Below are 72,089 nucleotides of genomic sequence, written 5' to 3'. Positions count from 1 at the left end.
ATAAACTGCAACGCTGCTTTTTGCAGCTTTGTCTACTCTGCCATAATGCTGCCTTCACTGAAATAGTCTGAGCGGGACCTGGGACCCATCTGTGCAGAATCAACACAGCGGGCCAAATCATCTAGCTGCTCCTGACCAACAGTAGCGCTTCAGACCAACGACCGGCATGATAAAGGGTGGACAGCGCCGATCATACCACACTTGGCGGCAGCGGTGGTGAGAAGGAGCCACGATAAACTGCAACGCTGCTTTTTGCAGCTTTGTCTACTCTGCCATAATGCTGCCTTCACTGAAACAGTCTGAGCGGGACCTGGGACCCATCTGTGCAGAATCAACACACCGGGCCAAATCATCTAGCTGCTCGTGACTACCCGTGACGCTTCAGGCCGACGACCGGCATGACAAAGGGTGGACAGCGCCGATCATCCCACACTTGGCGGCAGCGACGGTGGGAAGGAGCCACGATAAACTGCAACGCTGCTTTTTGCAGCTTTGTCTACTTTGCCATAATGCTGCCTTCAGTGAAACAGTCGGAGCGGGACCTGGGACCCATCTGTGCAGAATCAACACACCGGGCCAAATCATCTAGCTGCTCGTGACTACCCGTGACGCTTCAGGCCGACGACCGGCATGATAAAGGGTGGACAGCGCCGATCATCCCACACTTGGCGGCAGCGGCGGTGGGAAGGAGACACGATAAACTGCAACGCTGCTTTTTGCTGCTTTGTCTACCCTGCCATAATGCTGCCTTCACTGAAATAGTCTGAGCGGGACCTGGGACCCATCTGTCCAGAATCAACACAGCGGGCCAAATCATCTAGCTGCTCCTGACCACCCGTGGCGCTTCAGACCAACGACCGGCATGATAAAGGGTGGACAGCGCCGATCATACCACACTTGGCGGCAGCGGTGGTGAGAAGGAGCCACGATAAACTGCAACGCTGCTTTTTGCAGCTTTGTCTACTCTGCCATAATGCTGCCTTCACTGAAACAGTCGGAGCGGGACCTGGGACCCATCTGTGCAGAATCAACACACCGGGCCAAATCATCTAGCTGCTCGTGACTACCCGTGACGCTTCAGGCCGACGACCGGCATGATAAAGGGTTGACAGCGCCGATCATCCCACACTTGGCGGCAGCGGCGGTGGGAAGGAGCCACGATAAACTGCAACGGTGCTTTATGCAGCTTTGTCTATTCTGCCATAATGCTGCCTTCACTGAAACAGTCTGAGCGGGACCTGGGACCCAACTGTGCAGAATCAACACACCGGGCCAAATCATCTAGCTGCTCGTGACTACCCGTGACGCTTCAGGCCGACGACCGGCATGACAAAGGGTGAACAGCGCCGATCATCCCACACTTGGCGGCAGCGGCGGTGGGAAGGAGCCACGATAAACTGCAACGGTGCTTTATGCAGCTTTGTCTACTCTGCCATAATGCTGCCTTCAGTTAAACAGTCGGAGCGGGACCTGGGACCCATCTGTGCAGAATCAACACACCGGGCCAAATCATCTAGCTCCTCGTGACTACCCGTGACGCTTCAGGCCGACGACCGGCATGATAAAGGGTGGACAGCGCCGATCATCCCACACTTGGCGGCAGCGGCGGTGGGAAGGAGACACGATAAACTGCAACGCTGCTTTTTGCAGCTTTGTCTACCCTGCCATAATGCTGCCTTCACTGAAATAGTCTGAGCGGGACCTGGGACCCATCTGTGCAGAATCAACACAGCGGGCCAAATCATCTAGCTGCTCCTGACCACCCGTGGCGCTTCAGACCAACGACCGGCATGATAAAGGGTGGACAGCGCCGATCATACCACACTTGGCGGCAGCGGTGGTGAGAAGGAGCCACGATAAACTGCAACGCTGCTTTTTGCAGCTTTGTCTACTCTGCCATAATGCTGCCTTCACTGAAACAGTCGGAGCGGGACCTGGGACCCATCTGTGCAGAATCAACACACCGGGCCAAATCATCTAGCTGCTCGTGACTACCCGTGACGCTTCAGGCCGACGACCGGCATGACAAAGGGTGAACAGCACCGATCATCCCACACTTGGCGGCAGCGGCGGTGGGAAGGAGCCACGATAAACTGCAACGGTGCTTTATGCAGCTTTGTCTATTCTGCCATAATGCTGCCTTCACTGAAACAGTCTGAGCGGGACCTGGGACCCAACTGTGCAGAATCAACACACCGGGCCAAATCATCTAGCTGCTCGTGACTACCCGTGACGCTTCAGGCCGACGACCGGCATGATAAAGGGTTGACAGCGCCGATCATCCCACACTTGGCGGCAACGACAGTGGGAAGGAGACACGATAAACTGCAACGCTGCTTTGTGCAGCTTTGTCTACCCTGCCATAATGCTGCCTTCACTGAAATAGTCTGAGCGGGACCTGGGACCCATCTGTGCAGAATCAACACACCGGGCCAAATCATCTAGCTGCTCCTGACCACCCGTGGCGCTTCAGGCCGAAGACCGGCATGATAAAGGGTGGACAGCGCCGATCATCCCACACTTGGCGGCAGCGGCGGTGGGAAGGAGCCACGATAAACTGCAACGCTGTTTTTTGCAGCTTTGTCTACTCTGCCATAATGCTGCCTTCACTGAAACAGTTTGAGCGAGACCTGGGACCCATCTGTGCAGAATCAACACACCGGGCCAAATCATCTAGCTGCTCGTGACTACCTGTGAGGCTTCAGGCCGACGACCGGCATGATAAAGGGTGGACAGCGCCGATCATCCCACACTTGGCGGCAGCGGCAGTGGGAAGCAACCACGCTAAACTGCAACTCTGTTTTATGCAGATTGGTGTTTCCTGTCGTGCTTGGTTTCTGAACATGTATTTGCTGCCGCAGCTGCCAGCGTGATATTGCTCCTATGTGTGCTTTTTTAAGTACTTTGTTCTTCCAACCAAAGTGTAGAATGACTACAGATGTCTGATTTTCCTACAACGATACCTTCGCTTCAGGTGAAAGTTTTGTAGTATGCGGTGACTGTAACCATCCACACCATTTTGGAACTTGTGCTGCACTAACAAACAAAAATGGTTAGAAGTCAGCAGAACACAAATGGGTCTGGGCAACGTGCAAAACTACGAAGCGCAAAGAAGAGAACCTGAATGAAAGATAGTTAATGAGGAGACAGCCGATATAAGGTCAATCCTAGTTAGCATAAATGGAAAGCCAGACAAATTGATGCCACTAAAAGAGACTGTGTAAACATAGAAAGATCAGTGCAGCTGTTGTCAGAAAGTATGAAGTTCTAAAGCTACTCGCCGCTCATGAAAAGGACGCAAAAGAAATGCGTAAGAGACTGAAGGCCCTTGAATAAAGGCACACAGAACATAAACAGATAATGAAAAACTACGAAGTGATATTATTGACTTCGAGAGTTGGATTAGAAGACTAAACCTTGAATTTCACGGAATTCAAGTATCCACTGATGAAGATCGGTTAATCAAGATGAATTCTGTGGCCGACGTGATCGGTTTGTCCATACTTGAAGATGCAGACATTGACGCTATTCACAGACTACCATGTAAACCTGATAAGATTACCGGAGTTATTGTCAGATACGCCAGGCAAGCAGTGACGCATCTGTGGTTTGAAAAGAGGCATAAACTGAAGGAGAGCAAATGTAGCACTTCCATTCTAGAAAACTTGACAAACCATGACCATCACTTGCTACAACAAACAAAAGATTGGGCGAAGCAAAATGCGCACCAATACGTCTGGCGCAGAAATGGTAAAATTCTGATGCGGATAGCCTATGGTGATTCAGTGATTGTAGCGCGCAGTGCACGTGATCTTCCTACATAGTTCTCCCTGTTACGTCCATGCCATGTGTTTGAATTTTTTTTATGTTTGCCATTGCTCATCGCAGTTATCTTCTTCCTGATGAGGTAAGGACATTTGTAGCAAGTTAAAACAAAACTTCCCTCAAATGTTTTCAATTAAACAGCCGTTCACTGTATAACAAGGAAACACAGGTCGATACTTTTATCTCTAGGTTTTCCTTTTTGTTTGATGTCGTCATGTTGACTGAAACTTGATGTAAAGACGGTCAAAATAAGGTTTTGGATTCAGAAAAAACAAGCCAACGGAATTGGCTTTACTTGAACAGAAGGAATTTATTTTGTCACAGTTTGAAAAACAAATGTTATACTGGGTACTTATGTGGATTCTCTAAAGCCTTACACTGTATTCATCACTACACACTACTCTAAAAACTTGAAATATATGGAATCCGCGGTCATTTCCTTTCACTAATTCAGTCATACCTTAGTTACCGGCAGCAGTTTGTAAAAATTGTTTCATATCAATCTGACTTATACCCCATTATTAGAGGTGTTCCCGAAGGGAGCATGTCGGGCCCACAGCTCTTTGATATTTATATCAGTGGCCTTACTATAATATATTATATATGCGGATGACGCCACTACTTTTATAGCCGCTCCAGAATGTAATCAACTGGTAAGTGTGGCAAACTACCTCCTTATAAACCTGAAAAATGGTCAGCGAGGGAACCACTGGAAAGAAACGTCAGCTAACTGGGAATATGTTAGAGAATCCACCCACTTATCACGTGATTTTATCAATAATTTTACTGTAGATCACGCTGTTTCATACTTCACCGCTTTTTTCATTGCCAACGTTGAAAAGTTGATTCCTCAAACAAGAGGGACTTCATTCAATGACGGGTCCCCTGATAGAATGATGATTGTGCAGAGGCACGGAAGAGACAAAATAAAGCTTGGGACAAACTATGTGAAAGACCTACAGCCGAAAATCTAATAAAGTTTAAACAGATTAAATCACAGGGAAGAAGAACGCGACGACAGGAAAAGAGGGCAAGCTGGCAGAGGCTTCTCTCGGGTATAAATTCGTACACTCAAGAAGCTAAAGTATGAAATGGACTGAAAAGGCTAAAGGGACAAGGAATTCATCCGTTGCCCCTAGTGAACAATGAAGCGAACCGCCTGGAAGACCAAACTGACGCTCTTGCCGATCACTTTCAGCGCGTTTCCAGTTCTGATCATTCTTTCGAGGCATTCCTGAAAGGCAAACAAATAGTAGAACGCAAATCTATCGACGATAAATGCAGACACAACGAACCCTATAACCTGCCTTTTAACATTACCGAGTTGAGAGCCTCCCTGACTGCATGTCAGAGCTCTGCACCTGGACCGGACAGCATCATGTACGGCATGATTAAACACCTCCCCATTGATACTCAAATTGCTCTACACACACTTTTAACGCTATATGGGCTGCGGGATACCTCCCTACCGCATGGAAAGAAGACCCCACATGAGTAACAAGTTACCGCCCAATCACCGTCAAAAGTTGTATAGGCAAACTTTTTGAAAGAAATGATAAACCGCCGACTTTTACACTTCCTTGAATCAAACGAAATTCTTGATCCATATCAGTGTGGTTTTAGAGCAGGATTGTCTACAACCGACCATCTCGTGCGCATCAAAGCAAATATTCGCGACGCCTTCGTGCATAAATAATCCTTCTTATCGGTATTTCTCGATATTGAAAAGGCGTACGATACAACTTGGCGTTATGGAATCCTGCGCGACCTGTCAACGCTGGGCATCCGCGGCGCTATGTTAGAAATTACACAAAACTGCCTACACAACCGTACATTCCGGGTGAAAATAGGCAGTGGACTCTCGCGTGCATTCATACAGAAAAAGGGGGTACCCCAGGAAGGAGTATTGAGTTGCACGCTCATTGTCATTAAAATGAAAACGCTTGGTACATCATTACCATCATCTATTTTTTATTCCGTCTACGTAAACGACATACAAGTAAATTTCAAATACTGCAACCTAACAGTCTATGAGAGACAAGTGCAACAGTGCTTGAACAAAGTTTCAAAGTGGGGAGACGAAAACGGGTCCAAAGTGAATCCCAACAAAAGTTCTTGCGTTCTTTCCACCAGGAAGAAACGGCTTGCTGCTGATCCCACTGTCGAAAGATATGGGCAACAAATACCTGTGAACAAAGAACACAAATTCCTAGGACTTATACTTGACTCCAAGTTTACTTTCGTTCTACACATAAAATATCTTAAAGCAAAATGTCTGAAAACGATGAACTTCCTTAAATCATATCCAACCCAACATAGGGTAGCGACAAAAGGTGTTTATTGAATCTTTACAGGAACCTAATTCGATCACGATTGGACTATGTTGCTGTGATATATCACTCTGCCACCCTGAGCGTGCTAAAGGTGCTACATCCCGTACTTCATCTGGGTTATCGTTCGGCCACTGGAACATTTAGAACAATCCCTGTCGAAAGCCTATATGTAGAGTCATATGAGTGGTCACTCGATTTTCAGAGATCAGCTTTACGTCTTTTCCAAAGTGCACTCTAATCAGGAACACCCGTGTTCCACAACGGTTAACGACTTCACGTATGCAACACTTTTCTTAATAGACCCTCTGTGACAGTACCTGTCTCACTGCGTGTAGGAAAACATAACGAAGAAATGGATGCCCCAATTCTCGAACATCGCCTAATGCCTCCAGCTAAGCTGCTACCGTCCTGGAAGTGGCAGGTGATAGAATGTGATGTATCCATTGTAGAGGTCACAAAGCACGCTCCTGAGCTCGAAATCACTATACATTTCCGTGAACTTCAATCGAAGTACTCGTGCTCCGAATTCTACACAGACGCATCAAAATCACATGCTGGCGTATCTTACGCTTCTGTTGGTCTCTCTTTTTCTAAATGTGACGTATTGAACCCCCTAACAAATATGTTCACTGCAGAAGCCTATGCAGTACTGTCTGTGGTAAAACATATAAAGAATTAAAACTTGACACAGGAATCATATTCACAGACTCGTTAAGTCATGTAAAAGCCTTAATGCCTTTGCAAAAGCATAGAAATACCGTTTTTATAGAGCTTTACTCACTCTTATGTAACATTTATTTATCACATAGAGATGTCGTAATATGCTGGGTGCCTGGCCATAGAGGCATCAAGGGTAACGTACTAGCTGAAAAAATGGTCACGTCACTCACATCGCTATCTATTGCTCCTACGGCTGCTGCCCTTGTCACAGATCTGAAGCCTTTCCTACGAAACAAACTGCGAAGACACTGGCAACGCTTGTGGGGCGCTGAAACGAGTAATAAGCTTCACGTTATTAAGCCGAAGTTAGGTTTCTGGCCCCCTAGTGCGAGAACACGAAGAACAGATGTCCTATTCACTAGACTCAGGATAGGACACACATATCGCACTCATAACTTTCTCTTGACCGGTAACGAGCGTCCAACCTGTGGTAGATGTGATGACAGGCTGACCGTCCTCCATGTCTTCCTGAGGTGTTCTGGAAGCTAAAAGAGACAGGAAGAAACATTTTCCCTTTGCATACCGGTATTGTGTCCCTCTTCATCCCGCTATGTTTCTTGGTGAAGAACCGCTTTTTAGGACCAAAGGATTCCTCGCTTTCTTGAATGATGTTATGCTACATGTTATAAGCCCTTTAAATTCGTAGCGCATACTCTTTACAGAGGATGCCGCTATGATGCTTGTTTTGTATAGCACATGCCTCTAGGCCCTTATGTTTCAAGGACTCTGGTGAGGCAGTCGTGCTCTAGCCAATTTTAGCATCTCACATATTTTGTACTTTGCATCATTCTTTGGCAATGTATTTTAATGCTCGTAGTACCATGTGATTAGTCATTGCCATAATTTTATTACACGTTGATCTTGTGCAATTTACATCAACTTTTTATGCCCTCTTATAGCCACGTCACGTTAACTTCACAAAACTCATCAGTGCACTGCGAAGTCATTAACAGTAGCATGGCGCTCTTTGGCCATACCTGGCCTTAGCGCCATTGAACATCAAACATTCAATTCAATTCAATACGCAAGGACCTTCTTAGGAATCCTAGTTTCTGCATAGCGATCTTTTCAATGTAGGCAACATGATCATTCCACCTAAAATCTGCGCTGAGTACAACACTTCGGTATTTACAGGTATTAACGAACGATAGCTTATGGCCATTGAGTATTCATACCGTAAAGGGAGTCGTTTACGTATTATAGTCATAGCCACCGAGTTCTGTTCGTTAAGCTTCATTTGCCAGGTTGCACACCAAGAAGGTACTTTTGTTAAAGCTGTGTTTAAAGGAGCCCAGGTTTCGTGCGCTACGTATTTCTATGTAAAGAATGCAGTCATCTGCAAATAACCATGTAGTAACCGAAATCTCATGGGTCAAGTCCTGAATAAAAATTGAGAAAAAGAATGGCGCAAGCACTGAACCTTGAGGAATTCCGAACTTCACCGGCTGTGAATCAGAGCATATGTTATCGATAGTAACTATTCGATTTCAGTAAGTATGGTAGGCCTCAATCCATGAAATTGAACTATCATTCTTCAGTATAAGTTTAGGTTTTGCAAGAAGCTTCGGATGCAATTCGCGATCAAATGTTTTTTCAATGTATAGGAATATTATGTCAATTTGGCCTTGTTTATCGAGAATAGCTACAATATCATGAACCGTTTCCACAAGTTGTGTAACAGTAGACAGTTCTTCACGGGAGCCATGTGTGCCGGTCGTTGATTAAATTATTTTCCTCGAGAAAAATTGAAAGGTGCTTGAATGTGATATGCTCTAGAAATTTTTCACATGATCACAGTAGGGAAATGGGTCTGTAGGAAGAAATGAGGGAAGAGTTAGATAGTTTTTGGCACAGGAATAATTTGTGCAACCTTCCAATCACTTGGAAGCTTGCCCTCGGGCAATGATTTCTTAAAAATAATGGGCAAGAAATTCGAGCACCATTCAGCATACCTTAGAAGAAACGCGTAAGGTATGCCATCAATACTAGGCGACTTTTTTTGGATCAATAGTAAAGAGCAGTGACAATATCCCTTCGTTAGATATCGAAATGTCACTTATTGGTGGAACATCATGAGCTGTTTTTGAACATGGTCTTCTACCATCATCGTCGGTAAACACTGAGCAGAAGAACGTATTAAATGATTCTGCAATTGATTCTTTGTTAGTAACAATAGCCCCATTTATAGACATATTAAGGAAGCACTTCTTTCTAGAGGAAAAATGCTGCCAGAATCCCGCCGGGGACGAAAGTAAGAAGTTTTTCAGTAGCATGCATGTTTTCTTTTCTTCATAGTGATGATTTATAGATGCATTACCATTGAGATGGTATGGTGCCAAGTTGTCACCTAACCTGAGTGAGCTGTTTATTCGCAACCATGTCAAAACCTATCAGCCTCCTGATGTGGCTTATCTCTTATTTTTGCCTGGAAAGTGCCCAGTCCCACCTCTTCTCCTCTTCTTTTAACACCAATACTCCAAGCTTCTCCTGCTTTACTCGACGGCTGACAAGTTAGCTATCCCATCAGCTACCAATCTCAGTGCTCCTGTAAGGCGTGAGTTCCCTACAATTCTGGCTGGCTGAATACCTCGGCATTCCATTAGAATGTGCTGTGCCGACTACGGATTTCTTTTGCAGCCGACGCATGCCATAACACGTTGGGGATAATAATGTTCCTGAATGGTCTTGTGCTTAATCAGCCAGCCCTGGTACAAAAAGAGAGAAGTGCTGCCATTTTTTCTCTTGTGCAAACATTCTCTCCCGATTTCTCATTGGTCATCTTTATTAAGCTCACAGCATCAGGGTCAATGGCACAATTGCTACCTGGCAGCTGAGTCAATCTTTCCGTCTCTCTTGGAACTGCTACCGTTTAACAATTTCTAGTTATATTATAAACCAGTGGTTATAAACGAGGATCCTGCGCTCATTCTTCTTGAGACATTTATCTTGTCGCTGTTTTTATTGAAACCTAAAACAACCCATTTCATTACAAATTCTGTCTCATTTTCAGGAAAGCAACAATGCATACTATGGGGATTAGCTGGTGGTCAAGCTAAAAACGAGCACGAGTGCTTCGAGACCCTCAATAAACACTGCATGCCGGATATACATGACGTCTCCCAACAAAATGAGCCCTGCACAGAATTCGATGAGCGTGAGAAAAGACTCAACCGAAAAGCACAAGAGGAAAAGGACGCCGCGCAGGCAGCAGAACAGTTGGCGGAACAACAGCAGGCGGCAGAATAATTCCCACACGACGTTGATTTGTTTTACTATGTAATACCATCGATCATTTAAGGCTCAATATATATTGCCTCTTTTTAATGTACCAATATTCCTTCATGGGGATATTTAAATCCAGTTACGTGGCGTGCGATGAAATAGTTCATTAAAAACACAACGTTTTTTATTCCGCAATTCTGTCAGTTTTATTTGGTGAAATGGAACATATAACATGATAGGAGATGTAATAATAAATGATCGTGGATCTCTGTAAACCTCTCCTGCATATTCGACAATAACGTTGGTCGCAATTTTATTCCAAGAAATGAGCGAGTGCATTTGACATCGCTGCAAATCACTTTGCTCCCAAAACAATAAATCTTTAAAACAGCCTCCGGCTAACCGTTGTGCAAGTAAGGAATAAAAAGAAACAAGTTAATACCGTTATATGCAGCCGTAGTCTGTGTCATTGCAGCAGCCAGGAGAATGCCATTTGATTTGATAAAAGCGGGTCCGCCCTGATCATTTCTTTGATTCATTCGTTAACGTTTTATCCTCTGTTGATCTACTTAAACCTAGTTCCTATTTCTTGTGTGTTCAAATTTTCATTGTTTTGCTTATAAACTCATAAGCATTGAAAGCGACAGCAAGGTTTACTGTGGCACTCAAGCTCCTCGGAGTGCATTCCAACAATAAAGTAGTGGTGCACCAATGTATGCGCCACCATCTGGTGCATACACTGTTCACCACGAGCAATAATCCGCGCACGTACAGTGCTCCTACCAGCAGTCGAAGGCAGAACGCTGCAGAGTCAATTGAGTAAATACACCCACTTCGTCGTTTTTGCAGCCGAGAGCACGAGCGTCTGGAGACCTCCTCTTAACCCTCCAAGTTTTGGCCGCGCATGCGCCGTCAGTACCGTTGTATCACGGTGGTGGTAACCTCGCGAACATGCATTGAAATTTCTTGTAATTCCACATGGATTGGAGATGGTGTACATGAACCAAGGTGCGGGATGCATCACGAGACTTAAGTGCATTGACCGTTGGGGTAGTGGACAGTGCGCCAAGCTCCGAGTTGGCAGTTCGGAGTAAGCGCCGAGTTCGAGCGATGTGCATTAGGATGATTCGTGTAATTGCTATCGCAAAAACACGTCTATTCAGAATAATTAACAGGCCAAAATCGGGGTCATGTCCCACTGGATTTGGCGAAAATTCGTCACTTCACAGTAATGTCAGGATGCAGTACAACTTATTGCCGTAACAGCAAATGATATATGCCAATCTACGCACTGTTAGCATCGTTCGACGCGAAACTTGTTTGATCTACATCCTTGTAGTAATGATATTCCGAGTAATCAATGAATTATGCGCCCGTTCCTGCGTCGAGTGCCGGAGTTTCCGGCGAAACCGAGTGAACGAGTGCAGCGGATGAAAGAGCGACGCGAAGCGCAGCGGGGATGAAAAAAAAAAAAGCTGCGAAAAGGAAGAGTGCGCGAGGAGGAAAGTGGAGGAGGAGAGTGCAGTGGAAGCATGATCCAGGCGGAAAGCGGAGGAGGAGGATGTAGCGAAAGCGTGAGAAGAAAAGCGTAGTGCCTCACGAGACGGCGCACTGCGTAGATAGTCGCTACAAGATGGCGCCAAAGTAGCGCGCGTCCTCTAGATGGTCTGTCTGAGGGGGCTGCTGTGAATCGTGCCCACATGTCACCCACGCGCTACTTCTCGCGATCTCCCGATTAGCGAGGCGATCGTGCCGTACTTCGCTCCGTTTGCAACCTGCCGCACGAGACATATTGCCCGCGCCAGCCAATATATCGTGAAATGAAAACACGTACAAGCTTCCCTCAAATTTCACGTTAGGGGGTATCGTAACCGTCGGTGAACTCGTTTAAGTTTCCCGGAATTCTAAAAAATCGCCGGTTGCAAATACTATAATTCTAGTCCTTGAGCTAGATAATTCAGACAGGCGGACCTGGTTGCACGAAAAACCAAATCGCATATTCATATAGCTAAAGGAAATTCACAATTTATTTTTAATTAATTACCTTACGGCAAATATTCTAATTTCCGAATTGTAGCCGATGGCTTTTCAAGGTGTGTCCACTTGTGATGAATTTCCAGAATGACACCAGTTGCACTGTTCCAACTTTTTAAACAAAACGTTCTTTTATGCAATGAAGTGCAAAAGTAGCTGGAACGTCCATGTAGCTCCGTCCCACAATTTGTTAAAAAATATCTCGAAACTGCTGTCATCCATCATATCACAGTGATTCCACCAAATTCTTTTTTTCATTTGGACAAGTGGGTATTTCCTAAGTATGTATAGTGCGATATTCGGTAATGAGCTTGCGTTTCCTGGCCGAGACACAAGCTAACATCTGTAAAATGGGTATATGCACGGAAAGCTTTGCATTAAAACTTAGATACTCTTAAATGAATGAATGAATGAATGAATGAATGAATGAATGAATGAATGAATGAATGAATGAATGAATGAATGAATGAGCATTTATTGATGATAAGCAAGGGAAGGGAAGGCTTCTGGATGGGTCCGTATTCCAGGACTCCGGTGGTCATTGCGACCCGCCCAGCTTGATCATTCCTGCTGACATCAAGGTCAGCAGGAGTCAGGATAACCTCCCTGAGCTTCCCAAGCAAGATGAGTACCAAAGGTGAGTTAATAGTTTGAGGTGTTTTGTCGCACTCCCATGTTACGTGAGGTGACGAAGGTCCGAACCCACACCACGGGCAAGAGTTGTTTAATATTGAGCTTAGTTTATGGTATCTACCTAAATGTTAGTAGGTATGCAGTGGCGTACCAAGTATTTTTCGAGCGAGAGAGAGAGAGAGAGAGAGAGAGGAGGAGGAGGAGGAGGAGGAGGAGGAGGAGCGAGGGAGTTGCAGATTGGGAAGTAACCTTTGCAGTACGTGCCACCTGGGATCGCTCTGCCGCCGCTACCCTGTCGGCAATGACACCACGCGAACAACGGAAGTTGCACTACAGTAAAGCTGCATATAATTTGCTCATTTGACTTCTGCAGTACATGTTCGTTTTTCGTGTGCTTTACCATAAAGCCTGACACGCAGGGCTGTTGCCAAGGGAAACGCAGCGAGCCGGCACGCAGCGAGGGTGGAAAGGGGGGCTTAGGTAGACACGGCTTTAGCGACCGCAGACCAATAAAGAATGACACGTTCTTTTTATTTAACGTGTTGGTGACGCGTTGATTTATAGTAAAATGCTCAGTGACGTAAGTTCATGCCCATGACTGGCCGGAGCATACTAAGAGCGGGCCCAGTGTGCCACCAGGGCCAGTCTTAGTATGCTCCGCCCGGTCATTTACTGTAAAGATCGGTTCCCTTGCGGATCACCCGATGGCCACTGCGATAAAGAAAAAGCCTGAAACATACGTCAGTGAAAGTTATTTTTGTCATTGACAGATGTGGTTTTCAATCGCACGTTATGAACAATTACAGTCAAATGTTTGCAATATTTTCTGAAGTGTGTCACTGAAGGGAGGCAAAAATGTCACCAATATCCTCGCTATTACTGTGAAGTGGATTTTAAGAACGTGGGTGTTTTGAAACACCCTAATATAAACTAACGTGATGTAAATCATTTACCTAGACGTTTCATGTTGGTCCAACGACCATGCAGCTGCAGTAATTGACGCAGTGAATTTACCAGCAGGGTTTCCTTAGCTTTAATAATGTGTCTACATTAGGATGGGCGAATATTCGAATACGAATAGTTTGTCTGTAATATTTTATTTCTATGCGAAAGTGAACTGTTCGGTATCTTCTAGTATCAAAACTAACCAAATATCTCGCATTCACCGACTGTTCAAATCGGCTTACCGTTCTTCACCTGCTAAACAAAGCATCGCAAATTATGTCTATCAGAAGTAAGACAGCGACTATGATTTCAAGCGATGCAGAAACAAAATTGGGAATGCGAGCCTTGTTTTCGGGTTTGCGGTGCAAGTGTGACGCTCGTTATCACTCCTTGGTTTACATCTTATGCACATACATAAATACCTAAGAATGCATGGACGTGGGAACAGCCATCGCCGTCGCACCATTGGAAGTGCATGATCTGACGTGAAAGGCGCGCATGCAGACGACGACGGACAGCGAGATAACCACACACACGCACACACAGGGCGGCACTCCCCAAACTGTTCGCGCCTTTCACATAAGGTCGTGCTCAACCAACACGGCCAGCTATCCACGCTATGCGGTAGTGCGACGCGCCCGTACAGCGGAGGTCGTGAGTGCGGCTCTCACCGTCACGAAATTGTTGTTTTTTTCTTCTATTTCGCTTCTCATTTTTACACCCCAATTAAAAACTACAAGTGGTTTCCCCTATGCCTTCCTTTATTTTTTTCATTATCTGTTGGTTGCATATGGTTCTGGCTAACAAATACGTGCGAGCGTTCTTCCGAAAACGGTGCCCTTACAAAAGCGGGCCCCTCGATTCCCCTTCTTTTCGTCCAACAGATGACAACCGACTATTTTTGCTTCTGGCCTGCCAAATAGTCCTTCTTGCAGTGCGTTCATGTAGCAGCTTTATATTTTACGTTACAACCAGTGATCTTTTTTTTTTCTGAAACAGGCCGTTTATTGTGTCTATAGGGCCCAGAAATACCTAATTAGCTTTTTCTTTTCCTTTTCTATAGTTTGTTTTATTTTCTGAAGAAATATTTATTGTGCTTTTCGGAAAGTTGGTCATATACAGGAGTCTGTCATTCTTAGAAAGCTTTTTTGCTGCCAGGTCTAAAGGTGTCAAGTGGCTATATTCGTGCAGTTCTTTTCATGACGGTTGTAGGGATATTGTGTTTAAAACGACCCTAATTGTCCGTGATAGTTAAGTGTCTTTTAAGTACGAGCGTGTTCCTAAACATACCGAAATAAATATTCCTTCTGTAACTACGTGTGTCTGCGTTTGCCTATTCGATTCGATATTTGATACTTACTATTCCAAAAAAACATCAATATTCGCACACGTGCCTCTAGTATTTACCTAACGTATTATGAAAGTTTAAATTTTTCATTACCTTCAGAGTGGAAGTTTACAAACACAGCCCGATTTAAAAGAACACAAGCAACGTAGTTTTCCTAGCATGAAAATGCACTTAACCCTAAATTTTTCGGGCTTCTCGACCTTGGTGGTAGCAGAACTAGATTCTATGGAATGCGCTTGGCCCCATGCTTTTACCACGGTGATAACAATCACCCGAGCTCTGTACAGGTCAGATACCACACCTTCAACCGTGATCTACCTGAGAGCCGCCATGTATATTGCTGATTGGTCCGAAAGCCGTGAGAAACGGAAGTGATTGGTTCAGTCGTGCGTGGACAAGCTCAGCCGTTCCGATATTGACGCCTTTTTTACGCCAGTCAATGTCTTAATTCCCCTGGTGCGTTCTAAACGTGAATGCGAAATTTATCCCATTTCCTTTTGGTAAATTAGCTCTCTGGCACGCTTGCGCAAGTCTACCAGTCTAATGGATTTATGGACACCGGTGAAGCCGCCGCGTTTACACGTAATAAATAGGTTTTGTAAATAATAAAGAAAGCTAAATTTTGTGAGCACAATGGGAAGGCTATGACACTGTACTGTGAAGCACAATCACAATGTGAAGGCTACCAATAAGAAGTCAATCGCTGGTTCGCCATGGTCACGCAGCTTATGCGTTGCGAGTTTCTTCCACTTACTATATACGTAGCTTTTGAATATTAAAGTGTGTTCTAGAAGGCCATTCGTCAAGCAACTTTTCTAACTAACTTTTCCATCCCCAATTGTTCATTTAAGTGATTAAAAATATCGCTGATTGCTAAATAGAAGAACATGCCGCAAACAGACAAAAAGGTCACTAAATCTAGCGACGAAATCGCTAACATGGCAACACTGATTAAATACCGGTAAATTATAGAAGCAAATCAGTTTTCGTGTTTTTAAAGATGGTTAGGTTAGACGGCCCCAACAAACCAGGAATTATGCAAGAGGTGGTAAAGTAAACTTGTTTTGGACCGCCCAGCGACAGCTTTCTCCTGAATGCTGGTTTGCAAAACATGTCCTGCAGGTGTCTCGTGCCACAAAACACTGTAACCCGTGGCCGGCCGAGCATCATCTCCTACAGTACCGGGCGACGTCGCCCGAAAGACAATCGTAGCTGCCCAAAGAGGGGATACGTAAGAAATAAATCGTATATGTGGGCGCAATGCTGCAAGAAAACTTCTGTTGTTGTTGGAAGAAAGAAAGCAAGAAAGCTGTTGTTTTGTGGGACTTGTCAGTGTGCAGCCGGCAGTGCCCGCTTTTACAAGTGTGTGGGTGTGTAGGGGGGCATGCCTCCCCCCCCCGCGCTCACACACCGGCAGATACGCCTATTATAAGCATGGTCTTACGCACGCACATGCAAATATAAACACAGCTCACTCTATGGCCACGAGCACTCGCTGTCACAACGCTGGCAGCGAGCAGCGAACGCTTCCTGCTGCCTCTGGTTTCACCTCGAGAACACATTTCACGGCCAAATAAATGGAAGCAGTCTTGAAAGTACTGGGAACTTCAATGGCACTATTGAGGCTCCTAGAATGACAGACCAAGTAGCCCGAATAAATGCCCCTGTCAACTCTTGGGGAAACACGGGAACGTCGGGAGATGGAAATTCAAAACGATGAGCAAAACCAGAACAAGGTGAAAGCAGGAGCCAACGTTTCGACAAGTGGACTTCTCTTCTTCAAGGCGACTTATGCTTTCCTCGCCACAGTATATACAGGTAGGGTTCTGTTTCAAGGCGTCTTATGCTTTCCTCGCCACAGTATATCGCCACAGTATCGCCACAGAACCCTACCTATATATACTGTGGCGAGGAAATCATAAGTCGCCTTGAAGAAGAGAAGTCCACTTGTCGAAACGTTGGCTCCTGCTTTCACCTTGTTCTCGTTTTGCTCATCGTCTAGGTCAACTATTGAAAGACAACCGCACACTTGTAGAGGAGGGGAAATTCACCAGCTGGAACCAAGTAGACCCCGCGTGTTATATACATACCGGCGATGAGTTCCCTGCAGAGCCAATGGGGCCGAGACTCCGTGTGCACCTCGTGGACAGACCAGACCCCCATTATCAGGGCTTCAAGCGGCTTTCTGTAGAGTTAAGTGACCTTGGTCGGGACTCCAGGCGTCGTATTCCCGACTTCCAAAAGGGGGGGGGGGACACATGGCCTACTTTGCCCCCTTCCCAATTCTGAAAACTGGGGGAAGTCCCCCCCCCCCCCTCACGGTAGTGCACCTGGGTAGGTATGGGTCTGTATTCGATATTTTTGCGCTTCCTCCACACTGAGTAGCTTGTACGTGTGGTGGGGCGTATTGTTGCCATGTTCAACGCTGGTGCTCTAGTATACGGCAGGCCAGTTGTGAATCGTATTTTTGATCGTTGTATGTATATCCTGTTCCGCTAATAAAGAACTAATTAGTGTGCGTGCTTCTTCATTTCCCGAGATACCCTCGTGGCCAAGACTGGCAGGACACCACATAATGGCGTCGTCTTCTTGCAATGTATTGCCTAGGACTTTAAGGGCGACTTGTAGTATCCTGCCTTGCAGGTGCATTCTACATGCCACTTGTGATTCTGACCAGAGCTCAAGTGTTTTGTTTTTCTTTGTATTTGATAGTGTTACGTCCAAGCGCGTCAAAGGGACGCGGGGATCAAGAAGAGAGGGGAAGAGGAGAACGAAGACTGTGCAGCGGCCATTCCTGTTCTTCGTAGGAGGTGTGGGCCTTGTTGAAAATCCGGATCGACCATTCCACGTTGTTGGGCGACGATTGCAAAACCTCGCTATGTGGCCCGCGACACCGCATTGGAAACACACCGGCAGATGCCTCGAATTGCGATGCTCTTCCATGTAGTCGTGCATGTTGCTGTCGACTGCATAGACAGCAGGTGGGTGACATTCATCATGGCTAGGCATCGGCCGTCGGGAGGCCTGCGTGCGGCGTGGGTGTTGGCCGTAGTCATGACCTTGATAGCTCATGGTGCCTCTCGTTTGTGGGGTAGACCTATACTCCATGGTCGCTGAGTGAACCGTGGGTTGCCATGCGGTCGAAACGGCCGTGTTTCTCATCTCGTCTGGTGAGTACGCGCCAGTGATGCCGGGTGTGCAACGGTACATCTCTTCCTGATGGAGCAACTCTTCGCGAACAATCTGCCGTATAGTGGATGGAAGGTCAACACACGAGCTCGGGTCTACACTCGCCACCGTTGTGACATTAGCCAGGCGACCAAACTTCGGTATTATCCGTCGCATCTTCAACGTCTCAAAGGTCCTGCAGTGGCGAATGACGTCAGACACGGAGTCCAAGCTTTCCTTGCCGATCAAAAAATTGTAGACGTCTTCGGCTATTCCTTTCAACAAATGTCCCACTTTGTCATCTTCAGACATCTGAGAGTTGACTATTTTACACAATTTCAGCACTTCTTCGATATAAGTCGTACAGGTCTCGCCGGGAATCTGAGCTCTTTGCGAAAGCGTCTGTTCAGCGCGTTTCTTTTTTTGCGCTAGAGTCCCCAAAACACGCTCTGAGCTCCTCGACGAAAAGCTCCCACGAAGTGAGCGTGTCTTCGTGATTCTCATACCAGACGAGCGCTGTGTCGGTAAGGGAAAACACAACATTGGACAACTGTGCGGTCGAGTTCCAACCGTTAGACCGGCTCACCCTTCGGTAGTTCGTGAGCCACTCGTCGACATCTTCTCCGGCTTTTCCTCCGAAAGTGAGTGGCACCCGGTAGTATTGCCACGGAACACCAGGTGTTGGCCTTGAAGCCGCGTCAGATCCTTCGGGAATCTGGCAGGCGTATTCAGGCATGGCAGGTGAGGGTGGCGGAAGTCCGGCAAGTCGACGGCTTCGGCGAAGTTGTAGCAGCGTAGGCTCCGTGATTACGAGGTTTACCCCGCACCTCCACCAATTTGTTACAAGCACGGGGAAAAGGGGTTTATTTAGGCGTGCGAGGGCAGGAACGGCAGGCTACGAAGAACAGGAATGGCCGCTGCACAGTCTTCGTTCTCCTCTTCCCCTCTCTTCTTGATCCCCGCGTCCCTTTGACGCGCTTGGACGTAACAATAGCTAGCACAAGCGCCGCTTGTCTCAAGCGTTCCAATGCGTGCGGGTTGAACTGTCACTAAACATGTGCTTTACTAAACCTGAGTATACATCTTGTTGCGGCTAGGGTGGCTTTCAGGCCTACGCATGGAATCCACCAAGCCAATAGACTACTACGTCAGGTTGTAGAAAAGGAAGAAAAAAGTGTTTATTTGGCTTAGTTACACGGCTCCATGTGGGAGCAAGTTCAACGTCTCAGTTCATATCAGGACCCTCTGCCCTCACTCTCGAAAAGTATCCGCTTTTAATCTCATCGTCTTCCCTAGGCGAGTCGACTAGGGAATCTGAAGACTGTCCAGCAGCAAATCACCATCGTCGACTCCGTTGCGATACCACGCCTATGCTATCCACAACACGCAGTAACTCCGCCTCGAGGAAACTGGTTTGGAATCTGTGGAAGGAAATCATCCGGCGACACATGGTTCGTTTGTGCTTGCCCACTCCGTTCTTCGCTCAGTCTGCCAGGCGGGCTGAGAGCATTTCGTGGAACCCTGCAACAACCGGTTTACACGCTGTCTTTCTTCTTTGTTCAGTCTGCCAGGTAAGGGTGGGCTGAAGTCCTTTGCTCTCCAACAGCCGGTTTACAGGCTGTCTTGACGGCTGGATAAGTGCCGACGGATGGGTGGCGATTTCACTCCTTTAATTAACTACGCTTATCCATTCGTTGTCGTGGTTCCCACCCGTTTATTTTTTTTTCTCCGGTTTCCAAGTAATGTTGGGGTGAGCCTTTTCAGTCATTGTCCCTGCCGCGTTGACGTCTGCATAGGACGTGCTGTGGTTTGACACGTGGCAAACATGTCCCCACAGCACCTTTGGTGATATTGATACGTAACAATCTGCATTCATCACTTCTTGGCTCCAGCCGAAGCGTTTCTGTAGCTGTTTAGTTCTTGCTTGTCTTCTGGCTCTGTGATATTGTTTGTTAATGTGGCGTGGGATTAGGAAGACCATTGTACTTTTTCGTGTTCAATCCGGCATCTTGGTCATTTGTTCCTGGCGGAATTGTGGACGTCTTAATGGGTAGCCCAAGCGGGAGAGAACGTTTCTACCTGTGCTTTTTAGGCACAGTCATTCTGTTTGTGTTACAGCATAGACTCGTAGAGCTTGCAATCTGTCGTTTGTCGCATTTGTAGGGAAAACACGCGGAACTGCGTATTACCGTAAAAACCACGATATAGGTCGAACTTTTATTTTTCTTCGTAAAAGACGCGGCATTAAGTCGACCCCCGTCTTATATACCGACCATATCTTTACCGGTTTTTACGGTACATGTAAAAGCGTCGTTCCGATTTCGAGAAGTTTGCTATTTAATGACACCTTCACTAGTTAATGACCAAAGCATTTCGGCAGGAAAACACGTAGCTACAATTGTAGATATTATTTAACAATTCGGGAAACATGAATTGCAGGAACATCAGTTTTATAAACAAAATAATACTTTCTCACACGTACGCCCGCCCTTGTCGTATGCCTCCAGCCCATGGAGGAAAGAAAGCGTAGATGAGGCCCCGGTACAGCGTACTAGCCTCGGCAAGCCCGGAGTGTGGTGGAAGTCACGTGGTATTTTTCGCAAGGGAGCACTGGGTCTCGTGCGTCTCATCAACGTTGCCATTGCAACCATGCTGCCGAAGCTCCCCCTGCTGCTCTCGGCCTTTGAAAAGTGAGATAGGATTTTTCGGCCCGTCTCTTTCTCGCAGTATATTCTGGTCGCGAGTCAAGCTGCTCCTGGAGTGTGGTGTGTAAGCTTGGAAGTTGTGTTTTGGCTCTGTGAATGTGCCAGCCAGCTACAGACACACTCAAGTAATTACAGCGCGGGTATTCGTCTCAGAACGGTAAGCTTTCTATAGGGTACCATGAAAATTCGTTGTCGGTTCCCTCAAATGCTATGTTTTTGCAGGTAGAATGAGCCGAACACGATTGCGCGAGCCTGAAACACGCCATAGACATTGGATTTTGGACACCCCATATGCGCCATTCGGCCTTAGTGAGATTACAATTCGAGAGGCTTATAGAGTGCTGGCATAACAGCCATGTCCTCTGCTATAGAGGTCTCCCAGATCAGAAGCAATACGGGGTAGGATTCGTAATCGGTAAAGACATAGCGGGCAACATTGATGCATTCTACAGCATTAGTGAGAGGGTAGCAGTAGTCGTAATCAAACTTAACAAGAGGCACAGATTGAAGTCTGTACAAGCCTACGCTCCAACATCCACTCACGATGATGATGAAGTAGATAAGTTTTATGAAGCTGTTGAATAGGCGATGAAAAAAGTGCAAGCCCGGTATACTGTAGTAATGGGCGACTTCAATGTAAAAGTGCGGTAAAAGCAGGCTGGTGAACAAGCAATTAGCAACTACGACGTCGATTGTAGAAACGCTAGAGGATAGATGCTGGTATTATTTGCAGAAAGAAATAAGCTGTGAATAATGAACACCTTCCTCAGTAAGCGTAGCAACAGAAAGTAGACATGGAAAAGCCCTCATGGGGGAACAAGACATGAAATTGATTTCATACTCTCTGCCGATCCTAGCATAGTGCAGGATGTAGATGTGTTTGGTAGGGTAAAGTGCAGTGATCATAGATTAGTGAGGGCTATAGGATTCACCTCAATTTGAAGAGAGAAAGAGTATAATTGGTCAAGAAGAAACAGGCCAACCTAGATGCAGTAAGGGCACAAGCGGAAAAATTCAGGCTGGTACTTGCAAACAAATATGCAGCCTTATAAGAGAGAGATGAAGCTGACATAAAGGTAATGAATCAAGCCGTAACAAGGCTAGCTTCAACGGCAGCAATGGAAGTGGGAGGCAAGGCACCAAAGCAACCAGTAGGCACGCTCTCCCAAATAACAAAGGACCTAATAAAGAAGCGACCAACTCAAGAGATAAGGTAGAATTAGCGGATCTGTCAAAACTGATCAACAAGGCTAAAATAAGCGGTATTCGAAATTATAACGTGAGAAAGACTGAAGAAGCTGTAAGAAATGGACGCAGCATGAAATCAGTGAGAAAGAAACTTGGCATAGGACAAACCAAGATATATGCACTGAGAGATAAGTAGGATAATATCATCAGCAATCTCGAAGGTATAGTAAAAGCAGCAGAAGAATTCTATACTGTCCTCTACATTACCCGGAGGACTCAGGATAACTTCATTTGAAACTAATGAACAGGATACATAAACTCCTTCTGTAACTAGCGATGAGGTCAGAAAAGCCTTGCAAGACATGAAACAAGGAAGAGTGGCAGGAGAAGATGGAATAACAGTCGATTTAATCAAAGATGGAGGATACATATTGATTGAAAAACTGGAGGCTCTTTATACGAAGTGTCTATCGGCTGCAAGGCTCCCAGAAAACTGTAAGAATGCAAACATTATACTAATCCACGAAAAGGGAGACGTTAAAGAATATAAAAATTATAGGCCCATTAGCTTACTCACAGTATTATCTAAAATATTTACCAAAATAATCTCCAGTAGAATAAGGCCAACACTGGACTTTAGTCAACCAAGGGAACAGGCGGGCTTCAGGAAGGGATACTCTACAATGGATCACATCCAAGTCACTAATCAGGTTATCGAGAAATCCGCAGAGTATAATAAGGCTCTCTGTATGGCTTTCATATATTACGAAAAGGCATTTGATTACGCAGAGATCGAACAGTCATAACGGCATTATGTAATCAAGGAGTGCCGAACGCTTACGCAAATACCTTGGAAAATATCTGCAGAGGTTCTACAGCTACCTTAATTCTACACAAGAAAGGCAGGAAGATACCTATAAAGAAAGGGGTCAGACAGGGAGACACAATCTCTCCAATGCTATTCACTGCGTGCTTAGAAAGAGTATGCAAGCTATTAAACTGGGAGGGCTTAGGAGTAAAGATCGACGGCGAATATCCCAGCAACCTTCGGTTTGCCGATCACATTGTTCTATTCAATAGCAATGCATGCGACTTACAACAAATTATTGAGGACCTTAACAGAGAGAGTGTAAGACTGGGGTTGAAGATTGATATGCAGAGAACAAAGATAATGATAAATAGCTGGGCAAAGGAGCAAGAGTTCAGGATTACCAGTCGGCCTCAAGAGTCTGTGAAGGAGTATGTTTACCTAGGTCAATTAATCACAGGGAACCCTGATCATGAGAAGGAAATTCACAGAAGAATAAAAATGGATTGGATCGCATACAGCAGACACTGCCAGCTCCTGGAAGCTTACCATTATAATTGAAAAGGAAGGTGTACAATCAGTGCATTTTACCAGTGCTGACATATGGGGCAGAGACTTGGAGACTGACAAAGAAGCTTGAGAATAAGTTAAGGACCACGCAAAGAGCGATGGAACGAAGATTGCTAGGCAGAACGTTAAGAGACATAAAGAGAGCGGTTTGAATCAGAGAGCAAACGAGTATACACGATATTCTAATTGACACCAAGAGGAAAAAAATGGAGCTGTGCAGGTCACGTAATGCGCCGGTTAGATAACCGTTGGACCAATAGGGTTACAGAATGGGTACCAAGAGACGGAAAACGCAGTCGAGGACAACAGAAGACTAGGTGGAGCGATGAAATTAGGAAATTCGCTGGCGCTAGTTGGAATCGGTTGGCGCAGGACAGGCGTAATTGGAGATCGCAGGGAGAGGCCTTCGTCCTGCAGTGGACAAAAAACAGACTGATGATGATGATGATGAATCGCAGCACGCGAGTTATTTTATGTAGCCGCGGCATTAAATCGTGCTGCCAACAGTATGTGCATGCTTGTAACAGAAACATACCCGTACATTGCTGTGCAACAATGTGGTGCACTAGCATTTCCGCTTACTGAAAAGTTACCATGACCTGAAACAGAGGTATCAAAAATGCGTTATTTTAATACAATAATTAATGGTCTGAGTATAAAGAAACCTTTGGCGTTATTTTAACAATTCCTAAAACTATCTAAACATTGCTGCATGGCTGTATATAACATATTGTTGTTATGTACAAACTGCGCAGGAGCTGCCAACACAGGTTCCGGTCGTATATACCACGCCGATCGACACCACGTACAAGCTGCCCGTCTTCGTGGACAACATGCACGCCGCACGTACCAGTCAGTCCACCTTCTGAATCAGCTATGGGGAAGCTTATAGCTTGATTTGCCCGCGTATAGCGTTCGCCAGGTAGCGCCCGGCCTCGATGCGCCTGACGAACGGTCGAAGTGTCCGAGGACAGGTAGCGCCAAACGCCGTCGTTCGTTACGGAACACTTCGTGAAGCCCCGTGTGTGCAAACGGGAGGGGTATATATTGTATTCTTCAGTCATTACTCACGCAGTGATTCAAAGCGATTTACTCCGTGCTTCCACTCCGTGCTCCGATACACGGATACACGGAGCACGGAGTGGAAGCGAGCCTATAGGCTTCATTTTCCGACCAAACGGCGTGGCGCGAGGTTGTGTTTTCCCTGCAGGACACTCACTCACTCACCGAGCACATGTCCGCATCCGCAATAGGCTTTAGTAAGAGGCGATTGGAGGATCGGTGGACGAAAAGTAGGGAAACGACAAAAAAACGGAGACGTACAAAAGCACAGTTAGCAATAGGGGATCAGAAAATTTGGGTGTGGGAGTTCATAGTGTTTATTTCTTTTTTTTTATTGTTTAACTTAGGTAGGACATTAGGCAGTATAATAGCAAGAGCTTGGTGGCGCAACCCACCGCTCCATTCCAAATGGGACGCTTATAACATACATCCACCCATCCATCCATCCATCCGGTCAATTGGAGATCGCAGGGAGAGGCCTTCGTCCTGCAGTGGACATAGAATAGCATAGTAACTCTATGTAAAATAGGCTGTTGTAGCACTCTAAAAACAGTTGCACACGTTGGGGTTTATATTTGTCACACAGCGATAATCGTCATCTGTCTTGCTCGCATTTCCTTTCTTGAAAACACTGCGCTCGTTACTTTCCTGTCGGGAATGCTATGCCATGCTGATAACGCGCATGCCGTTGGTTACTGGAAAGTACCGGGCTCGCCGCGTTAAAGAAAGGAAATGCGAACAAGACAGATGACGATTATCGTTGTGTGGCAAATATACGCCCCAAAGGGTGCAACCGTTTTACACTCTTCACTCTTAGAAATATTTACACCCTTTGGGCTTATCTTGTCCCACAACAGTAGTCGTCATCTGTCTTGCCCGAGTTTCCTTTCTTGAAAGCTCGGCGCTCGCTACTTTACTGTCGAGAATGCTGCGTCACGCTGATAACGCGCAAGCCGTTCGTGACTGGGAAGTACCGGGCTCGCAGCGTTAAATAAAGGAAACGCGGGCAAGACAGATGACGATTATTGTCGTGGGACAAGATACACCCTAAAGGGTGTAAATATTTCGAAGTGTGTTAGACCAAGGTAAACCCTTTGGGGTGTATTTATGCCACACTCTACATTCTTAGAAAAATTTACACCCTTCGGGGCGTATCTTGTCCCACAACAATAATCGTCATCCGTGCTGCCCGCGTTTCTTTCTTTAACGCTGCGAGCCCGGTACTTTCCAGTCACGAACGGCATGCGCCTTATCAGTGTGACGCAGCATTCTCGACAGTAAAGTAGCGAGCGCCGAGTTTTCAGGAAAGGAAACGCAAGCAAGGCAGATGACGATTATTGTTGTGGGACAAATTTACACCCCGAACGGTGCAACCGTTTTAAGAGTGTAAAAAACAGTTTGCACCCTTTTGGGTGTCTAATTGTCCCACAACGATAATCGTCATCTGCCTTGCTTGCGTTTCCTTCACTCTTAGAAAAATTTACACCCTTTGGGGCGTATCTTGTCCCACAACAATAATCGTCATCTGTCTTGCCCGCGTTTCCTTTCTTTAAGGCTGCGAGCCCGGTACTTCCCAGTCACGAACGGCACGCGCGTTATCAGTGTGACGCAGCATTCTGGACAGGAAAGTAGCGAGCGCCGAGTTTTCAAGAAAGGAAACGCAAGCTAGGCAGATGACGATTATTGTTGTGGGACAAATATACACCCCAAAGGGTGCAACCGTTTTATGAGTGTTTCTTGAAAACTCGGCGCCCGCTACTTTCCTGTCGAGAATGCTGCGTCACACTGATAACGCGCATGCCATTCGTGACTGGGAAGTACCGGGCCCGCAGCGTTAAAGAAAGGAAACGCGGGCAAGAAAGATGACGATTATCGTTGTGGGACAAATATACACCCCAAAGGCTGCAACTGTTTTTAGAGTGCGCACGACAATAATCGTCATCTGCCTTACTTGCGTCTCCTTTCTTGAAAACGCCGCGCCTGCTACTTTCCTGTCGGGATGGCTATGTCATGCTGATAATCCGCATGCCGCTCGTTACAGGGAAGTACTGGGCTCGAAGCGTTTACGAAAGAAAATTCGGACAAGACAGATGACGATTATAGTTGTGTGGCAAGATACGACCCGAAGGGTGTATTTTGTTTTAGAGTGTACACTCTTAATCAAAGTTACACCCTTTGGGGCTTATCTTGTCCCACAACGATAATCGTCATGTCTTGCCCGCGTTTCCTTTCTTTAACGCTGCGAGCCCGGTACTTCCCAGTTACGAACGGCATGCGCGTTATCAGTGTGACGCAGCATTCTCGACAGGAAAGTAGCGAGCGCGGAGTTTTCAAGAAAGGAAACGCAAGCAAGGCAGATGACGATTATCGATGTGGGAGAAATATACACCCCAAAGGGTGCAACCGTTTTATGAGTGCACAACAATAATTGTCATCCGCCTTGCTTGCGTTTCCTTTCTAGAAATTTAACGCCGCACAAGGCTGTCGGCAAGAATATGTCATACTGATAACGCGCATGCCGTTCATTACTGGGAAGTACCGGGCTCGCAGCGTTAAAGAAAGGAAATGCGGACAAGACCAGCAGATGGCGTTTATTGTTGTGTGGCAAGATACGACTCAAAGGGTGTAAACTTTTCATAGAGTGTGTACTACCATAACTGTACAACTTCTTCCATTAAAAAAATATTACTGAAGTTTCTCAAACGTCATACTTTTTCACCTTGCCAGCGCCCACGCCAGCGCCTGAAGCGCTTCCAGAAGCGTCATGGCCGCAACGTGGTCCAAAAACGAAACTTCTTTGTTTTGTAAGCCAAAAAGAGCCAACGCGAGTGATAGCCGTAGACGCACCAGAGCCACATGGCCAGAACAACAAAGTAGCGTGTAGCAGCGTGGAGTGCGTGTGGTCACTAATGCTTGTTTTTTGGGTCTCTAGATTGATAGAACACATCTATTGATTTAATCAAATACACCTATAAGAAGTGCTTTCTCAGACGCAGTGAGCATGGCCTGTGACGAGTATTCCATCGATCAGTGGGTAAGTTCAATAAAGGCGCGTACTCCTTTGGCATGAGCGTTTTTGTTGACAATGTCCTCGTAAACTCAACAGTGGGCGTGTTGTAATGTTTTTATTGTGTGCAAAGTACGCTTTAATGTATGGAACGCATGTGTGCGGTCGTTTTGAGCGATACGTTTAGCCTGCTTTACTCTGGCACAACTTCGGGGTCTTTAGAGAACGAACTTTCGAATATTTTAGAGGCGTTTTGCTTTGCAAGAGCATCCATCCACTGCTACTAGCGGCTGAATATGTTTTAGGCATGACCTCAATTCCTGCGACAGTGCAGGGTCAAGCGAATCAATTCGCCGAAGTCGTCCGACTCGGTCAGCTCAGTGTTACCGGGTCACCCCACCTGCGTGCTGTCCGACCTTTGTCCCTGGAATTTTCGATGTGTCGGCACGGCACTATTTGCGCTCGTTTTACGAGATTCGCAAGTGCACAAGAGTGTGGCAAGAGTATCCTGGCGATTGTGCTGCGATTCTCCAGGAGGCCGGTGCGAAAGCGACAACCTTTGCTAAGCGCGCTGCTGTGTAAATAATCTACATTTCGACGCGATAGCCTTAACTGCCCCGTGGCGCAGAAATTCCTGCGCCGTCGGCCGCGGCCGAGAAAAAATCGTACCGAGCCACGCATCCCTACCCACGCAGGCCATCCACGTGGCGGATAGGTGTTACTGAACTAACTGAATTGCAATACCATAAAAAAAAAAAAAAAACGAACCAGAGAGCTCGGCTTCGTGCTCAGCGTTCGCCGCGAGCGTTTTCAGAACATTACGGTGACATCTGCAGTTGCCGGGAAGCGTGAGAAGCAGTCGGGTATCTTTGAATGCTGTCGTGTTCCACTCTTAAAGGTGCAGCTTTAAACGCCCTCTCAAATATTTTATTCATTTGCGACATTGGACTTGTGATTCACTGCAGTATGTTGACGTACATGATTTTTTTTTTAGAACTTCCTGCATATAACTTGTATTACTTTCCGTGTTAAAACTATATGGACTTAGTTTTGTTTTCATTTCATATAAAAGCTTTTCCTTCAGAAGTACAATTTTGGCAGTGTCTATTCTCACGGCAGTAGTCGCCTTCCATTGGCTGCCTAAAATTATGTTTATAACTGTCTGCCGAATACCTTTTTTCCAACCTCACGGCAGCCATGGCAATTTTCGCTCCCAAATTTATCAGGGCAGTCAGTGACATCCCGAATGCCACGCCCTTTCGTAGCTTGCGCAAATAAGCGCCAATCGAGACAGACATATTCAATGCCAACTCGCTGAGCCCGCGATCAAAAATGTCCTCATATGATTCCGGTATTATCTGTTAAATTTCACACAATAGTTCATATGGCTAACTGCTGATAGTCAGTTACATGCGTGTCAGTCCTTCCATTTGCGGTGAAGATTATTCTGACGAATTTATCACTTGCTCACATGGCTAACTGCTGTCACCGACAGCCGGTACCAACTGCCGCTCTCGAGTTCAATCGGAATCAAAATTGTCGATTGCAATACTGCACCTTACAAAGAAATGCCAATCATTCAGTGAGCCAGCGATCAACAATGTCCTGTGGGATGCTGGTATTTTGTTAAATTTGTCAAGGTCATTGCTAATGTGGCTAACTGCCGTGACCAACTGCTGGTAGTCAGCTTCATGTCATTCTCGCGGTTGCCATGAAAATTGCATTTTGTTTCTTGCTACTCTCTGCGACTTGCCGAGCCCGACATAGCACTGCCGGTGAAGCTCGACCCATCTGCGTGGCATGCCGTCATTTCGTCTTTCTTGCGCCAGTGTGGCGAGACAAGCTGAGTTCGGTATATTGCAGTTGGCACAGTTCAGTAAAACAGCTACTCAAAGGCGTGAAATTCACAGTGCCTTCAGCAGAGAGACTGCAGAAATGTGCCTCCCATGTCACCATGACAGAGCACTTGTTCAAAAATTTTTCTCCACCTGGACGACACAGCTCTACAGTAACATTATTTTAGATCCTTTTTGTATGCCTCATTTATTAATGCCACCTTCTTGTGCTTCTATTAAAGCAATCCCTCTTGTGCTCTTGCTAGTCTTCTGACATAAAAGTAACACTAAATAAGAAAAATACAGTGGTATCTTGTGGTTTCCCAATTATAACCTCACTGAAGCATGGCGTCTCCACGCTAACATCCCATTCGCATAACGCTCTGTCTGGTTGCTCTATTAAGTTGTATTTCAAGGGTGTTGCTGTGGTAAACGTGCAATAAATAAACATGTTATGGCTGGATCAGCAAATTCTGCATCTAGACTACCAGAAAGGTTAGTGTTGCTCTGAGGGGAGTCTTGGTAAGCCACCAAAGACAGCAAAAGAATGAAAAGAATGGCTTGAAGTTCCCACACTTCTCATAAGACATTTGCTAAACAAAAACATTGCTCTCAACAGAGCATTTGCTAAAGACTAATTGATAGTATCCATATACGGGGATTACATTTTATTTCAAAGGAACCAATGATTCAGGCAATGGAGTTCTGAGTACTTTTTCAGAGCAAAGACAGGCCAGACACGTAATTTAGCATTGCCATTTAATCATTTAATCTTTCTCTTTTTATTCCTCTTTGAAATTAATTGTCATACTTTTCGTTGCAGAGGGCACTCTTGGAGCAGCTTACAGTGCCATCTACACAATCACCAGTGTCTGCAGTTGCCACGGAAGGTTCGTGAAATGCCATGCCAGGAGTGCTCTTTTTGCCCAGCTCCCTGCTCATTCTATTGGTTAATTTGAATTGGTGAATTTTTTGTTTGAACATCCTAAGCCTTCATTCTTATGCCTCTGTTGCTTCTTTCTTTAATCCGAGCATGAGCTTTTGCCATGTTTTGTTTACGTCTTTTATGTTTAACCTTGGGTGCCGCTCAAGGAAAAAGGATTTTCTTTTTGTTTTTGTTTTATAGAACATGTCGAAATAAAGAATTGTGAAAAACCTTGCCTTGAGGTGTGGCTTCCACCTTGAGACGCGGCCACACCTCAAGGTAGAATTAACATATAACTTGCACCCGACTTTACTGCGGATTATACGCGGAAAAAATGCGGTAGGTAGATAGATAGACACGCAGACAACCTCCTGGAATTGTGTGAATACACTAAGAATGCTAATTGCATTAACATTTAGCCGAACCAATCTCGATACGAATGTCAGCGCTGCTGCATTTAACATCGAAGCAGTGTATCTGCACATCCTATTGCAATTGCCAAAATACACCAGCGCTGTGTGCATGTCGCTCCCTTGTGTCCCTGTCTTTTTTGTGCTGTGTCCTTTTTCCAATGAATCACCAAGGCCAAGCTTCCACGCTAAGTCGCACCATGTATAAGGCATGTATGGAGCCAGGATGCTCTCTTGTGCTTCTTTCTGGGCATACAGTACCATCCAGCACCACCATAGTGAAGTCCCTGCATGGTGCGAGTGTGAATACATATCATTTTAGTTGGCAAACGAAATAAAATACGGTTGAAGTCCTAATTTATTTTGTTTCCTCAAAAGTTTTATCCCCCACATAAGTAAACAAATGCTATAATTTTTGCAATTGCACTATGTTACCATCGTCGATATGATAATTTTAATACAATTGACTGTTCTTAACCCTTTCCCTACTGTAGACGAGCTGGGCTCGTCTACGCTGGAACAAGCGCTTGTATGATGTAGCCTGCCACTGTTGCCACAATTGTACTAACCCCCATTTGTTCCTTGTTTAGGAGGTCCCCCCGACAGTTTTTACTTCGGGACCTCCGATTGCGCAATTATTCTTCACCTGTTTGCACTACTGTTTGTACTACTGATGAAAATAAATTCAACTTCAACTTGTGCACTGCCACATTCAAGCTACCCTGATGAATTTTGTTTAGTTCTTTTTGGTTTCAACAGATGGTGCAGTAAAGAAATAAAAATGCATTCAAATCTTGCATTTTCGCTCAGTTATGTTTTGATGCTGGCAACTGGGATTTAAAAATGGCGTCCTCCTCTGTGCATGCGTGTGTTGGCAACAGCTCCGCTCTGGAAAAAAAGGGGTGAAAGTGTTTGTTTAAGGAAGATTTGTCAGACTGAGACAGTGAAGAAGTAGTTTCATTTTCCTCCGAGAGCACTAGTGACGATACTGAAAACCATATCATCTCGGAGTCGTCAAATTCGGACAGTGACAGTGTCTCAACGTCTCGGCAGTGGCCAAGGTTTGTTTTCACGGCTGCACCTGGCATAAAGGTACCTGTGACAGAGGACGGGAACTGTGTGCCATATTTTAAATTGTTTCGAATGAATGAACTAACAGATTTCATTCTCCGTAAAAACCAACAGCTACACGCACCTGGTGCGAGGAACATGGAGTAGCACTCTGCACTATTTCATGCTTTGTAATGTACCACACCAAGTCTACAACTTAGGAATCTGACATCCCTTGCCACAAGCATGAGCCCTGCTTGTCATAGTATTGTTTTGAATTTCCAAAGAGACATATTTTGCAACGAGGACTGCAGAAAGTTGGAGACTCTCCACTGTGCTATGCAGTGAAGCCAATCCTCTCTCCATACTTTCAAAAAATATTTTGCATGTATCTTACAAATAAAGTGTTTGTAAGGATATCTTTTGGTTATTTCAAAATACATAGAATTATTTAGATGAGTTTATATAGATTAGATGAATTTAGGCAAATAAAAAAAATGTATATTTGTAATCTTTTTGGCCAAAGAACGGGGTAGGGAAAGGAAACAGAGCAGTCTGGCCATCCAGCCACCCACTCGGAGTATGACACAATACTATGCCAAGAGGTGATGATATTGTCAGGGGTGGGACTCCTGCACCAATTGTGCCATTTTGATACAAATTCCAATTCCTGCGCCAAACTCAGAAAATTGACCCAGAATGGTACCACGCTGCGCCAGAACGGCTTCGGCATGTGTGCTGTGACAGTGACCGTGAACAGCGAGCAGATTCGTTCTACGAAGAAGAGTACAGCCATTCACATTTCGCGCACTGTGCAACGGCTCCCTTGCCAATGCCGAAGCCTACCCTCCTTGCTGCCCCCCCCCTAAAGTGTAATTGCCAGAGTTCTGCCATCGCCATCAGTTGAGGTTTGTTTTGAGTTGCCTGTAACTTCTCACTTCAAAATTTTATTGTGGCTGAAAGCTTACTGCATCATTACTGGCGCAGATGTGCACTGCTATCAGTTCATGTTTTCGCTTTATTTCTGCAAATCCTGAAATAGGAGGACAAGTGCATTAGAAGCACCAGCGGCAGCTACCGTATCAATATTTCCTCACTTCAAAATTTTTTTATTTTTTCCACTGTAGACACCATGCACACACACAATACATTCAAATACAGTCTGAACCCGTAATAGCGAAATCCTGCGACAAAATTCTCGTGACAACCAAATATTTTCATATCTCCGGCAAATTCCTATAGCATTTGGTGCATTTCGTACCTCTCAACAACGAAATTTCGCTGTACTAAAATCTCGCATCAACAAAATTTGCCGGAATGTAACCCTACATATTACTTGCTTGCGCAAGGCTAGTAGGCTCTAAAATGTGCTTAAATGCAATGCTTTATAGTAAAATTTCATAAAAATTTCGAAACATCTAGTCTTTTAAGTAGTTTTCCTTGCTCGGTGTACGTCTCTCTTTGTCAGAATAGTACCACATTAGTCTTGCGTGGGCAGTGCCATTTGTGATTGCAAAACAACCAAACGCCAGAAGCGATCACGTGCACTGGAAACACATCATGGCCGCCATCTTGTTTGTTGATAGCTCGTTTGAAGTGGCACACATGTTGCTAACGACATGTGACAGCGGCTTTTGCACACCTAGTGCAGTGCATAATGTGCGCCTCGGTGAGAAAAATGCAGCAAAAACAAGGAAATTCACGTCCCCCCAACGTGGAATTGTTTATGGCGCTTGACACGGCGGTTGCAGTACGGAGTGCCATGCATCGGGCCGTGATTGAGCGAGTCCGGGAACGCAATTTCCTTGCTTCAAGAATGCTGGTTTTGGTGCCACCCGACAGGCATTGCATACGGATTCGACGCCGGACATATATTTACAAGAAGGGGCTGTAATCACGATCAATGGCCTCTGGGTACACGACATACGATCACTTCCACATTTGGCACCGGATGCATCGGCACCTAAGGGCGACGGCATGCACTGGAGAAATGCTGCTGCATGTGTGGAGCGTTGTTGCGCTGCATCCGCTGCCAAGTTACGCAAAATCTTTCTAAAGTGATCGTATCTCTGAAAGCTATCGACTGAGACTAGTGCTCCACGGAGGTGCTGCCACTGTTGATGCAAGCGGCACGCTTCGTGCTGTCGACAATGCGGTTCTATATCCTCAAGCAAGCTTGCCGAAGTAGGCTAACGGAATTTTGACAGTAAAGTTTCTTTCTGTGGCACATTACCTGTCTGTGCTGTCTCATTTCGCAACTACGAAAATCTTGCGAAAGTACGTCTTTTCGCATTCCCCGCCAATTTCATTATTGCGAGGTTCAACTGTATACAGGGCGTCCCAGCTAACTTTAGCCAGAGTTTAAAGATATGTGAATGGAATCTAGCTGTACAGGACCAAGAGAATATTGTTTGCTGTCGCTTGAGATGCTCAGATTATTTTTTTTCGTTCTACCTAATTACATAATTAGCCCTAATTAATTAATCAACTCAAATATTATAATTAGATGAAAAGAGTCAGTGAGAAAATTGTAGAGCGACATGAAAAACTACCGATACAGCTTTCTGTTGCTCAATACGTGCTATATAAAAGTGTTTTTCCGAGCGTGAAAGAAGCCCGCGAACACATGCACAGTCCCTTGAGCGGCCAATCATGCGGCCCAGGGTTGATTGCGGCTCTCTGCGTCTGCAGTGACATATGGTGACCCAGAAATTATATTACCGTGTTGACTGAACTGCATAATTTGAGAACATTTTCCACTGTCGTCATTAGTGTAGAATATATTGTTTGATTGTAGTTCTACTGATGTTTTACAACAAATTAAAGAAGAATCTATTTAAAAAATGCCTTGCGTTAATTTTAGAAATTTTGGACTCGCTATTGTAGAATGCATATTTTTGTGTTTGCGACCACTAACTGAAAACGTAGTTTTATTACCAAAATGAGCATGCACTAAACGGTTTCAGTATCAGGGTAATGTGTTTCAAAATCCAGCTTAATATATAGTGTAAGACAGTTGCAGCATAGCGCTCATGTTGGTTTATTCTGTGTTCCGTTGTGGTTTCGAAATATGCTCCCATATTATTTATTTCGCCAAAATTCTAATTTGCCTGCTCCAAACTGCTTCAAAATGAAATTTTATCTGCTCAAAATTACTCCAAAATGAAATTTAGCCTGCTCCAAAAACTGCTTCAAAGTGACTATGTGCAGTCCACCCCTGTATGTGACAGCTTGATTGTATTGTACATGATTCTTGTCTTGTGTGTTCATTATTTTCGTGCTCAAGTTGGACTATGCGAACTTGAAATTTCAGCTGTTTTTTCTTGTGTTGACCTAACAAATTTTAGCTCTTTCCTTGTGCAATAACTATTTAATAATCAAGAGCCGTTTTTACAAATGTGCTTAATCCGTAGTGTTCTCAACATAATGTTTACGCAAGGGCCTTCAATAAAATGCGAGTACCTAAGCATGGGCATATTTAAGGAATCTGTAGACGGGGTGTTACTCCAGCAGGCCGGATCTGGTCATGCAGCCATGGGTTTGGGCTGCTGGGCATGGGTTGTGCTGAAGAAGCAGGTCCGTGCAGTATGCTCTACGCTGTAGTATTTTAAAGGAGGAGAAAACTGAAATTGGCAAGTTTATAAATGCTTTACTGCATCGCATTAGCTTAAATGCACAAGAAAATGCCTTGAAGTCTCTGACATCACGCTGACACAGGTGCTGGATTTTTGCCACGAAATTATAAAATGCAACTTTTGACATTATTTATTTATTTATTTACCCTCAGGGCCTTTGGGGCGTTGCAGGGGGGTGGGTACATGGTTGAACAAGAACAGAATCTAAAATTACGGGTGAAATCAAGAAAAAACAAAGCACACACATACAGAAAGCACATAGTGCAGGGCTTTAAAAAACATTCAAAGTACAAAGATAAGCTAATGTGTTTAAGCTACAAATGCAGGAAATTTTTCATCGCACCTTTGAAGGCCACAGGATCATCTATGCAGGCAATAGATGGGGGCAGGTGGTTCCAACCTGTTGTTGTTTTCGGCAAGAAAGGGTGCAGAAATAGATTTGTACGGCAGAATGGGGCGTGAACTTTATGTGTGTGGTCGACACGTGCTGATAGGTAAGCTGGTTCGGAAAAGAGTTCACTTTTTAGAAATGGGTTAGTGAAATAAGTTTTGTGGTGTAAACATAGACGGGAGAGCTTCCTTCGAAAATGTAAGTTAGGTAGAACTAGTTGCGATTTCAGTGAGGAAACACTCGCAGTGCGGGCATAGTTATATAGAATGAAATGCACTGCATGATTTTGAACTGCTTTGATATCGTCAATTAAAGTACAAACAGCTGGATCCCATATTGCGGAGGCATATTCGAGCTAAGGTCGAACTAGGGTTAGATACCAAGTGAGCTTAAGATGTTTTGGCACTTGAGAAAGTTTCTGGGCAGGTAACCCAAAGTGCAATTAGCATTGTTGGTGATATGTTTTACATGAACATGCCATGAAAAGTTATTTGTTAGGTAAACACCGAGATTTTTATAGGAAGTGACATTTTCAAGGCGTATCCAGTTAATTTTGTAGCGGAAGGGTAAAGGCTCGTTAATACGGTGGGAAATTGTCATGCTTTTGCATTTAGTAGCATTTAAAGTCATAAGCCAACTGTTGCACCAATTAGAGATAGCTTCAAGGTGAGATTGCCAGAGAAGGTTATCATGAGGGTTAGTTATTTGACGATAAAGAACACATTCATCGGCGTAAAGCGTTATGGATGAGGAAATACATTCGGGAAGGCCATTTATATATAATAAGAATAATAAAGGGGCCAAAACAGAACCTCGTGGAACACCGGATTTTACAGGGGATGTGGATGATACACAGTTATTAGCTGTTACAAACAGAGTGGTTAGAAAGAAAACATTCAATCCCTTGCACGACGGAAGGGTCAATGTTTAGAGTATGTAATTTTAAAAGAAGCAAGCTATGAGGGACTTTACCGAAAGCTTTTGCAAAGCCGAGAAATATGCAGTCTATTATCGATCCATGGTCAAGGGAGGAAGCTATGCTGTTAGTAAGAGCGAGTAGTTGCGTTTCGCATGAATAGTGTTTCCAAGAGCTGTGCTGAGTTGAATAAAAAATGAGCTTGGTTCAAAATGAGGATAGAATATATTATATGCCCTAATAGCTTACACGGGACCCTTGTTAACGCGATTGGTCTATAGTTAAGAGGAGAGTGAACGTTACCAGTTTTGAAAAGCGGGACCACCTTACCCACCTTCCAGTCCTGCGGCAGTGTGCTGCTCTGTAGGGACTGTGTAAAAATTATCAATCTGTCAGTGTAAAATCAATATGAATAGAATTTAGAAAAACATACTTACCTATCTGAACTGATTTAGTGTTTCTCTTTCCGGTTCCTTGTCTAGTGCTTTTTATGGTAGTTACTCTGCGGCAGAATTGTCCTACTTACACACCTCTTGTGTGTTGCTTGTGCCTCACTGTGATGTAGCAGGCATACTTGCAGTCTCCTTCACTTTGGGCAAAATGCCAGGCCAGGGGCGGGCTCACAGGTTTATTGAAGGAGGAGTCTCCGTTCCCGTCATTCTGATTGAACCCGCCATCATGAAATTATCTTTAAGCTTGAAGTGAACCCATTGGGCATAAGGCATCCTTCTGTTTTGTGAGGTGTGCACAACATTTGGAGAAGCGGACGAATATTGTCTCTACCTTTTTATTAACGAAGAGGAGGGCTTACAAAACACGTGAATTGCAATTTGCTAAACTATAAAATCACGCAACCCTTAACATGGATGTTCACTCTGTACTCCAGACGAGTTGTAGTAGTGTCATTTGCCAGCCTGGGCACCTTTACCATTAGCTCATTATACTGGAGAGAGAGAGCAAGAAAGGGCAAGCACGTGAAGAAATTTTTATCACCGCCACCATATTATTTATAGGGTGTGCGAATATTCGTGAAATTCTAATATATTACATATTTTTATTATTCGTATTCGATTTAAAAAATACATATTAGAAAATGTTCAAATATTCCAATAAAATTGAATATATTGCTGGCCGTGCTGGAGCAAACGTGGTTCTTAGCATTTGTTTCTATCTAATCGAAGAATTCTGGAAAGATTTTGTGCTGAATTTTGCAATAATTTTGTGCTGCTCGCGAAATTTTGCCTGTAAAGTACACTTAGCTGCTAAACATCTAAACTGTGCAGGAAAGCCAGATTCTCAGTAGCAAGAGGCATGGGTTTGCGGACAGCAAGGGTGCACTTTTTTTTCTTTTTTCAATGCCACCCCTAATTTGGAGCTTATAGGTTGGCAGCAAGTGCGATGAGGGACGAATGGCACAGGGTCAAATGCCTCCGATTTTGCGGGCATTTGATACAGTATAATAAGGTGTAGGCTGATGAGGACAACTAGTCAGAATTACTAAATTTTCCAAGTTAACATGAGTTAAGCAAACAACGCTTTAGTCTAACTGCTTACTAGTCTAGTTATCTAATATTGATAATGTAATTGCAATGTTCCAAAATAACAGATCAACCCAACATGCTAGTAAATGCATGTGCATATATATCATTCTTCAATATTCAAAGCTAAGTATTTGTATTTGAAAACTTCAATATTTGCGCACCCCTACTTATTTATGTTCAACTGCAGGGTGACAGCCTCTCCCAGAAAGCTAAATTTTACCGGTTTTGGGTCAGCTAAGTCCATTTTATGTCTGCCAATTTCCCTAATCTCATCACACCACATTATCCTCTGCTGTCCTTCCTCCAACTACCCTTCCCTTCTCTTGGCACCCATTCTGTAACTCCAATAGACCACCGGTTATCTGGCCTGCGCAAAGCATGGCCTGCCCAGTTCCACTTCTTCCACTAAATGTCATTTGGAACTTTGGCTACACCCGTTTGCTTTGTAATCCACAACGCCGTCTTCCTGTGTTCTAATGTTATGCCTAATGTTTTTTGTTCCATCTGTACTTGCGCGGTCCTTCACTCCTTCTCAAGTTTCTTCGTTATACTGCAAGTTTTGGCCCCATAATTTAGTACTGGAAGAATGCACTAACTGCATACTTTTCTTTTCAAGAAAGGGCAATAAATTGTTGTCTGGAAGGAAGCAGAATTACTGAGCAGTGTGGGCTTCAAGGCATGTAGCGATCATACTGCTGTGACTTCCTTGAAGTGCTTACTGGATCTGAAGTCGCCATTTTCGCTCCTTGCTACTATCTCACACAGTGGAGGAATGGCGACCAGTGAACCGGCGTGCCCGCCTCCTGGCACGCCTGGTGCAACGCCTGTGCTGCCAGTATCGGTGGCGGGTGGCAGCTGAGGCCCTAGAGGTTCTTCTGGCTGGGCACTACCCAGCTGACCAGTTCTCATTCAAGGTACCCCTTGAACATGAAACTAACTCGCACCTGCCCTTCTACTATGGTCTGTGTGGCTGTGTACCATTGCTTTAGTAAGCATTTGTATTCTCGGAAGCATGAAATAATGGCACTTAAACTTATGGATGCATATTTTATGACAAAGACGGATGGCTTGTATCAACATTCCTTTTATTTCATTGTGTAAGAGTGAGTTTCGATTTCAATGTGTGGCTAGGCGATAGTGTGTTTGGTTGCAGACATTAATTTTGTTGCATTCTCTAGATCTGCGCATCAAAACAGTTAATATATGATTGCATTTTCATCAAATAAAATTGGGAATGAGTTGTAGCTCCTTCAGTTTGTTTCTTTTGTTTCTTGATAGAAAGGGCTGATATTTGGCACACATACTGCACATTGCAATCAATAGACAAATTTAAAATTTCATAAAGGTATCTTCATAAGTTTTTGTTTTATAAGTATTCATAAGTTCCTTGCTTGTGGAAAGCCTGTCACAGTAACAAAACATGGTAGGGAGCTGGGAATACTTTGCATGTTTGCCCAAATGTGTAATCTATACCAACACAGTGTTTGATCTTTTTTTTAGTGTGCTTATAATTTTTTTCTCAACATGACATGCACGTGACTGTGCTTCTCTGCATAGAGTAACAACATCAGAGTCCTAACATTGGAGCCTGCCTAGGACTCAAATGTTAGGACTCAAAGTGTTAAGACTCATAGTGTCAGGACTCAAAGTGTTAGGGCTCAGAGTGTTAGGACTCAAAGTGCTAGGACTGTGTTAGGACTCAAGTGTTAAGGCTCAAGTATTACTTCGAAGATGATATGACCTCATGACTTACGGAGATAGTTTCACTTTTTTTGAGACTCAGCTCGTCTCGGCACCAAACACCTCAAAGTATGCGCCGATAGCACTTTTGGCACTGATAATTAGCTTTGCACAGCACCAGAAAAACTCGCTGGGGATACTTTCAGTTCCGAGTCACGCAAGATTTCGTGAAATGAAACATATTTCTAAAAGGGATCACCCAAGAACACTGCCTAAGGAAAGTTGCCTCCATTTTGGACGACGATAAGGGAAGAGAACTCATTTCTGAATTGTGATTTCTTGACTAAAGGTACCATTTCATCTCCTGTCCATTTCACGTTACATTCGTGGTTTTGTTAATTTTTTTATTTTGCATAATGGAAAGTAAACCCTTGTGTTACAATCATGGTCGTGTTACATTCAAGTAAATATGGTCTTGCATAGGGAGCTGGAGCTTGATAAAACAATAATGGTTGCTTACATTCACTGACTAGTATGTTATTGAGGTTACATAATGCATTCGCTCCCTTTAGGACACTTGTGTATTTGTTATCACTTGCATGCTCTCATAGCATCCAGTACTCAAGCTTACACTTCTTGCTCTTACAATGGTCGCAGTGAGTAGATAGATGAGAATGCCAATCTCTGTGTTAAATTTAAATCTTTGCCTATTGTGCCACGTAACTTTAGAATAGAGAATGTTTGCATTGTACCAGCTGCCTCCCTTCAAATAGTGGCTTTCTGGGTTCCATCCTGTTTGTTTTTCACATTCCTTGCCGTGGACACCGCAACTTTCTCGCTCGAGACAGACACCTGAACTGTTCCAAAGTGCAAGCACGGGTTAATGATACCGTCCAGAAAGTTCGACCATGTGGCATCTCCGCCATCACGGAGGTTACATTTCTCCACGCACATAGCTGGTATGGCTGCAGAAACAAGCGCAAAAGAAATAAGAGGCATGCGCAGGAACAAGCAAAATAAGGAAGAGATGCGCCGTCGTTGCTTGGCAACACTTGTCCGAGTGGAGCCTGTGCTTGCAAAACCTGATGCATCGTCACCTCTGCAATAGAAAAGAAAAGTCCCCTCCCACATTTCTTTCCTTCAGTGCCGTCTTGGGTTTTCTGAACCTGTACACCACGGCGTCCGCTTTCTGCATCTTGTCATCTGCTTGTCCACTGTTCCAGCTGCTGTGAAGGATACACAGAACTATAACAATCCCCAGATTTCAGAATTTTAGTTTATAGTACTAAGGCATTGTTAATATGGCACGGAAACTGAATAACAATCATTATGCACGGAAACTGAATGGCAATCATTATTCTGGAAAGCTCAATAGTATTCTGAAGTTCGCAGTACAGAAGTATTTTTACATTGAAACTATGACCAGTCAGGAGGGGACTTCTGAACATATTGTTAATCTGAAAAATTTGGTAATGTGGTGTTCGTAGTAACGAGGTTTCATTGTAGCATCAAAACTGCAAATAGTGAAGGGGCCAACTCCAAAACACATGGTGTTAGCCTACTACCACAGCGTCAGTGCAAGACAGCAGGTACTGAACACAGTGGACGACACAATATTGTGTGCATCTTGGGCACCACCTATGTATTTCAAATCAAAAACCATTTAGGAAAATCGGCATGTCTTGCTTATTGTCAACTTTGTCTCCCTGAGGAGCAAAGACTTCATTAAATTGGAAGCTGCAATACAATATTGAATAGCTAAATAAAAAAAAAACATGAAACTAAAAGAACTTTCTTGTAGGACTAACGCTTACAAAGGTTCTTTTTTTTCTGCAAACTGTACGCCAGTGGAATGGTCTCCCAGGTGATGTAGTTGATGCAGTAATTATGCCTTCATTTTTATTATAGCTGAACAATTTGTAATATTTTTATTACATTGTGTCTGTTATTTTTGTTGTGAAATTAGAGCGTCTTTCAATGTATTTCGTATAATAGTGCGATTTGGTTTTCGTACTGAATTTCACAATTCTGTTCCCACATGTGTTTGGAGTGTTTAATAGTGTGCAATATTCAGTGTGTAATGTTACAATGTGCATTATTGTTTATTCAAGGACATTGTCTCATTGTCCACTCCAATATTTACAAGCCACCGTATAAATAAGAAAAAGAAGTAAATAAAACAAGGAGCATTGGGGAGGGGGAAGAGAATCGGGGTGCTGCTGGCAGATGCAATGTTCATTGCACCAGCAAGCACCATTCAGAGAATCCAGTTAATTTTCTTTCTCTTGACACAAGCAGTGGCCCACTCAGCAGATCGGATAGCGTTGACTGCTTTTGTGAAGCCTTTCATAGGTTGCACAGCATTTGGTGTTCATTCTGAGGCCTTCTCATGAATTGACATGGCTGTTGTTGCTTTCCTTCTTTATTTTTTTTTTTTAATTTTTACTTTCCTCCAGGCGGGTATGCTGCTGCATGAAAACCTGGCCTCACCAGAGAAGATGAACTTCTTCATCAGGTAATTGCCGTCGCATGCAGACCACTTAGTGCCGTTCTCTCGGTCACATGCATGTGAGTCACATGCAGTGCGTATGTGCCTCTTAGGATGCCCCGCGTCTGTGGGTTGTGAGTGCAGCTCGTTATTGCAGGGGAGGCCTACCTGGCATTGAACTGGTGATCACTGCCCACGCAATTCAGGATTCCTTGAAAGAGGTGCCAAAGATGAGCGTTTAATCAAAATGAAGTGGTAGATCAGTGGGGCAAGGTGTCGAAAATGTCATTCTTACCTAGGACAGAGCTTGTATAAGCGAGGAAAGAGTAAATGTAAAACAGGATTGGTATGGGTCCTGTGAAAATGCAGTACTGACCCTCATGACATGTGTCTTAAAACTGACAGTTGGGCAAGTTGGTGAGGGTTCATTTCTCTGAAGTGGTGCTGCAGAAAAGCACAAACACAAAAAGGCACTACAAGCAAGCATTATTAGTGTCGATCCACAGTTGTATTTTTCTGTCGTGGTCTTTCAAAAGAATGACAATACGTGTTGCATTCAGAATTAGTAAAAGCATATCTCGCCACTGCGTTGTGCCCTCTTTACTGTTCTTGTGCAACTCCCTCTGGTGGCAGGCACTCGCGATGTCTCCTGGTGGCCGACAAGAAGGAGCTGGCTTTGGAGTACATTGTGTACTGCCTCAAGAGGATGAACTTCGCACACCTGCGCACATTCTTCCAGGTAAGGCAGGAAATTCCCTGCTGACAAACTCTGATTTCAATATGCAGATTACGGTTTAACTAACGGTATTGGTAAAGATGAGGATGACCTGCTGCAGTTGCTTTGTGGATGTGGCATAGCGCCGCAGAGCTCGAAGTGGCGTGTTCAAATCCCGGCCACAGCAGCCGCATTTCGATAGGGGTAAAATGCAAAAACACTCATGTACTTCGCAATTTACTTTGAGAAATTCCATTAATTCAGCAACGTCTTTGCTCTACACGGAGGGCCTACGTGGTTGGGTATGCGTGGTTCGGAATGTCCTTTTCACTCACAAGATGGTCGACACCAGACGCAGGATGCCAACGGCGAATTTTCTATTACACGGGGCTCTTAATCGTTTCGATCGGTTCAGTCGACCTGGTCGAACCTTGCGCCGATAGAGATTGTGTGCCGGGGGAATGCTGCGCTTGTCAAGGCATCCCCGTGCTCGATTGAATGGGCGTGCAAGGCAAGGTGCTGCCGCGGTGCAGTGCACCCTTGAACCTCGCAGTGAGTGGGAGCGGCCCAGCGCACTATAACTGGCACCACCTGCACCTTTTGTAAATTGAACCTCATATTTGTTTGTTTGTTTGTAATGCCCAGAGCTAGTAAACGGCCCAATTTGGTCACCGTCTAATTCAGCAGTTTATTACTCATAGCCAGCCAATCCTGCATGTCTACTGGCATGAATGATGCATTGATGGGGAAGTTACAGATTCTTCATCCTCAGTACACCGTGTTTAGGAATTTTTGCTATTCTTTGTGGGTATGCTGGTACATTTTGTACAGTTGTGCCAATTTTGTGCAGGAACAAGTTGTTAACTCACAGAGGGTAAGGTAAATATGGTAAATGCAGTTTTTCACCCAACATAGCTTTGTTTATTTTGTTGATGCTCAGGAGCACCTGAAAGTGGACCGTAAAATGCTTCGCCCCAATGAGAAGCTGGATGCCTTCATCAGGGGATACTTGGGTCTTCTCGACTATCTGCAGTGGTTGAGCCATGCCACACGTTCACGTCACGACGACTCCGCTGGTAAGCTTGTGTGTTGCTTAGTTGCAAAAAGTAATCAGTTTTTAATTTTTTTAAGATGCGTAAAAAGGTAGCCGATGAGTCTGTTTGCTTCTCAGAGTGAACGAGGCGTCCTGGTGATAGCGAAGCAGAAGTCACTTTCCTCTTACATATGTGTGCACACAAGAACTTCACATGTGTAGAGCAAAACCTTAGTAGTACAAACACGCCTTGAAACATGGCAATGGTTAATAAAATAGTTGCAATGAATCCCTGACCCAGTCTCCATGAAGCTTATTAATGAATTGGTTGACTGCTTGAGCGGGGACGTGGCAATAAAACCTTTTTTTAATTTATTTATGGGAATAAATTGGGAAAATTTGCCATCCAGGTGTGATTTGTTATGCTGATATCATAACTGAAATTAGTTTTGTGCTATATGTCATAGGTTTAGAGTTACAATTGACAGCCTATAATTGTCATCCCCAAATTAATTAATTAGTTACACATAAGTTCAGCAAGATTTTCACATCCGTGCAGGATTTGCTCGAATGCAGTCTGAGAGGCTGATGTGCAAACTGCTTAACCAAGAACACTCCAGAAGAACCTAGAACAGATAGAACTAAACGTTCTTGCAGAACAGGGCCTCATGTGTACTCTATGAAGTATAATATTTTATTTTCATTTTAGAAATTGATTACTTTGCTACTTTTTCTGTCACATGGTTGCACACTTTTTATGGGCTTATACTCTGCATGCTGTAAAATCTGTATTAATGGTCAGCTAAAGCAAGTACTTGTTCTACTTCATTGCTTACTCTTTATGCCATCTAACCATGCCTTACAAAAAACCTTTTTATTGTGCCATTTATTTTCCATTGTGGCCTTAAACAGTGAAAGTGAAATGTTGTCTTAGGAACTAATTGATCTACAGCAAAACTAATTACATATTTGGAATCAACTCATAAATCTTAGTAAGACTGGAACATTTCAGTAACATTGAGGAAAATAATCGTAAACATTATTTGCATAGCAGTGTGTCTCCTTAAAGCATTCAGCAAAATTCTTTTCAAGTTTGAATCATGTGCATGGTGGGCTCGTGTGAAACAGCTTTTCGGCACACCCAGATGTGGACACCCACGCGGCTGCTGGGGAATCCTATGAGGAGCTGACCAGCGTTGCCAGTGCCTTGGACAAGTGGCGCCCCCTGTTTACACCTGACAGCGAGTCGTCTGCAACTGCTTGTCAGGAGACGATGGACGTCTTCCTCACGAAAACACTCGAGGTACTGCTCCTGTTCAAACTGGTCCTGCTTCAGCTTTAGGAGTGAAGTTGTTATGATACATGGCACTATGGGGGTGAAGTTGTTATGATACATTGCACTATGTGCTGAAGATATGTGCTGAAGCACTCATTAATAAGCGGATAGTGTGCTGTTTCAGAGCTGACTATCTCTAGTTATCAAAAATAGTGATTTAGGATCAATTGAAAACATTTTCTGGTCAGACAGTGGCAGCAGCATGCTTCGAAAATTGTGTGATACAGTCAAATCCACTTCTACCGATACAGGTCGTAACAATACAGTAGACTGCTGTTAATTTGACTTCAGTTAATTGAATTTTTTGGTTAATTCGATCCCGACCGAAAGTCTTGACTGGCGCCCATGCGTTTCTGTGGGCCCCAAACTTTCATTATTTCAATATTAAAATTGGCCTTGGCCAGATAATTCGAACATGACCAGTCAGCCCGCACATTCTTGACTCCTATGGTGACCCCAATAGCGGCCCCTTATTGGCAGTGCCTTTCTCAGCACAGCTTACGGGACAGTGAGCACGTTGAGACAAGTCGTCTACCATTGAAAACACCTATTTTCGACCTGCCCTTGGGAACATGTTTCAGCAATAACTGTAGCTCACAATGTCCGGTTGCAGTATTTGCCCAAGTCTAACGTGCACATTTCTATTTTTTCGAAAAGATTGGGCTGAAAATTGCCTGTGCGGAGCATTCAGATACCAAACCAAAATCGCCTTCACGGTGTTCGTAGGCTTTACCCAACAAGAATGTATTGCGGCGAGGCTGACTAAATAGTCGTGTGGTGAAGCTGACTTTAGGAAACTGGCTGCCATTGTGCAACACATGACCCTTGCCCATTTTTCTTGCTGAATAATTGCGTGTCTGTTAGATTTGTACTTTGTTTAGGAGATTTAATGTCATTTTCTGCATTAGTTTTCTCGTAGAAAGTGTGTGTGTGTTTGATTTGGGGGCATGCTATAGTCGGGTAAATGCTACCCAATAAATCAGTGAAGTATTTTAACACTTTTCTTCCGCATCTTGTTTAATTTGGGCCGCCGGATAATCCGCTAAGTTTTGTCAATACTGTCAGAGAGGAATTAATGGAAGTCGACTGTATATCGGATATAACCTGTGGGGACCCCTTTTGGGACCCCTGTCTCCTGTGCACGCGCGACTTGGGCCATTCGGCCGCGCTATCGCTGGGGACACGCAGTTCCAAGCCTCATTTTGGATAGCGCACATTCCCCGCGGCCGCGGGCGCCGGCACGACGCGGAGCCGGCTGCTTGCGCGCGCGGCTCACGTTACGCCGTGCGCCTGAACGTGGTGGCCCCACGTTGGGCGCCAGATATGTGGGGCTTCGGGCTAACGTGCCCGGACCCGGCTAGCTAAGGTCTAAGGAGACACGTAGCTCGTCCCCACTCCGCAGCGCACGCAAAGGGGCGCCGCGGCGGGTTCGCTGACTCACCGGCAAGGCGTAGAGACGACTCCAGCCGTGGCACCAACGAATGGGGGTTTATTCCTTGCTATGTACAAAATGCGAGTATAATACAGGAATACGGCATTGGGGTGGCAGTCGCAGACTACGGGTAAAAGCTCCCGGGAAGTCTGCTCCGCCACGCTGGCTCCTCCGAGCAGGTTCGCTATCGGAAGGGGAGCACAAACGTGGTGGCCGACGCCTTGTCGCGCGCCCCCGTTTCAGACCCGGACACCTTTGACCGGCACCCCTCCGCGACAACGCTTCCGAACGAAGCCGGAGCCCCTGTCTCCAAAGGCACGGAAGGAGCGAGTTCAGGCGGCTGTGCGGCCTATAAGCCGCCGTCGCCGGGCGAAAGTGCGTACCTGCTGGACCCTGTAACGTCCATGGGTATCACGTACAGCAGACGGGAGCTGCTGAAAGCTCAGCGGAAAGACCCATTTTGTCAGCAAATCACTGACGAGCTCGAAAAAGAGCACAGCTCCGGGAGGGAGCGAGGCGGCAACGCCGATGGGCGCAAATTGACAGCTGGTATTGCTGTTGGCGCCGGGTGCGACGCAGCTGGTATTGCTGATGGGCGCAAATTGACAGCTGGTATTGCTGTTGGCGCCGGGTGCAACGCAGCTGGTATTGCTGCAGGCACGTTGGATTCGTATCTGCTGGATGCTGATGGAGTGCTCCTGTGCTATCTCCCATCTGAAGAGGCTCCTAATGAGTCCTTTAAGGTGGTGATCCCCCGCAGTCTACGGAGGGCCACGTTGAGCTATTTCCATGACTCGCGGTTGGCCGGACACGCGAGTGGCCGTAAGACTTATCTTAAGTTGTGCCGCTCTGCGACCTGGCCAGGCATGAAGCGTGATGTACTTCATTACTCTCGCTCGTGCCGCGTGTGTCAGAGTGTGAAGCCCCGTGGTGGCAAACCCCCCGGCCTCATGCAGCCGATCGACAGCCAGCTACCCTGGCAAATCGCGGCCTGTGACGTTATGGGACCTTTCCCAAGAAGCCGGCAAGGTCACACATTCCTGCTGGCCGTCACAGATCATTTCACGAAGTGGGTGGAACTTTTTCCCCTTCGGAAGCTAACGGCACGCGTCATATGGGACAAGTTGCTCGAGGTATTCACCCGCTTTGGCTTTCCGGCGGAGTTGATCACTGACAACGCGTTCTATTTCACGGCCAAGGTGTTCGTCGATGTCTGTGCAGCCTTTGGCATAAAGCACCGCAAAACAACGACTTATCACCCTCAGGCCAATCCCACCGAGTGGATGAACCGAAATGTGAAGCCCTTGCTCCCGGCCTTTGTCCGGCAACACAGGGACTGGGACGCCTGTCTCCGCGAGATAGGTTTCTCTTTGCGCACATCGGTGAATCGTTCGACTGGGTACACGCCCGCTTTCCTCAATTTCGGGAGAGAGCTGCCAAACCCTATGGATCGCGTTCTGCGAACCGGCAGCAGGGCGAGCGCCGTTGCGTCGGGTCTCTCCGACTACGCGGTGCAAGTGCGCGCTAGGATGAGCGAGGCCCTTTCTCATGCCCGCACCAACCTGGCGAAAGCACGCGCTGGACAAAAAGCACAATATGACCGGTCGCATAGAGAGGTACATTATCAAGCAGGTGACCTTGTCCTCAGGCGCAATCATGTGCTGAGTGACGCAACAAAGGGCATCTCAGCCACTCTGTCGGCCAAGTGGTCGGGCCCATACCGAGTGGAGACCAAAATGTCGCTTCTTGTGTATAAGCTGGTGGACTCAAACGGTAGACCATCCGGCGGTCCAGTGAACGTTTCTGACCTCAAACCTTTCGTTGCCAGAAGCAGCAACTGGGAAGAGGAAGAGACACAGCAAGCGCAACCGACCAAGACGGCGGATCTCAATCCGCGCACTCGCCGGTATAACTTGCGAAAACGCTCTTAGTCGCCACTTCTCGCTGGTAAGCAGACGGACCTTATTCCCCGCCGAGCTGGCAAGCGGAGAGGTGTGACTATAGCGTGAATGCACGCGTTAAAGCGGAAAAAAGGCACTCATTAGCCGAATAAGACGCTTTTCGTAGTGCGCAGCTTCTGCTGAGGGCCGTGGTGAACCAAAGTGATCCATGAGCCCGCCGGCGTGAGCTGTGAAAGCCGACCTAGCCGTTGCCTTACTGCTCGCGCCCGGTGAACTTTATCCTCCAGTGGCGCTCGAGTGCCATGAAAGGCACGGTTAGCGTTTCAGCGCTGGCCGGAGGGATGCATGAGGCTACCATAAGGCCCAATATGCCCCTTTCCGTGAGCCTCCTCCTTCCCTCTGGCAGCCGCCTGCAAAGGTGAATGCGCCAGAACGATGCGTGATTGGCAAGCTGTCGGATGCAGTGTGAGCTTCGTGTTCTGCGTGTTCTGTGTGTGAACATTGTCAGCGGAAGGTGAGATTTGTTTGTAGTGTTGTTATTATAATCGGAGTGCGATTAGTTGTGTGAAGTGTTGATTGTCAGTGTGGTGCCAGACGGACGCCAACAATGAAGCCGTCGCAACACGCCTCGAGGACGACGACCGACTCGCCCAGGTCTTGCGGGAGCCGTCGCCGCCGCCGCGGGCGCCTTCAGTCGCAAGCCGTTCGAGAGGCCACTGCGGTCGCACTCGCTCCTGAGACCACAGCACGACCCGTGGTGCAAGCTGGCGCTGTTACCACCTCCGCATCCTTCCAGGTGCGGTCGTTGCCGGTGTCTCCACAGCCAGCTGCCCGTTTGCCTCCACGCCGCCATGTCGCTACCTGGGCCTTCCAATCCGGTTCCAAAGTACCACTTTGCTTCGTGTCGACGAAACGGTGGAAGGAGCAAAGAAAGGTGGAGAACCACATGAGCAGGCGAGAGATACCACGCATTTTCCGCGGCCGCACGCTGTCAGCCATGGTCGAGGCCTCGGGTGGAGCCGTCATGGCCTCGGACCCTTCGGCAGTGTACTGCGGCGTGTGCGGTGTGCTGCGGCTGTGTGCTGCCCATGACTCCAGCGCGGTACACAAGCTTCACGTGAAGGGGATGGAGCCAGCTGCCGAGTAGCCCGGGACGGATCCAGCCCCACAGGTGCTGCAGAACACGGACCCGGACGTCAACCCGGCCCTGCTGCGTTCCGTTGTCAGCGCTCGCGCTTCGGACCCTGTGTTCGCGGCGACCATCGCGGCAGCTGTGCAGCAGGCGACGGCGCTGGTGCCCCTCCACAACTCCGTCCTTTCTCCGGAAGCCAGAGGCACCGACCCCGCGAGCGAGAGTCTCGACTTCGACATTTTCGCTTGAGAAAATAAAACAGGTCAGACGTCAGCTTTGCCTTTGATTCCGGTCGGCTCCCTCATGGGCCGGCCCGAGTCTTCAGGAGGGGGGGATGTGGGGACCCCTTTTGGGACCCCTGTCTCCTGTGCACGCGCGACTTGGGCCATTCGGCCGCGCGATCGCTGGGGACACGCAGTTCCAAGCCTCATTTTTTATAGCGTACATTCCCCGTGGGCGCCGGCGCGACGCGGAGCCTGCTGCTTGCGCGCGCGGCTCACGTTACGCCGTGCGCCGCGCGTAAGAACAGTGCCTGAGGAGCGGGCCCCTCTCGCCCTCTCTTCGGTTTCTCTCTCCTTCAGCATCGGAGGTGCGCGGGCGCTTTTGCCCGGACAGATTGACTTTCAGTGCTCATGGCTGTCGGACGTGCGGACCCCCTTGGTCCCGCGCCCCTCTGAGCAAGGCGGCCCCCTTTTGTGTGGCGAATCTGCTCGGAAGAGCCAGCGTGGCGGAGCAGAGTTCCCGGGAGCTTTCACCCGTAGTCTGCGACTGCCACCCCAGTGCCGTATTCCTGTATTGTACTCGCATTTTGTACGTAGCAGGGAATAAACCCCCATTCGTTGGTGCCACGGCTGGAGTCGTCTCTACGCCTTGCCGGTGAGTCAGCGAACCCGCCGTGGCGCCCCTTTGCGTGCGCTGCGGAGTGGGGACGAGCTACGTGTCTCCTTAGACCTTAGCTAGCCGGGTCCGGGCACGTTAGCCCGAAGCCCCACAAACCATCAACAGCCAATGCACTGTCAAAATTTGTACGTGTTCTGTGGTAAAATAAACTGCTGATAATGCTCCCATAAACTGCTGATAATGCTCCCATCCCGTGATATCGGTTGTGAAAAAATAAATCAGGTTACTACGTGCGTGCACTGAAAGGAAGAAATGCAAAACCTCAAAGAAAAGAATAAAAAACACTAATGAAGGCCCTTTGTTGCACCAGGATTTGCACCGCGCACCCCTCCCCACGCGGCATGCCGTCGTGGCATTGCCTTAAACTGTCTTTGATTAAGGGTGTGCAAATAGTCGAGTATTACCGAATTGAATCAAATGAAATTGTTAATATTCAAATATTTTAAATATTTGGTGTAGAGATGCGCACAGTTTTTTTTTTTTTCTATTTGTGCGATGGGTTGTCTGGCCTCTAGCCAGGTATTATAAACAAAACGGGAAGTGATCGCATATCATTCACAGCACTGGGTCCATTGCGGCACTGCTTCACGGGAGCACAGGCTGGCATGGAAGCAACAGTGGGTAGCCAAAAAATGCAGTCGTGGTAATCGGATGTGGATGGTGTTTTGAAACAAGGGAAAAGAAACGTGAAGGTAACGTTGGTAATGACGTGGTGTCCACTTGCCATTTATAGTAGTACATGACGAGGAGAAGAGATCGCTCAAGGGGTGAGACGTTGAAGGAGAGGGAGAAACGTGCGGTGGCTGGCATTCTGGATCATCGAACGCCTGTAACTCTGCTTTTATGGCATCATTTTCAAAAATTCTTTTGGCCACGCATTCGTTGTATACTTGTACACGACTGTCACTATATAAAAAATTTTCGTCCTCGAGTTCGTTTAGCCAAATCAAGGAAGCTGTTAAATAACTTGTGCTCTTCTACTAACTCGTCTGTTTGCTTTAAAGACACATGTCGAGGTGTCTACCAATTGGGAAAACCGGGAATTCTCAGCGATTTTAAATAGTCTGGAAATACCCGGGGAAAACCCAGGGAATTTGTGTTTCTCTCAGAAAAAATTATCTGTAATTTTATTGAAAGGGAACGGAAGTCGCTGTAATGCTGGCTCGAGTAAGAGAGAGGAGTCGCAATGAATTGTCTTTGACCCCGTGTCATCGGCTGGAGGAGTTGCCAGTGTACAGTCAACGGCCGACTTTCCTGATGCCCGATAATTCGGACGGTTTCGCGGCACCACCACATACCCCATAGAATGTCTCTGAAAACATATCTGAAATTTTGGACGCCAGTACCCTTCACCGTCCAACTTTCTGGACTTTTTGCCGTGACCGAAGGTCCGAAAGGGCATTAATCAAAGCCACGACCGCTGCCGTTTTGATTGCCTCGCGCCTCAAACCGGTGCTGTCATGCAGATCCGATGGCAGCCATAGCCACCACTGTCGCAACGGTAGGCCTAGCTGCTTTGACGTTCGCTGTTAAGCTTCTTGCCGAAAGAATTGCTGCTGTCGGCAATGGCACTGACTCCACCTTTTTGGTCATCGCAATTCCATGGCTTCGACGCTCGGAAAGCACAATGCGTTGCATAAAGCCAGTTTCCGAAAGTTAGTTTTGCCTTAGTACAATCGTGCCATGCGGTGAAGCATACGCGAGTGTATTGCAGTGAAGCATAACAAATGTAGGAAGGGGCAATTTTTACATGACGCATTATTTGAGACAAAACGAAAAAAAAAGTACGAGGGCAAGAGGAGGAAGCGAAGACGCAGCGATAGTTATATAATACCAACTAGCCCACCAATCTGTTCTCTTGAGCACATTATGTATTCCTTAATTATACACGCATGCAACCGTCATTGCCTGTCACAGTAGGAGCACCGATATGCCTAAAAAGTGTACTGGCAGGCCTTCAGAGCTTTTTCGGATGTGCCTGTGGCGATTTAAACCCATACGAGCAATAAAAGCCGCGCATTTTTTTTTTCTGTCTAATTTTTTGGACGTCTTCGCGGCCTCTAGGGAGCTTGAAAAATTGGACGTTGACTTTACAACTGACCAAGAGGTTGCTTCAAATGGTCCGTGGGGCAAACGCGTGGTGGAAGGAGGACGAGAACACAAAGGACCTAAGCATTGAAGAATACAGTCGCCGACCGTTTATTCGGACCTCACGGGGACTGCGAAAATGTCCGAATAAACAGGTGTCCGAAAAAGCAGATGAAGAAAAAAAAATGAAATCCTTTATTTCCACGCACTTATTCGTGCTCGGCAGTAGGCTTGGAAGAAATCGTGTATGCGCCGTTGCACGCTGTTCCGTTTACGCGCAATCAGATAAGCCTGAATCTCGGAGAGGGTCGTACGGTCACTATTGGCGGCTGAAAGTACAGTCACTGCTTGTACACGCTCCGCATGCGACGGCAGCGCAGCACATGGTGCGTCATCTTCCGACTCAGTCATCGTCCGGCGGTGCTGCAGAAACCTGACGAATGATCTTGCCGTCGTCGAGTTCTGCGCATGTCAATACAGCAGTGTCAGCACCTATGAAACTGTCAAGTGAGACGGTGTCCGGAATCGCAATGCCACCACTGCGCAGGTCTCGGCAGAACATTTTCCGCGTCAGTAGGGAGCACATCGGAAGGCGACAAATCCTCCCGGCACCCGCTTGCCGGCATTCCCCAGCGCAGTCTGCGCGGGCATTGTCGGCGCCATTAGACCCTTGACGCGATGTTTACGTATGCCGCGTTGGATCACCGAAACCTCGACGCAGCACACAAAGCAAACACTACCGTGCCGACACCAGTCGCACAAACGAAAAACGCGGCCTGCTCGCAGCATCAATGCCTCTTCCGCGAAGAAACAAATCAGCTGCTGGATTGTCTTGACATGGCTTACTAAGCTGAAACAGGAACTGCTGCAGAGCCGCTCTATCTAACCAGGCAGAAACGATGATGATGAGCGGGGATTTCCAGTAGCGCCACTTCATGGGGCAGCAAGGAAGCTCCGTTCAAAACAAAAATGGCGTTCAGCAAGTCGAACCATGCACCGGTCAGAGTCGGTGCATGGTGCTCTCGACCGAGTTGGCTAAAGGAGTGTCCGAAAAATCAGACGAGAGGTTGCAAGGTGTCCGAACTTTCGGCAGTTGTTATACATTATGGTCTATGGGGAGAATGGCGGTGCCGTGAAGCTGACCGAATAATCGGGCATGTCCGAATTTTTGGAGTCCGGAAAATCGGTCGGCGACTGTAAATGGAAAAGCAAACATGTCATTGCTTCTTTCAAGGAGCTTGAGCACAAAAAACAAAGTGGTGGCTGATGCCGAGATGCAGGTGACCATAATCCGAACCAAATAAACACTTAAAAGCCGTGAAATGCAACACTGAGGCGTTGTGCGCGGGCTGACAGTATGTCAGGACAGTTGAGGTTGACTTTCCAGCTGCTGAGAGAGAACCTCACTTGTTACAAAGTTTGGGCCTCATGCCAATGAGCTTGCTATAAGTTGATAGAAATAGCTGATATTTGAAAATATTTGCTTCTGTATGCATCTCCTTTTTGTTCGTATTTGAGAATGCTCGACTCTATTTGCAATGGGTTTTACCATTTCTTTTTCGAATATATTTTATTCGCTGTGCATTTTACTAACACATGCCTTCTGTTTTCTTTTGGAGCAAAGTAAACACTACTCCTTACTATTCAAGCTGGATTAAGTAGTTTTTTTTTTTAGCATGCTTACTAGAGAGTGACAACATTGGGCGACATGGTTTCAGCCCATCTTTACACAATACAAATTTCTGGGTAACTCAGGGAATTTTACACTGGTACTCAGGGAAAACCTGGAAAACTTATGGAATTTGGAAATGTCACCTTTGAGACACCCTGCATGTGAGCCAGCATCTTATGCACACATAGGTTTTATGTCATGGTTGATTCTTTTATCACATAGAACAGAGACATGCTACTTTGCCTGTCAGCATTAAATGCTTCATTAACCATCTATTCAGCATGTAGCATGCTTCCAAGAAATCTTGGGGGAATACAAAGAAAGCCTTGCTCTCATTGGGTTGGCATTTGATTGAGCTGTGCGTATGCATGCAGCTTCTGCTTAGGTACGACCGTGCAGACGAGGCTGAAGACATTGTGGAGGGTTACATGGACAGCCATGCGGACGACTGCCTGCACGCTGCCTTGTATGCACAAGCCTTGTCGCAACAGCGTAGCCCGGTGACTCAAGAGTCGGTTGCATCTCAACACATGGAACGGCTTCAAGTAAGTCCCTTCTTACCTGCCCTAGTGACCTAAGGGTTTTATGATATGGTGCTGTCAAGTGCGAGTTGCTGGATTCAGTTCCGACACATAAAGGCACGGTTCTGTAGTGGGCATTCATTGGGTGGACATGAATGGTGTACCCACATGACGGACGGATCTGCAGGCGACTTTTCTGTTATCCGTCTGGCTGTGAGTAGCATCCACGTGATGGATGAGAGGTGAGCAGATGACAGAGCCGCACAAATGTTACTACACCCTACCCGAGACTCTCCGCGATTTATAGCTGCAGGCTGGTTTGGGAATAATGTCAAGATAAAGGTTAAGACATGAGCATATCGCAGCATGCGATGTGAAGGCGACTGCTTTTGTGTTCAGCTAGAATCACCATTGTGCCCAGCACCACCCAAGTGTCGTCATTGCATGCAAATGTTTAATGGGCAGATTGGATGGCCACATATGTGGGGTCACCAGGTGGACTAGGGGAGAAAAATATCTCGTGCAAAAGCATGCAGAGTTCCAATAGACTCCACAGATTTTCTTTTATCTCTTTTTTTTTTGTGGAACACTCCGAGCTGCTCCAAGAAATGATGTCGGTTCGAGATTTGCTCTCAATCTGCCATTGAAACACACAGTTGGTAGTCCGAATGTCCCATTGGAACGGTTCAAAAAGAGCTGAAAATGTGGAGGTGGGAGTGCTCTGAATCTGTCGTTAGAATTAACATTAAGTGATTAATTAGTGAGCATGTCCAAAAGAGCATCATGCTGAGAACGGAGCTTTCAAAAGGGGGAAATGGCACAAACGTGAGACAAAACTTTCATAAACACTGCGAAAATACCATATTTGCACAATTGTAACGCACGCATATTTGAATGCATTTTTCATACAAAAAAATTACACATTGGAACTCTACTAATTCTACTCAAATAACTAATTCTAATTACAATAAAACATGAAATTTATTCTTACATATAAATAAAAAGCTCAATGTAAGGTAGTTAGCCACACTGGCGTCGAACGATTCGTCTGAGGAAAACAACGCTCAGAGACAGTGTAAGGTAAGTCCATGGTGCGGGGAATGCCCTCCCGCAGACAATGGTTGCGTGAGCCTTCAAGAGGTGTGGCATTTCTAATGCAATAAATGGAACTGAAAATGACTCTCTCTGGTCAGTAAACAGCGAAAAGGAGGTGTCTCAGACTACAATAGCTACTTGCCGCTAAAATTCAGCTGTGTGCGTGCTGATGTGTGTGTGTGTGTGTTCCATTAAATTCTTTCAACATGCTACGCGTAGACTCAGGTTTCGTTACTTGATGTGTGTGCTAGAATGAGCGCCAAGTTATTTTTATATATATATTTAGGTGGCAATATAACTGTGCGTTATAATTGGTGGCACAGTAGAATTGTGCAAATGTGGTAACTCTAATGGCATAACATGCCCCATTCATAAAAGGCAAGCCGTGGTCATACTGTCTAGGGGTGAGCTTGGAAGACAAGGACACAGCTCACAGACACACATATGGGAGCATTTATTAAAATTTATTATATGTATTCAGTAGCACTTCCCTACGTGGCTTAGTGTGCCTCACTTTGTCCTTCTTTTTCAACATGCACCCCAGCAGAGTATGAATCACCAATTTGGCCAAGAAGCAGCACTCTGGAACTGTAGTCAAGTACTGGTAATGAAAAAGCTGCATTGTACTCAAAGCAGCGTGTATTGCTGGACCTGTTGGTGCACCAACTTTTTGAAAATAAGAAGCTAGAAACCAAAATGATATTACGGCAGAGGTGAAGAATGTGACAGGAAATGAAAGTGACGGGGCAAATTGGCTCAATATTTGTGGCTGAGTACCATTCAAAACGTCTTGGAATGGGAACAAATAAACTTCTAACCTTGGCTGCAGAGCTGGTTGTGTGAAGGTGTGATTAGCTGCCTGGATTGATAAGAATAAATTAACCTGGTGTCGAGCCTCGCCAGTATGCAGTATATAAGATTCTGGAGAAATGGTGGATTGCTAAGCACCGTTAAGTGTGAGCCATCTGTCAATTTTATTTTCCAGAGAGTTTGTGAAGCGGACCCTACAAACCCCCAGGTTCTGGAGTATGTACAGCTTATTGAGCGAAATGGTATGTACATCTTTACATTTTTTTTCTTTATTGCTAGAGCTAATTGTATGCTTGAGGGACATCCATAGGTAAAATACTGCTTGAACGCAGTGCACACAGTTAGCTTCAAGCAGTAAAGGTGGCTTCAAGCAAAGGTGATGAACCGATGTGGTGTAAATGATGTCGTTGAGTGCAGGAGTACTGTGCAGTCCATTTGTAATGATAATGTGTATAACGATATGTTGGTTATACAGTCGCCAACTGATAAATCGGATACCGATAATCCGGCCATGCTCAGTAATTTGATCAGCTTGACGGCACTGCCAATGGCCCCATAAATTTAATGTGTAAAGATGACCGATATTTCGGACAGCTCTACATACGATTATCCGGACTCTGGCTGTGGCTGTAGCGTATGCCGACTCTGCTGTCGTTATCTCCTCTGGCAACCTTGACAAGGCCTCAGACGTGGGCATGGCCTAGGAGACGTAGGGCATCAAGTATGGCCTCAGAGATTACACATTAAACAGAAATTTCTGAGGCTTTGCCTTAGTTGCAGCACTATGCCTCAGAGATTTAAAAGCAAATACCCATCTTGGAGGCTTTGCCTCAATTATGGGTCGCATCAACATTGCAATCATTGCATCCTATTCTGGCAATCCCGCGCAAGGCCTGCTCTTGCCATTCTGTTCGTTGTGTTTAGCATTCCACTATTCTGTGCTTGTTTGTTTAGTTTACGTTCCAGACAGCGCTCTGCTGGCTCCAGGAAGTCTTTCTTGTGAACTTATCAGCAGGCTGCACCAAATGGCACCAACGGTGCTTTCAAAGTCCGACTCGGAATGAGTCTCAAGTCGCATACCCGAATGAGTCCACGACTGAAGAGCCTGAACCTGCTGCTTACCGCAATGTGCCCAAATGCGGACATTGATGACCTGCCAGGCTGCGGTGTGCAGATTTCTGCCGCCATTACATTTGAAGACTTTGCAGACGTCGACAGCGTGGTGTTGTTGTCTGCCGAAATGGACAATGACGAAGTAATTGACCAAGTTCTCCCACCGTCAAACAGCAACTCTAACTCGGATGATGATGACTTGCTTTGTGCTCCATAGCCTTCACATGCTGACTCGAGCATTTGCAGTCCTTGCATCTACGTGCAGCGACAGCAAAAAAACTGGCAGAAATACAGGTGTACTTGGCTGCACGTAAGCTGAAGTGCGTGCAGCAATGAATCGACTACTTATTCCTTGCACAGGGGCCTAAGGGGGGACCCTGCACCTGAACTTTTTTTCTTTAATTCTTTGTCAGTATTGATAAAACTTGCCGAGTTTATGTATTTCAATGTGCTAGATTTAGATATACATCCAGTTTCCTTGCAGAATAAATAGCTTTGCAGATATTGAAGAAATTCAGCTTTATTGCATAATTTGCTTGGAGGTGAGCTATCTACCAAACTATGCATGGCGTAATAAATATTGACACCTGAAAACGATGTGGAACTAACAAAGAGTGCAAATAAGCAAGTGTGGTGTTCTAACCCAATTTTACATCAAATGAGAACATTTCAAACTTCAGTGAGAGAAATCCATCTAACTGCTAAAAAAAGAAACATTTTTAAAGAATTTTCCAATAAATGTGACATTATTTCGCTTATTTGCACTCTACATAGCTTCGCCTTTCTGGAAAAATAAGGAATTAGTGATAGTACAAGTAGGTGCAGAGATAATGCACCTCCAATACGGCACCATCAACAAAATTGTGGTTTTGAGAAAACATCTAAAAACATTTCACAACTTATATATTGAAATAGAGTATTAAAGAACGGCACCAAAGGCTATCAGTAGACACTAGGTATAATTCATGCCGATTTGGCCATTGCCGGTCGACAACATAGCATGCACTGTGCGTATGTTTGCTTCAAAAGGATTACACGTTTTCGGGCCCTCAATTCCCCGTGAGCTCCGTCCCGACGTAACTTCACCGCAGATCTCGCAAAGCACAGTCAGTTTAGTAGCAAGACCGTAATCCTGATCACTGTGTACTAGCTATGCAGAACCACCGCAAGTATTACACGAGAAAACGCCAAGAAGATTGGTCACTGCTGCAGGTCCGACGACAACGTATGAAGTAGCGGGCTTCGCGACCGAGGCTGTTGCATGATTGGTGGTCGGATCTTCAACAAAACGCCGAATCTTTCGCCCCATGGTCATCGTAGATGCAATCTTGTCAAGCGCAGCTTTCTCATGTGCTATTATCTTATCCACTTCCTCTTCACTTACGACAGCCGTGTTCAATTCTTACGTGAGTGTAACCAGCGTGTGGATATGTGTGATCCGGCAAAGCAATGAGGCGTCGACGTTTGGCAGCGGTATGACTATAGCAGCGAGCTGCCGGGTATCCCGTGCGCCGCCTGCTACGACGGAATCACTTTAGGAAGTTTACTGTATCTCGTACGTTTCCACCCGTAATGATTCACGGAACAAAACTTTGTCAGATCTCCAGCATATCCAGCGTCGCAGTCGCGAGACGAAGAGAAAGTGACGGCTGTTTTCGTCATTTGAGCGCTCGTGGTCCTTGGAGCCAATCATGACTCGCCATCTTGGTCACATGCTCAAACTAGCCAATAATAGCATACGCCGCGAATGTCTTCTTCTGTTGCTTTTTTTGTGACCGCAGCGCCGGCAATGTTGCTGACTGACGAATAAAAAAAGCCAAAAATTTGAGCTTCTGAATGATACCAAAATTTGCGCTGGCAGAGCGCGTAGTTATCGAGTTATGCGCGACGAAAATCGGGCGTGATTTGTCCCCAATTTAAAGGGCAACACTTGCGGATTCGCATCTTTAGATCACGATAACGGAAGAGCTATGCAGGATTTTGTAACCAAATTTAGGAGATAGGTGCGGAAGCACGTCAGGAACACGGAAAATAAAAATTGAGAAGCCTGAATTTTGGGCCGATTTTTGGTCCCAAAGACTCGGGTTCCCCCTTGTGCTGCTCTAAGCCTAATAAATTTTATTTTTCTGCCTGACTGAGTTTTTGGAAAAATTTTTCGGATGAACTTTCAGTCCTTGCAAGGTCTGTAATATCGGTCGGTGACTGCATATCTGGACTGCCATAAAAAGATTCTAAAAGAAAGCTGCCGAACATATCTTTGTAACTCCGAACCAAATTTACCACTTATGATTTAAAAAACAAGTAGAATGTAGGCTTTGAAAAATAAAACATTTATTTATCCCTCTAAACAGCGTGCCAACCTTTGGGAGTGCTGAAATAGGTATAAATGTGCACTTGCTTTCACGGAACTTTTAGGTTCACAACTGTGGTGTGCATAGCATCATTTAGCGTCCGTGAAATCAGTGAGGGACTCACTTGGCACCAGTGCACTTTGCATGAACATCGCAGGTGGTGTCAAAGATGGACCACTGTGGATCTCGTTATCACTGCCACTGCTGTTCTTACCTCTGTCGCACAATGGTGCCGTCTGTCGCAACGATCACCATATAATATTTGACTTAATATTTGCCCCAAGGGCAAAAATTAAGTCAAGCTAAAGTGATAATTAGTGCTCGAGAATCTCTAAGGCGTCAATATTAACGCCAACAAAGCCTCAATAATTGAGCAAATTAAAGTAAATGCAGGACATGATTAGAGACTCCCCTGGGAAATTCAAGTACTTGCCCGATGAAGAAAGCACTCCTCAGTTGAATTCTGTAACTAGTACGCAACCACTTGTTGCACGAAACATTCTTGCATTGTATTATAAGAAGAAATAAACTGCTAGTGATCCAGTTCTATTTCATGTTTAGACAAAAGAACTAATGGGAATTGCCCTTGACAATGACGTGGGTGGCGGAACGGTTTCGTTTTCTCTCGACTCCATGCTGCCCATGCTTCCGCGTTTCAGTTGTTATCGCAAAGTGCTGTGCTGGTTTTGCTGGCTCGCGAAACTCGCACAAACTGCAAGTAGCAGAGAATTCAACTTCCATGTGATGTCGTGGGATGTCCGAACGGTCCACGCCACTTGGCCATAAAGCAGCTGCAGTAGCGAATCCGCCGCTCTGAGCTTATCCGTCTTGGCTCGGTATCACTGTCTGTTTGCCGTTTTACTCACCGACGGCAGGAAAGGGTGGTGATGGCGTATGCAAAGTCACCACTCCCCCAGTTGGGAGGCGGGAGACCTTAATTTTGAAAAAAGGTAGTTGGACCCTCCAAATGCAATTTTCTCGTAAAACAATATTTTCTTTGCCCAAAACAAGCATTGCGAGGTATTTGGAATGGTATTTAAACAGTCCACATTAACTTTGTATTAGCTTTTAGTGTCCCTTTAAGGTTTTGGCAGTATGTGAGACCAGCTGTTTAAGGTGGAGAGATAATCAAAATGGCAGCAGTAGTGGCTTCAATTAATGCTGTTTCGGACCTGCAGTCATGGCGAAAAATGTGGAAGATCGAATGGCGAAGGATTTTTGTGTTCGAAATTTCAGACGTTCTTATACATTGACTCTATGGGGTACCGTGGCGCTGCCATGAAGGCGTCCGAATTATCAGGCATTTGGCATTGACTGTAGGTGAAGATGCTTATCGCAATAGGGTTGGCGGTGGTAGCTGTGAATGCAGCATGCCCCAACCCAGGAGGAGATTTCCTGGTACCAGAATAAGAAACTGAGTGCGCGTCGGCGTTTTCATGTGAGACGGGTCGGCGAGTATTGCGGGAAGGCTGCCGTGGCAGGCAGCTACTGCTCTATCGCGCACTCGCCTTTTCTTGTTTAAATGAAGTCTAGCGGCCGAAAAAGGTATCATACAATCACAGTTGGGCGATGTCTTGAATGTTGGTGCTGAAATGCTATGTTTTCCGGGAATGTATGAATCGGTAAAAAATAAGCATCACTCAATTGCGTATTTTTTTCATTCTTGGTTGCGAATGTTGTTGCTGGGAAATCGAACATAAGGAATTGTATCAACAGGGTTCTACTGTAAAAGATATTTTTCTATTTGTCATGTCCAAGAAAATGAAAGATCCCGGCCATGGCGGCCGCATTTCGATGGGGGCGAAATGCGAAAACACCCGTGTACTTAGATTTAGGTGCATGTTAAAGAACCCCAGGTGGTCGAAATTTTCGGAGCCCTCCACTATGGCGTGCCTCATAATCAGAAAGTGGTTTTGGCATGTAAAACCCCATAATTTATTTTATTTTTATTAAGAAAATGAAAGTACAATTCTGCATAATTTGTGCGAGATATCCACTTCTGTATTCTTACCTTCACAGCCAAAAAAAAGGTTGTCTGCGAGTATAATAGACTGGTGTTCATTTTTATGGCGTGTTCACGACCGCTTTCTCGTTATGTGCAGAGCAAGGAGAGGACAGCGTGGTCGAGTGCCTGCGTCTGTTGGCTGACTTTGTGGACTGCCCCGACAACAAGGACAGCATGGATGCCTGGAGGAAGCTGTGCTACATTACGCTGCGCACGGGACACAGGTACAACAAGGTTGTCGTTAACTAGACCTCTTGCGCAAACCTTTTTGTGTGAGGGACATGCTAGAGGAACATGGAGAGCTTGGGTGGGAGGACATCAACGGGGGGCCGTTTCTGTTTATGCTCTCATCTCTGTGTCCTAGTACAGTCACCTGCGGGTTTTGCTGCAATAGCAGTTATAGATGCAGTCGAAATTCATTGGCGTCATCATGCTCTCACAATATCAACACACATGCGGGGCCCATGTGCAAAGGGTTAGGAAGTCTGTAGAGACGTTTCTACGGACAGCTCATGTCATAGCTGATTGTTCATGGCACACCATCCTAGTGGGCTCAGTGGTTCCTACATAGCAACCGTAGCAAACGCACCATAGCAGTGCTTGCTGTGGAGACACTAAAGTGAAAAATGATTTCAACTGTACTGGTAAATTTTTCTTCTAAAATGCCACAAAAATCCGTTTATAATGTTAGGAGAGGCTTGTGCTAGAAAAGCCACAAAAACAAAAGACAGGTGGTGATGTTGCCTTAAGGGGGGACGTAGCTTTGAAAATCAACTTCCTTATTTCTTCATGGTTTTTGATGAAAACTGGCACAAATGTTTAGAATGTCTCCCTGATGCTTCCATAAAAGTTTCAGTGATACCTTGAGAACATTTTATTAAATTTGATTCAGCAGAATGTTTCAATCTCGAACTTTGTGGAGAAGCTGGGGAACTTAAAAAATGTGATAGAAGGCTTGTTAAGTACCGACTGCATAGCTAAATGCACGTTGAAGGTCGTGACATTCTTGCTTTTTTTTTTCAACACAAATTTTTTGGAGTGTCATTTTTTATGTTACCTTCGTATCAAGCACACTTTCGGGGTGATCGAATAGCCACACCATAAATTTATAAAATGTCAAAGCCTAAAAGCAAGAATGTCATGACCTGCACTGTAGCCCAAGGAACAAGACAAAAAAAACAGTCAGAATAGGTAAAACGGTAACAAAGAAATCAGCTCCGCAAACTGAGCAGAAAGGCAAAAACACAGTTTTGAGAAAAAGGCCTTCAAAGTTTTGCCTTGCCTCCACTCTTTCTAAAATTCACCAAGATTGTACCTTGTTTCACTCAAGATAGACTGCATTGTATTATAGTAAGATCCAAAGAGTGAATTTCGTAAGCTTCAAGAACTTTTACTGACCCACAACACCCCAAGCATGAAAAATCGAAATATGAAATCAGAGACGTAGGAGTGATGGGGGGGGGTACTGGCCTTGGGAATCAGGTGCACAATTTGATAAGTGAAAGTGTGACCATTATTTCTGCTTCTAGTAATGAACCTGTTACCACAAAGTTAATAAACATAGAGTTTTGAAAACATTTTGTGACTCAAAATTTATTTATGTGTTTCTCTTTAGTGTCCCTTTAAACACTACACTGACCTGTTTTTTATGTCCGTGCAGTGAAGATGCAGCAGTCAGGGACTGTGGCAGTCGTCTGTGGCAAGAGCGTGGCGACTATTGGTTGCCGTACCACTTCTCACCGCACCTGGATGGCAGTCCTGACACGTGGCTCCTGAAGGCACTCTTCCTGCTGGCGCTGGGACAGACCGTGGGCAAGGCAGGTAAGCGTGCCAACTTTCCTGTTGCCTATTGGTATGTTGCCAGGGACGTTTCACAGACTTTGCAAAGGTACAATTTTCTTTTGGCGCACCGCTTTCTAAGGGGGGACACGACTCCTTGCGGCAAAAAAATCGTGAGAAAAACGATTTTTTGAACATGAAATTTTCAATATCTACAGCTAATATTCCTTTATTTCACCAAGTTTCGAATCTCAAGGAAGAGTATTTTGCCTGCAATATCAATTCATAACATCACTGTGAGCTGAATTCCGCGCAACAACAGCCCTTTTTATCATGGCATGTAGCTCTTTTTCTATGCACGTGATCGCAGCCATCTTGGTCTCGTTGGAAAGAGGAGCCTTCCTTCTTTACGGGGGGACGCGGCCCTCAAAAACTGAAAAATCGCGAAAAAGTTTATTTTTGAAAAACAATATTTTTGGGTTGTATGTCTCATAAACTACCTGTTCTGTAATTATCAGCACCTAATTCAACCGCAAAGTGCCAAAAAACGCTACTTTTGAGGCCACCGCAGCCCGCAAAACACGTACAAATGCCAAAATGTAGACAAACTTTGTGCGCGCGCCATTCCCCGCTCATGCGGCCTGTCCGCGCCATCTTCGTGTCGTTTTACCCGCCGTGGTTGCTCAGTGGCTATGGTGTTGGGCTGCTGAGCACGAGGTCGCGGGATCGAATCCCGGCCATGGTGGCCGCATTTCGATGGGGGCGAAATGCGAAAACACCCGTGTGCTTAGATTTAGGTGCACGTTAAAGAACCCCAGGGGGTCAAAATTTTCAGAGTCCTCCACTACGGCGTGGCTCATAATCAGAAAGTGGTTTTGGCACGTAAAACCCCAAATATTATTATTGGTGTCGTTTTGACCGTGAATTTTTTTTCTCTGTTTTGCCGCCTTGCAAAATGGCATCGTCGACGCGGTTTAGGCACTATTGGCGTTTTCCCGCAACACATTCGGCAGTGGTACTTCAGTGGTGAGCTGCTGGGCATGGTGTGGCAACTGCAACGATGGAGTCACTCTTGGAAGTTTCTTGCATCTTCCGCGTTTCCACCCATAACAATTCACGGAACGAAACTTTGTCGGACCTCCTGCATGTCCAGCACTGCACTCGTGAGACTACAACGAAATGGCGGCTGTTATCGTCATTTGAGGGCTCGTGATCCTTGGAGCCAATCACTACTTGCTATCTTGGTCACATGCTCAAACTGGCCAATAGTATCATGTGTGGCACATTCTTTTTTTTCTTTTTTTTTGCTGTTATTTTTTTGGGACCACAGAGCTGGCAATGTTGCTGACCAACAAATAAAGAAAAAGCCAGAAACATGAGCTTTCGAATTATACCAAAATGCCGCTGGCAGAGCATGTAGCTATCAAGCTATGCACTAAAAAGATTGGGCGGGATTTTCCCCAATTTAAAAGGCAGTGCTTGCGGATTTGCATCTTTAGGTCACAATAACAGAAGAAATATGCGGTACTTCATAACCAAATTTCGGAAATAGGTGCGGAAACATGTCAAGAACACGCAAATTAAAAATTGAAAATTCGAATTTTTGGCCAATCTTTGGTCCCAAAGACTCGGGTCCACCCTTATGTTGCAGTTCAACGAACAGCATGTTGCACCACAGATGTGTTTTGTTCACTTTTGAATAAGAAAATGGACATGGAAACTGCAGTTCAATCGATACTCGGAAGTTCTAATTGACACCATGTTGGTTAGGGTGATTGGTCTTTCTCCTTTAGATTGGGTCACCAAGCGTGGAGAGCACGGTGCAGCCGAAACCCCCATTGCAGCAACCATCGCCCTCACATGATCCGATCTCCTCGATGGCTTTTGCTACTTTGCAACTGGATTGAGCTGGTCGAGCACCACGCATTGCATGTGTACCATCGATGTGGAAGTGGTACACAGTGGTGCCATTCACGGTGGCTCAGCGTCAACTGGATATTTCAGCAGGTTTTATCCGGAGGAATAGAGCCATCCCAAAACCGAATGAACAAAAGAATTGCATACTCAGCGTGAAGAAGCTGGGCATTCTTCGTGTCATTGAACTGGAACTGCAAAGACCATCGTCGCATGTGCGCTGGCACTGCCTTTGACGACATTTTACACCATAGGGAAAGCACTCGAAAACTTACGGATCAGTGCTGGATCAAACATCAAGACGTGCCACTTGAGGGGATCAGCCTTTCCCAGGTTACAGAGGCCTTAATGCTGTGGCTGAAAAAAGCCAGGGTGCAGAAATTACCAGTCAGCGGGCCCCTACTTCCCAAAAAGGCAGAAATATTTGTTAGCCAACTGAACTGCAAGAACTTGCAGTAACAGCTGGCTAGCAAGGTTTAAAGCGTGCCTCAACATAAGTGCAAGGGTGGTGCTTCGAGAGGCAGCACATGCACCATGGAAGACGTTTTCAGCATGGACGAGTCGGCACTCTTTTACGAACTTCTGCTCAACAGAACGTTGGCGTTCAAGGGTGAAAAGTGCACTGGCGGCGAGTGTGCAAAAGAAAGGCTATCGGCTGCTTTCGCAGTCAGTGCATCCGGAAGCCAAAAGCTGCCCCTGCTTGTTATTCGCTGGTGTGTGAACCTGAGTTGCTTTAAAGGGTCCTGACTGCTGTTGGGAACCTTTAACACAAAGCCTTGTATGACGGCAAAGCTCTTTGTCAAGATATGTGCAGCTCCTGGAGACCGATTTATTGCGGGAGAAAAACAGAAAAGTTTTCGTTGTGCTTGGCAACACGTCGGCACTTATTGCACTGGATAACTTCAGCGCAGTTAAACTCTTCTTGTTGCTGAACACCACGGCACTTGCACAATTGCTCGACTGAGGCATCATTCACTTAGTGAATGATGCCTTCTGTTCCTCGGTGGTTGGACCCGACGTTAAAGCACAGGGTCATCTAACACAGCTGGCGCTGGAGCTTGTAGCGTGGGCGTAGCTGGTGAGGCTTCGGGTCGAGCTGTTGAGGCGTAATCGTTGGGTTGCCGAGATGCCGACTACGGAGTCACGGGTTCGGAAACAGCATTATGTGGCAGATTCCATGTGGCTGACGCTGCACGTACCCTGGAACCTTTAAATACAAGAAGAACTTGTATTTCGGCGGAAGCCGCAGAAGAACCACGGAAACAGTCACGGCCGCAACAGAACTGGCTCCTCTTTATTCAGAGGCGTGTATATATACAGGTGACAACACTGGCGCCACTGGCGGCGTGTAAGGGCAAACAGAAACTGATCTCCCTTGCAGCCAGTACCCCTCATATATATATATATATATATCATATTCACTACATGTTCCTGACAAGTAAAAGATAAGTAATACTTAGTAGATTAGTATTGTTATACAGTATTTACAAAACATTACAAATATCTTCAACCCTGCATGGCATGTGCTCATCGCTATAATACTGTATGGAACAACTATACAGCATGACCTGGGACAAGCAATACAACAAAAAAACAATAAACGCTCGCAGGGACACGCAACTGTCTCACTTAGCACACAAGCTACATGTCCTGGCATCAATCTGGAAGCCTTCTCTTCCTCGGTGGTTAGACACGACGTTCAAGCACAGGGTCATCCGACACAGCTGGCGCTGGAGCTCGTAGCTGGTGAGGCTTCGGGTCGAGCTGCTGAGGCGTAATCGTTGGGTTGCTGAGATGCCGACGACGGAGTCACAAGTTCGGAAACAGCATTATGCTGCAGAGTCCATGTGGCTGAAGCTGCACGTACCGTGGATAGCTTCAATGCGTTCCAGGTTCGTCCATCATCAAGCAGGAACATTGGTGGACCTTGCTGACGGATTACTTTCCTCCAGTGGCTAAACATGAGGTCTCCCTTAACCGATATTCCAGGTTTTTTAATTCTATCGTAATCACCAACAGACACTGTTGTCTTCTTCACGGCCCTATGATGGTCTGTGTACTCTGCTGTAGTCTTGCTTGCTCTTAACTGGTTGGCGCAGACGAAGTTCGGAAACAGGATCGCTGAATAAAGCTCGTGACAGGTGACCCACAATGTCAAGGCGTGTTCTCGGTCGCCGTCCGTGTAGGAGAACAGATAGTGCAACTCCCGTAGTGGCATGTGGCATGCAGCGATATATGCCCAAATACTCGGTTACTGCTTGGCGAAGCAGATGCTGTGCCAGCATGGCGAAGACCCGGTTAAACCGCTCGACAAGTCTGTTCAATTGGGGGTAGTAAACGGAAGAGTGCACAAAGTGGATGGTGCGATCTTCGAGGAACTTAATGAAGGTCATAGATGAGAACTGGGACCCATTGTCGCAGATCACCACGTCCGGATAGCCTTCACGGGAGAACACGGGAAGCAAAAAGTTTATGACGGTGCGGGATGATACTTCACTGCAGAATTGAACATCTGGCCATTTGGAAAAATACTCGATGAGTGTAATAGCATGTCTGCAGTCATGTGGTGCTCTCTCTATAGGGCCGACGATGTCAACAGCAAGCTCCTGCCATGGACACTCTGGCAGGGGTACTGGCTGCAAGGGAGTAGCAGCGGTGTTGGTACTTTTGTCAGCCATCTGGCATATGCTGCAGTTCGGGATGGAAAGCTCCACTTCCCTGTCCATGCCTGGCCACCAGAACTGCTCTCATAGCCGAGCTTTTGTTCGAACTATACCAGGGTGAGCTTCATGGGCAGCAGCGATTACCTGCGGTGTGAGAGACAAGGGAACGACGATTTTTTCACTGTGCAGGAGCAGGTTGTCAACGACGTACAATTCTTCACGTACCAAGAAGAAGGTCTGAAGTTCACCCAAGAGCGTCTTATGTGCAGGCGCCACTGGCAACGTGTAAGGGCAAACAAAAGCTGAAACTGATATACTACAGAACTTGCTGCGCAGAATGCTGCTAGCAATGGGGTGCCATAAGCAGTACTGCATCGACATGCTAGGTGCAAGACACCTCCGAGCCTACTCGTGGCAGCAGGTGGATTCCGCTACAGTCGAGAACTGCTTCGCTCGAGCGAAGTTCGTTGTGGGCTTGAGCAATGCCAAAAATGAAGAGAGTACCAACGGCTGCTACAGCCTGCTCGCAGAGGTTTTCGAGTGACACGGTAATGCCCAGGCTCTGCAGTTAGAGTCGTTCCGCAAAGTTTTGAGTGCCCCCAGAAATTGGCTTTCCCTCGCGGTGGCAGGGAAACCCGGCGGCACGGCTCCATCCAACCGCTCTCCCTACCATGACCGCGCTGCCTCGGACGAGCCGTTGACACGCCCCTGCAAAAATGATCCTGGCCTGCCCGTAGCACTTGCTCAGACAGCCAATCAGAGGATCTTGTGCCCTCGTCGTGTAAGATGGCGAAAGTTCAAGTTGTCTCACTGCTTTTCTGGTTCATTCTGGGCACCTTCTGGGCCTTCTCTCGCAGTGTTGCCGAGATGAAGTGGCAGAATTCACCTTTCATCGTGAAGCTCGAAATCGTAAATCGGGTCGAACGCGGTGAGAAGTCCCCACAGCGTGAAAGATTCTGAGGAGCACTCTGAGCACGATCTTGAAGAATAAGGGGGAGATTAGGGCTAAAGCGGCCAAACTAGCAACCCTGTGCCCTTGGCGCCCGATGCGTACGCACGGCCGTGTACGAGTGGTTCATCCGGAATTGCTTCAGCCGTGCTGGCTTCCACGGGCTCGGTGATGACTAAATTCTGATGAATGCGACGCAGCCGTTGCCAGTGTTTGGAGCGAGCTGTCAGAATTTCCAGAAGCTGTTGATGAATCAACGGTGGACGAGTTTGTGAGTGCAAACGTTGGTGTTGCGACCACGGGAGAGCCTGAAAATGAAGACTACATTGCCGACATCATACTGAGCACAAGTGAAAGTGGGCACAATGAGGAAAGCAGCGACAGTCCTTTGCCCACATTCTCCGAAGTGATTGGTGTGCTTGCACTAGTCCGGTGCTTCTATGCAAATGCGGAAGGTTGCGGCCTCAGCTGCTCCAACTCCTTAGACAATGTGGGGAACTGCATGCGTCCCAGGCAGTGAAATTGCCCAAGCAGAACAAAATGCAGGACTATTTCATGCGGAACTAAGCTAGTTTCATCAATAAAGTGATTTTATAAATAGTATGTGCTTTTATGACATCCTATTATTTAGCAAGCTTATATCGAATTATGCTCTAGTATATTGAACTGATGGACGTTTTTTTACGAGTTCGATATAGCCGGGTTCGACTATACTGTTTGTGCCAAAATCCTGCCTTGTGCGTCTTCCCTGATCCACAGGGCGCTACATCTCGGCAGTGGAGACAAGGCTCCTTGAGCACGACACTGAACTGCTGGAAAAGTTCAAGGCGGCGCAGGACCAGGTGCTGTGTGCTCCCGGGCTGGACCACCTGTTGGAAGAGCTTCTACAGGCAGCACGTCACTTCACGAGCTGACACTACCCCATCCACCAGTAGTACTGTGAAGGCCCACCAAGTGAATATTATTAGGCATGTGTGAATAGCAGTTTTTTCACCTCAGAGCGAGTACGAGATGAATAGTTTCCCAATTTGAATAATTTCTAAGCGAAGCAAATACAGTCAACCCCATTTATAACAATATTCAAGTGCCATGAAAATGCTATTGTTATAAGCGATAACTCCTATAACAGCATTGCATTAAAAAAAAGGCAAATTAGGGGGACGGCCGAGCTGCTGTGCAAAATCTAAGTGCCCGATCCCCACTACCTTCCTCCATGCAGCTGCTGTTTGTGTTGACTCGTTTTAAGGGAGGACACTGCTATATAAATAATCTTCTTTATTTTCCCATATGTACTAATCAAACTTGTCTGTCTTGTTGATATTTTTGCACCATTTCAAATATGCACTTAGTTTTAGTGTAGCTCAATTAGTTCTTAAGATAATTAACATTTCATTTCCTTTGTTTGCAGCCTCAATTAAAACTAAATGGCACAATAAAAATTATTTGTTAGGAATGGTTAGATAGCATAAGGAGTAAGGATTGAAGTACCTATAGAAAACACTTTTTTGATGTGACCATTAATAGATACTTTATAGCCCACTGAATGTAAGCCCATAAAATGTGGCAACTATGTGGCACAAAATGTAGCAAAATTAATTTCTGAAATGAAAGGCAAGAAATATGCTTGCTATCTTTCATAGAGTACACATTAGACTTCATTCTGCAAAAAGAATTTCAGTTCTAACTGTTCTAGGTGTTGAGATATCGAGGCCTCAATATTGCATGGAGCCAAAAATATGTTTTGAGAAAAATGCAAAAAACAAACAGCACAAGATTTAATGAAAATTAACAAATGTTTTGCACATATTTACACATGTACATTCCTAATAACCACCAGGAATGTAGTCTACCGTAAAAACCCGCGTATAATACGAACCTGAATGTAATACGAGGTGAAATTTCTGGGACGAGAAATGGAAAAAAAAAGTTTTACCCGCGTATAATACGAGTGAGAGAAACTTGGGGAAAACATTTATTTAAATCGGACTCAGCACTTCATTCACTGTCGTCCTCCGCTGCGCTTTCATCGGACAATTCCTTGTCTGACATATCCTCCCAGAGGTACTCGTCCTCGGTGCCATCGAGCGCGTTCGAGATCCCGCACTTCTTGAAAGCGCGATGCACAAGGTCTTCTGGGATGCTCGCCCATGCGTCCACGATCCACTTGCACAGCGTGGCTGGCAATGCCCACTTCAGCCGCCCAGTCGGCGTCACTGCAGGTTCACCTGACCGCATCCACTC

The 72,089-nt window shown here is 45.8% G+C and overlaps 1 protein-coding gene across 1 annotated transcript; it reads left to right on the top strand.

Annotated features, from left to right (window-relative positions):
* The first annotated feature begins 27,413 nt into the window (after window positions 1–27,413).
* Window positions 27,414–71,816, top strand: LOC142563982 (uncharacterized). The gene is made up of 12 exons (XM_075674742.1): window positions 27,414–27,595; window positions 30,227–30,293; window positions 39,037–39,185; window positions 42,408–42,466; window positions 43,073–43,178; window positions 44,095–44,230; window positions 45,333–45,490; window positions 55,023–55,193; window positions 57,250–57,316; window positions 62,641–62,767; window positions 64,204–64,364; window positions 70,608–71,816. The coding sequence occupies exons 1-12, from the start codon at window positions 27,563–27,565 to the stop codon at window positions 70,760–70,762; spliced, it is 1,389 nt and encodes a 462-aa protein (XP_075530857.1). The 5' UTR covers window positions 27,414–27,562; the 3' UTR covers window positions 70,763–71,816.
* The last annotated feature ends 273 nt before the right edge of the window (window positions 71,817–72,089 follow it).

Source organism: Dermacentor variabilis, chromosome 11 (assembly GCF_050947875.1).
Source record: "Dermacentor variabilis isolate Ectoservices chromosome 11, ASM5094787v1, whole genome shotgun sequence".
In the NCBI taxonomy this organism is placed as follows: Eukaryota; Metazoa; Arthropoda; class Arachnida; order Ixodida; family Ixodidae; genus Dermacentor; species Dermacentor variabilis.
Note: the sequence above shows the minus strand (reverse complement) of the source record. Positions and strands in the feature narration are given on the sequence as shown.

Excerpts from the sequence above, each read along its gene's own strand:
- LOC142563982 (XM_075674742.1), top strand. The coding sequence starts at position 27,563 with ATGGCCTGTGACGAGTATTCCATCGATCAGTGG. Across the intron at positions 27,596-30,226 it reads AGTATTCCATCGATCAGTGG|AGGGCACTCTTGGAGCAGCT; the intron begins GTAAGTTCAATA and ends TTTTCGTTGCAG. Across the intron at positions 44,231-45,332 it reads ACGTCACGACGACTCCGCTG|ATGTGGACACCCACGCGGCT; the intron begins GTAAGCTTGTGT and ends CGGCACACCCAG.